Below are 72,089 nucleotides of genomic sequence, written 5' to 3'. Positions count from 1 at the left end.
ATAAACCCAATAGGATTGTTCTGCCCCCAATAAGGGGTAATTATATCTTAGCTTGGATCAAGTACAGGTACTGTTCTATTATTACAGAGAAAAGGAAATAATTTTAAAAAATTTGATTTTTTTTGCTTATAATGGAGTCTATGGGAGATGGCCTTTTTGTAATTCGGAACTTTCTAGATAGCGGGTTTCCGGATGAGGGATCCCATACCTGTACTTGTAAATTCTGTATAATACTAGAACAGGAATTCTGTATAATACTGGAATAATATTTATTAAACTGAATACAGTTTCTTCAATAATAGAGAGTTACATATGAATTGTAAAATGAAATTTGCTTTTTATATCACTGTATAGCTTCAGCACAGATTTTTTGAATAAGTGAAGATACTGAAATGCCTCTGGTGGTTATGTGATGAACCCTGTGGGAAGATAGAAAAGCCAGCAAGAAACTAAGGAGCATATGGGTAAATGAGGTGGACATTTTGGGAAGATTACAGAATCAGATGAGGCCCCTACGAAAATGAAGTAAAGAAGCAATGCCTTTATATTTGAAGGACACATATCAGTCCTCCTGCTCCAAAGACTAATGGAGAGTTGATGTCTTAATAGATTGAGGTATTCTAGTTGGGCTCCTCGACAAATACACAGACTATCAGGAGCTATAAACCACACCATCAGGGTGGAAAAACACCATGGATGAGAGACACAGGCATCCAAGCAGAATACCTCCCAGCTGGCCCTATTTAGATAATACACTAGGGAGTCGGGGATTTAGTATGGAAGGGGCTTTATAAAAACCTGGTGGAATTCGGGTGGATTAGGCCTGTGGCTGGTAATAACTTGGTGTGACCTTGCTGCGTAGACTAATGGAGTACAATTTAAAAATTCATAAATGTTGTAAGGTACAGGTATAGGACCTATTATCCAGAATGCTCAGGACCAAGGGTATTCCGGATAAGGGATCTTTCCGTAATTTGGATCTCCATACCTTAAGTCTACTAAAAAATCAATAAAACATTAATTAAACCCAATAGGATTGTTTTGCATCCAATAAGGGGTAATTATATCTTAGTTGGGATCAAGTACAGGTACTGTTTTATTATTACAGGGAAAAGGGAATCATTTAACCATTAAATAAACCCAATAGGGCTGTTCTGCCCCCAATAAGGGGTAATTATATCTTAGTTGGGATCAAGTACAGGTACTGTTTTATTATTACAGGGAAAAGGGAATCATTTAACCATTAAATAAACCCAATAGGGCTGTTCTGCCCCCAATAAGGGGTAATTATATCTTAGTTGGGATCAAGTACAGGTACTGTTTTATTATTACAGAGAAAAGGGAATCATTTAACCATGAAATAAACCCAATAGGGCTGTTCTGCCCCCAATAAGGGGTAATTATATCTTAGTTGGGATCAAGTACAGGTACTGTTTTATTATTACAGGGAAAAGGGAATCATTTAACCATGAAATAAACCCAATAGGGCTGTTCTGCCCCCAATAAGGGGTAATTATATCTTAGTTGGGATCAAGTACAGGTACTGTTTTATTATTACAGAGAAAAGGGAATCATTTAACCATGAAATAAACCCAATAGGGCTGTTCTGCCCCCAATAAGGGGTAATTATATCTTAGTTGGGATCAAGTACAGGTACTATTCTATTATTACAGGGAAACAGGAAATCAGTTTTAAAATTCTAAATTATTTGCTTATAATGGAGTCTATGGGAGACGGGCTTTCCGTAATTCAGAGCTTTCTGGATAACGGGTTTCCGGATAAGGAATCCCATACCTGTATATAAAAGCCTTCTATGGAATATAGCACCAGAATGCAACACACTGTGATTGATTTTGTAAACTGTATGAAAGTAAATTTCCAGTTTGTCCAGTACTCTGCCATTCAAGAGATTAATTCCAGCCTTCACCAGAGAAAACTTTGACTTCACAGGCTAGAATGTTTCTCTTTTGCAAAAAAAATCAACCAACCAAAAAAAAAAAAAACTGCCTAGGAATCTCTCAGGGCTGCTCTCAACTGGAAACTCTCCATTGGTGGGTTTCTTAGAAGAGAAGGTTACAAATGAAATACAAATGACTTCACATCTACTAGAAAATAATATAGATCAGAACATACACTCCCCCAGGTAAATGGAAATGGTTACAACCAGAGGTTTTACTGAACAGATGGAAAAAAGTCTTCAAGGCCCGATATCAATCAGGAATGTCGTTGGGAGAAACCTATACACAGACCAATAAACTCTTGATTTTGGAGTCTGAAGGGGTCTAGTCAGCAGTTTTAATAGGGGGATATATGGGCAGCTTTAGTCATTAGTGATATATTGCAACTTTAATCACTGTATGTGACTTTTTTAATAAAGAAAATACGTAAAACTAATCATGTTGAAGTTGTCATTGTCACAGTGATGGCAGTAAACGTGAGCTGCTGCCACCCCACCAGGGAGGTTAGTTTGGGAAGTGCCACTTTGTAAAGAGTTGGGGACCAACACAAGCATACAAAAAGTTCCTGGGGGTGCCAAATAATGGCTGTGATTGGCTATTTGGTAGCCCCATGTAGACTGGCAGTCTTCAGGAGCTTCTGTTTGTCAGTATAGCTTGTTTTTATGCAACCAAAACTTGCCTCCAAGACAGGAATTCAAAAATAAGCAACTGCTTTGAGGCCACTGGGAACATCTAAGGGGTTGGGGAGCAACATGTTGGAGAGACTGGTTGGGGATCACTGATCTAGAGCAAGAACCCATAACGTGCTGGGGTGTCCCAGTGTTTTTTTTTATGGTTAAATTCAAGTAAACTCAATTCAAGCAAAATAAGCAACCAAACTGCAGTGCACTGTAAATGGCTCTAGATGGGCTAACTCCCCAACCAGTAGCTCACAAGCAACATGTTGCTCCCCAACCCCTTGGATGTTGCTCCCAGTGGCCCCAATGCTGGTTCTTATTTTTGAATTCCTGACTTGGAGGCAAGCTTTGGTTGCATAAAAAACAGTTATACTGACAAACAGAAGCTCCTGAAGACTGCCAGTCCACATGGGGCTACCAAATAGCCAATCACAGCCATTATTTGGCACCCCCAGGAACTTTTTGTATGCTTGTGTTGGTCCCCAACACTTTGCAAAGTGGCACTTCCGAACTAACCTCCCTGGTGGGGTGGCAGCAGCCCACGTTTACTGCCATCACTGTGGCAATGACAACTTCAACATCATTAGTTTTAAGTTTTGGAGGCATTAAGACCATTGGTGCAGCCAAACAAAGCCTCCTGTAGTCTGCCAGTCCTTACGGGGCTACCAAATAACCAACCACAGCCCATATTGGGCACCCCCAGAATTTTTGTATGCTTTTATCATGCTTGTGTTGCTCCCCAATTTAATTATCCGACTGTAATAAAGCAGAAGAAATGTAAAATAAAATAACCTTCAAAATGAAATTGAAATAAATTGATAATCATATAGATTGTAAGCTCTACGGGCAGGGGCCTCCATCCTCTTGTGTCTTTGACTCTTAACTTATTGCAACTATATCTTGTATTTATTTGTATTTATTGTTATACTTTGTATTTATCTATTTTCTTAATAACCCTCTGTTTGTATTAATCTATTCTACCGTACAGCGCTGCGTACATAAGTAGCACTTTATAAATGAAGATATACATACATACATAATCAATGGACAAATTATAGATAGCAATGAATATATACCCTGTTATACACTGTATTTGGTTTTTATATGTAGTTACACATGTAAACACACCACCCCATGTTATATCTTATTAATCAGAACCTTACTTAATTGAATAAATGTTATCAGTGTTAGATTTTCGGATACATTACCCTCTGGTAATTTTTCGAATCCCTATTAGAACTCTGTAGAAAGGCAATACCTGATTTATAGCTCATGTTGCCAGGGCACATATGGTCTCCCCAGTAGCGTATAACCACTGGCAGCCACAAACACAAATGGTTTACATATGCTTGCCCTAGGGAAAAGGAAACAAGACTAATGCACAGTAGAGACAGAAACACAGAATAAATATTTGGTGCAATCCCATTGGCAATCGTTATTCTTCTAGTTATTCTTACAGCATGAGATTTTATTATTGTTGTTATTATCTGGTATTCTGCTTAATGTCTGATAAGAACTCTTTCCCGCTTGATCCTTTATATGGAGCGGAGACGGCTCACATCCTAAACAAACCCATGGATCGCATTGTAAATCGATGCCTGGAATTTTTCCACTTTGAGGCTCTAACTACCCCGTGTTCTTTATGGCACACTGTGCGGCTTCCGGTGGGAATGTTTTCCTAAGAGAAGACCTCATACATCAATACACCTCTTCCACAAAGTACAAAATAGCCATTCTTTAAAGAGCAGCATTGTGCAGCGTGAGCACACAGTCTCTAAGCAGTGACGGCAATGCCCACCTCACATTTCCACATTTCTTCTACATTCCTTTCCTTTATATACAGCACTACTCCCAATTAATACAATAATGCTCTGTATTCCATTTCCACTCATTTCCTAGCACACTCAGTAATGGTATGGAAATAAATAGATCATTTCACCAACTAGCATCAAATAGGCAGCTTAAATGAACTACTAGAGCAGCATATTGTCTACAGGTTGAAGGAAGAATTCAGAGCTATTGAAGCGCTACTTCTCTAGTAAATAAAACAGGTTGTAGACTGGGGGCATCTAAAGAGCTTTACAGCTGGCCTTGGCCTTTTCTTATGCCGTCATTTAGTTCTAACTGCCACCAATATGGCATTTAAACTACTATGTGGTTCAAATGTAGTTTGTTGATGATTGAACTTCAACAGCAGTTGAAGGACCGTAGGGTGGGCAGCACTGATATAAAAGGGGTCAGTTATGAGACCCTTGGGGACAAGGCCATGAGCCCTAAGGGACGTAAGAGGAGAGCACTTCTGCCCACGGACTGGCTGCACAAGGAGGTGGGAGAGGGGACGTCTATGTGCCTCCTGCCCCCACATGAACACAGTGCTGCCACATGTATTCATAGGCGTAACTGTGGGTCCCTGTGCTTTGAAACAAAGTGCAAAGACCTGCAGCAATTCAAAGAAAGTAGAAAGCAGTATGAGAAAGATTACAGATTGTGCCAGTTTTTTTGCATTTGTCACACTGCCTTCCTGTTGGCAAAGGACCCCTAAAATGTTACTGGGCATTTTGTTTGTTCAAGATAAATTTTATTATTGTCAAAAGGAAAAAAAGTAAACAAAATCAAACATGAAAAGACAAGTAGAAGTTTCCAGGTCATATATACAGTTGTTCAAGTTACGCAGAGGTGTTTTTTTATCCTTTACTGTTGGCGAGGTAGCAGTGTACATAGCAATGCCCTCCCTGCCAAGAAAATGATCTCTTACTCTCTGGACTCAGCAGTGATGATCTATACAAGCGTAACTAAGGTAGAATATTAGGTATATTGCTCTTCCATATTATTAGCCAATATGTCCAAGTCGCTCCAGGGGCCCAAGATCTTGTCTAATTTAGTGTTGGAACTTTTGACATGTCAGTTTATATATAAGGACCATATTGCTGACTAGTTGCTTCCTGGCTTTAACAGTGGGGGCAGGGGAGGGGGGTTTGACTATCTAATACATAGCTATTGTTTTCTTAGCATTGAAAAGTAGTAGTCAAAACTGCAGCCTGGGGTATTTCTGTGCCCCAAAGAGGCAGGTTGCTGGGACAACCACATTTGGGGGCCAGGTTATTCGCCAGAAAGTCCACTACTAGGGCCTAGAATCACTGAGATTGTGGAAAGGGCCAAATCATATGGAAGAAGTTGGCCAAGGCTATGCCACATCTGGGGCACGAGTCAGTAGGATCTGGTGGAGCTTCATAAGTGTTACATACAGGTGATAAAAAGTTTTATACTAAATTAGCCTGTCTTTTATAGAAATAAGGGTATTGTAGATGTTTTCAGTCACCTGTTCCCATTCATCAGAAGTTCTGGAATGTAGGAACACCGCCATTCCTCTGCTGATCTTAATGGTTTTGGAATCAGGTTCTGATAACTTGGATGTCGGTGTGACTGGGGTAGAAGAGTGGAGGGTCTCTGCTAGGGTAAGGGAGGTGAGCTGAGGGGCAAGAGAGGTGAAATCATTACTGGGCAATTTAGCCCTATTGTTACCATTTTGCACAGCTGATGCCCAGGGCTGTATTTAGTGCCAGTGCTGCCCTAGGCACCACTCACTGCCACCTTCTCACGTGTGAGGCTAAAATTTATTGTTATTGTTACATTTTGTTACTTATCTTTCATTCAGGTCCTTTGCTATTCATATTCCTGTCTGTTGTTCACAACAGGTGATTGGGTAATTTGGACCCTAGCAACCAGATGGCTGCTGAAATTCCAAACTGCAGAGCTGCTGAACAAAAAGCTAAATAATTCCAATTCCAAGCAAAAAAAGTTAAAAAATAACAAAACAGCGTTGTTGAATACAAGTAATTTAGCCTTTAGCTTTACCAAACACAGACTAAATATAGGAACCTTTGTGGGCGTCAAACAGAAGCGGCACTGTGCATATAAGGGGGGTGCATGTAGATGATGTATAATTATAGGTAATCATTATAACTGAATTATGCTGCCTGGGATGAGCAGTGTTCCTGTCAGACCAATGGGTGAGGCTGAGACTTCTGAATAGTGTTACTGACCCTTATGCCGCAATATTATAAGTATCAAGTATTCACTCTGACAGAGTTGCATGGCTACAGACATCATTAAAGGTAACTATGTACAGAGGTCTGTTAAGTTCAGCTTATTGCAAGTTGTAGGGAGCGGTGCACAAAGGCGCTTGTGTGCGGCTTGGCGTGTTTATTGCACGCATTTCCACAAAATGTCCTCGATCCCCTAAGTTCAGAGAAAATGTTCTGCTTGCTGTGTGTGTTCAGTCTGCCGCACTGCATAGCTATACATTCACATGGGTGGGTGCTTTTTGGAATGCGGGACTCGGCTGTTAGTTGTCAAAGGTTATAGTACAACGGGGCTCATTCACGGCTGTAAGTGCGTCGGCACCTTGTAGTTTTCCCTGCAGTTGCGCATAACACCGCTTTCAAGGTATTTGCGTCAAAACGTTGTCCTTGCACTTTTGTTTATATTTGCGCTCAGCGCCGCTCAGTCCTTCCTGCCTTCCATTCTGTCGACGCCTGGGAACAGTGGCGTAACTACCTATACAGCAGACCCCGCAGTCGCAGGGGGGCCCAGGCTACAGGGGGCCCAGACCACGTGGTCTGCAGTGTCATAGTCGCCCCTCCCTGGCCCCTCTCCTATACTTAAAATTGCGGTGTTAGTAGGCCAGGAAAAGGGGTGGGGGCACTGTTGGACTGGTAATGGGTAAAAACCCAGTGGGCCCCGGCGGCCCAGATCCGATTCCCCCCAGGGCTCTTCCGCGATCCGCCAACTCCCTCCCCGACACGCGGCAGGCAAGTTTCTTTTAGGAGCGGTTGGGGAGGGGTACGGAAGATGTTGGGGGCCTCAGCGGGGGGGGGGGGTGAAGACGGCGGGTGCCATTGGGGCAGAAGCCACAGTAAGCCCGCAACCCCCAGTACAACCCTGGGTGGGGGAGGAGGGACTATTCACTCTGGGCCCCCCAGAAGATTATTTTGCAGGAGGAGGTCAGCACGACCAAGTTACACTACCGCTGGAGCTACTGCCACCTCCTGACCAGGTGTTAGCGCCAGGGTTCCTCCAGCGCCCTACATCAATAGGCACAGAGCACATCACTCACACCCCGGATATGGCGCCAGACAGGCTTAGACTGACCCCTAAATTCTCTTTCCTTTAGACCCACTTTTACATATGCCAATGAAGTAAACTTTAGATAAAGCAGTGATCCCCAACCAGTGGCTCGGGAGCAACATGTTGCTCACCACCACCTTTGATGTTTCTCCCAGTGGCCACAAAGTAGGTGCCATTTTTACTTTTCTGGCTTGGAGGCGAGTTTTGGAAGCTCAGAGACAGTTTTACTCCAAGCAGAGCCTCCTGCAGCAGTCTACATGGGGCTACCAAATAGCCAATCACAGGCCTTATATAGAATCCCCAAAGAACCAACCACATCTGAGTGTGGCTCACAAGTAAAAAAGGTTGGGGATCCCTGATCTAGAGCTTTGAGCAATGTAACACCATTTAAACTGCACTCAAATATGAGGTGCTCAGATTCAACGTATTTGGGAATCAGGTGCTAAAGAGCTATAGTCCCCAAGCTGCCAGGTGTCTATATCACAAACACATACGCACCCTACTGTAGCACAATGAACAAGGACTAATTTGTATGTCCCTGACCTCGTTGAAAGGACAAAATGCTCCTCACCTGGATTCCCGAGTCCCTCTCTACTCCTCGTGTCATCTTACCATCATCTCTATAGGAATGTCCCCGGTAACAGGATATCCTACTGAATCGGAATGCAGAAATACAGTGTAGGGCTTTTAAAGAACCACTTAGGGGTTCAATCTACTTTCTATGTATATGCCAGTAAAGCCTCTTTTATTGTGGGAGAATAAAAACATTTTTTAAATAAAACCTCCTCAAATCAACTGATGCCCTTATGTATACTGGAAGACTTATAGGGGGTCATTTGCTATGATCCCAGACAGAAGTTCCTTAGGGAAGATGGTAAGTGCAGGAACCCGTGGCAGAATGCTTATATAAGGGTAAAGGGCAGAAAGGGGGACACCTATATGCCTCCCCCGCTTATGAATACAGTGCTAATAGAGCTTTATTCATGGAGGAAACACAGGTCTTTGTGCTCCGAAATGGAGGGCATAGACCAACAGCAAGTCTTTTACCTGCCAGAATGCGAGCAAAGTGCAAACAAAATGTGAAATTCTGCCTGTTTTTACCACTTTGCACCCTATAGATGTAGTAGTAAATGATCCCTTTATTGTTGAATAAGAGCACTTATTGTAGGGGACCATTATATACTGAAGTAACCAACAGAAACCAGTAAGATGCTTGCTTTTAAACAGATGACCAGTAAATTCTACCTGCTGATGGGTTACTGCTCCTGGGCAAAATGAGTGCCTTATTACATGACCCCTAGTGAATAAAGCACTGTAGAAAGGTGTATCATCAATCCATTATCAATAAAGATCTGAGAGAGAACCACCAAACGCAGTGATCCCCAACCAGTGGCTCAGGGGTAACATGTTGCTCCCCATCCCCTTGGATGTTGCTCTCAGTGCCCCCAAACCAGGGAGTTATTTTTGAATTCCTGACTTGGGGGCAAGTTTTAGTTGAATAAAAACAAGATTTACTACCAAATAAAGCCCCCTGTAAGCTGATAGTGTGCATAGAGGCTGCCTAATAGCCAATCACAGCCCTTATTTGGCTCCTCCATGAACTGTAATGGTGCTTGTGTTGCTCCCCAAGTCTTTTTACATTTGACTGTGCCTCATGAGTAAGAAAGGTTGGGGATCCCGGACCAAAAGGATGGGCACATCATGTTACTAGGGAAAGAAATGCACATTACAAAAACATAGTCACCACTATTGTCTCACAACTGTCCACAGTTGCCCACACCCCACAGTACTGTATTTTATTCATGTTTAGAATTCACACTAAATAATAAAACAACGTTTACAGTAGATATTCTGCTTGGCCAAAAAAAGGTCAGTCAGGCTCTATGGGCAACAACGAACTGAAGTCTTGGGAAGCCATGGAACTGACTCTCAAAGCTGATTGTGCCCAGCAGGAAGGCTGGAAGTTCAAGCTACTAAAAGATAATAAACAGAAGCTGCGGCTTCAGGACAAGCCTGGAATGTACAGGTTCAGTGGAGAGAAGGAATTGGAGGCTGTAGAGGAACTGTAAAGCCAAGGAGTGTGTGTGACTCCGGGTAATGTAAAGCGAGATCAAAGGGCAAGATGGAGAGTTTGGGTGGTAGGTCTGAGATGCTCAGTATTAAAAGTAATGATTCAACGCTTCATGGTTTTTCATTAAGTCACATGTATGATATGTCTGGAGGCTGTATCCTTCACAAACACAATGAAGAATCGGCCGCCCAATACCACAGAGTGCACCTCTAGTCACAGGGAAAGCCCAGAGATACAGCCATCCCCAAACCAGATGGTAGCCAGTGGTGTAACTAGGTATCAGCAGATAACGCCATGCAGGGGTCCCCAGGGTCTCGGGGGGCCACAGAAGGTCCAGCATCCCTCACCACCCTTTTTCCTGCCTGTATCCATCCAATCCCATTCACTGAAAGAATAGGGGGCACACTCAATGAAGGAAATGACCCCAACCTGGAATTTTTTATAGCAATTGCATCTGATTTGCGTTGAAGAGCAAGCAATTTTATTATATGGTAAGGTATGGGGTCTATTATCCAGAATGCTCAGAACCTGAGGTTTTCATGATTTGGATCTCCATAACTTAAGTCTCCTAAAAAAACATTTAAACATGAAATAAACCCAATAAGACTGTTCTGCCCCCAATAAGGGGTAATTTTATCTTAGTTGGGATCAAGTACAGGTACTGTTTTATTATTACAGAGAAAAGGGAATCATTTAACCATGAAATAAACCCAATAGGGCTGTTCTGCCCCAATAAGGGGTAATTATATCTTAGTTGGGATCAAGTACAGGTACTGTTTTATTATTACAGAGAAAAGGGAATTATTTAACCATTAAATAAACCCAATAGGACTGTTCTGCCCCCAATAAGGGGTAATTATATCTTAGTTGGGATCAAGTACAGGTACTGTTTTATTATTACAGAGAAAAGGGAATCATTTAACCATTAAATAAACCCAATAAGACTGTTCTGCCCCCAATAAGGGGTAATTATATCTTAGTTGGGATCAAGTACAGGTACTGTTTTATTATTACAGAGAAAAGGGAATCATTTAACCATTAAATAAACCCAATAGGGCTGTTCTGCCCCCAATAAGGGGTAATTATATCTTAGTTGGGATCAAGTACAGGTACTGTTTTATTATTACAGAGAAAAGGGAATCATTTAACCATGAAATAAACCCAATAGGGCTGTTCTGCCCCCAATAAGGGGTAATTATATCTTAGTTGGGATCAAGTACAACATACTGTTTTATTATTACAGAGAAAAAGGAAACCATTTTTAAAAATGTGAATTATTTGATTAAAATTGAGTCTACAGGAGATGGCCTTTCCATAATTCAGAGCTTTCTAGATAACAGGTTTCCGCATAACAGATATCTGTATTTTAGTTATCAATTATCACCCGCAATGGCACCAGGCCCAACACTACTCCCCTGGCACTGAAAGAATAGAGGACACACTCAATGACAGAAATTACCCCAACCTGGAATTTTATTATATTATATTTATTTATTATCACCCGCAATGGTATCAGGCACAATTCCCCTGGTGACCTCCACGATGCTGGAATTCTGGTAAAAAAGAAAACCGCTGCATTTTGGGTAAAACATGGTGAATGTGCACTTAGCTAACTGCACTGGTGGATGTAAAGGACTCCTATTATGTTTGCACCCAAATCAAACACCACTTTCAAGTGGTCTAAAAAATAGCACAGGGGTTGCCCACGGTGTAAGTGTACAAACCCCTTGGCTGGCACGTATTCACTATCGAAATGTAACCGTGCGCGACGCAGCAAAGCCTCACACTGCCCTCTCTGTCCGCAGACTGGGCCGATTGTTCCTGAAACCTGAACTGACTTGAAGTGAAATTCAGAGGCTGAAATGAACCCAAATGAAAACTTGGCTTGGGCAGGGGCTAGCATTACTGGATCCGCATTGTGTGGGTGGCTCTTTTCTGGGTTTTTTTTCTCTCTCCAACGATCCTACGGCTTTCATGGCTGGGAGGGGGGCACTGACGGGTGGCACAGCAGCTGTCTCACATTCAAACAACACCTACTTGAGCACAAGTTTTGCTTTATGTGAATCGCTGATGGAGCTGAACATTAGGCTTGATGGATACATTCACTTATTTGGTAGCTAGGAAAATAAATAATAGGCTCAAGGTTTACTTTAATGCCTCTACATTAAATGGCAGGGCCTTGAAAACATATGTATAAATATGGATCGGCCCACCAGAAATACTGCTATAAACAGCTCCCTTCAGCTTAATGCAACAGCGCCACCTCTCAGTGTAGCTATGCCTCCTTGGGTTGTAACATCTCGGGTGCTGGCAGACCGTGTATTGCACTGCAGTCTATATTGGGTTTAAACATTGATTTAAAAAAAAACATTTATTTCTGCTGTATATTTTATAACAATAAAGAAGTTTCCCATGGTATGTTCCCTGTAGTAATTAACCCTATACAGTCAAGATTCCTTTCTCTAACAGAGAAACAGTGATGCCGTCACACTGAATTTTAAAATGGCAATGACAATAGCACACTGACCCCCATAGATCCAGTGCAAGTGCAGGCCGCAGCCAGACTGGGGATCCCTGAGTAGCCACCTTTTCTGGAAAAAAATTTCATCTTTCTCCCCTATTAATAATATTGAGATTACGCATCATTTCTACAGGCCACAATGGTACAATAGCAGACAGGTAGCAACCCTATTATTGATGCCTCACTTGGTTAGGGTTGCCACCTGTCTGGTTTTGACCCAGACAGCCTGGTTTTCGGAAGGGCTGCCGGGGTCAATACCTCCTGCCCGGTTAATTAGAAAAGGACTCAGTAACACTGACGTGGCGATTGGCCAATCACCCCACCCCCATGACATCACAGCCTGCCGGCTTCCCGCCCTGCGACATCACAGCCACACCTCGTCCCCACCCCCATGACGTCACCCCGCCCCCTTCTTAGTCGGCAGAGGTGGCAACCCTACTTATAGTATTTCAATGTTGCCCCCTAGGCCTAGGCTGGGACTCTTGCTCTTGTATCTGACCTGCCACTTTCCCCCTTCCCCTTAGACCTAGGGACTGGGAGGGACATACAAACAGCAGCCAAAATCTCCTGGCCAATCCCAAGTGTTAAAGTTATGTTAACATAAGTATTTAATCCACACAATCCCATATTTTGTAGAGCCCCCTTTTGCAACAAAAAAGACTTCAGTATGACGTAGACCAGTGATCCCCAACCAGTGACTCGGGGGCAACATGTTGCTGCCCAACCCCTTGGATGTTGCTCTCAGCACCCCCAAACCAGGGAGTTATTTTTGATTTGACTTTTGGTTGAATAAAACAAGACTTATTACCAAATAAAGCCTCCTGTAAGCTGATAGGGTGCATAGAGGCCCCTAATAGCCAATCACAGCCCTTATTTGGCTCCTCCATGAACTTTTATGGTGCTTGTGTTGCTCTCCAAGTCTTTTTACATTTGACTGTGGCTCACGAGTAAGAAAGGTTGGGGACCCCTGATGTAGACAATGGTATTCAAAGACAATCTGCTCTTGGTCTTCATTTTTATTTTAAATAGTGATGAGTAACATTTTTTGCCATGTATTCATTCGCCGTGAAATTCCGCATCTCGCCAGTGGCAATTTTTTTTGCAAAACTGCTGCAAAAAAATTTGCCGTGACAGAAATTTGCAAGCCAGGAAAAGATTGCGCTTGCATCAAAAAAGTTACATGGCTTCAAATAAGTCGCGCTGGTGTCAAAAAATTGCACTTATCAAAAAAAGTCACGCAGTAGCCACTTTTCACAACTTTTTTGCCATTGTCCAAATTTTTCAGCAGTTTCAGCGATTTTTTTCGGCAAAGCAAAACGGGACACATTCACTCATCACTAGTTTTAAACCATTTACATATTTTGTAGCCAGGATATGTTTTTGCCAGGATATGTTTTTGCCAGGATCCTTCAATCCCATGAACACAGAATGGGACGGCTATAAAAAAACAGAAGACCGATGTAAAAAGTTGTTTAAAATAGTCCCTAAGGCTGATGCCACACGTGGCGTTTTTACGCTGCGTATTTTTTAATTCTCTCAGCGGCTGAAAAACGCACGATATCATCATCCATAGAAATAACTTGAAAAGACTCAACACAATGCGTAAATACGCTAGAAAACGCCTTAGCACAGATTTTTCAAGCGTTGGCTGAAATACGCCGTTATTTGCACAGCAACCTATTCCTATGTATACACAAAGGCAGATACCAGACCTAGCTGAAATACGCGGCGTTTTTTACTATTTCGCAATATTAGCACCATGGGAAACGGGATTTGCTACATCACCAGTACTAGGCTGAAAAACACCATAGTCAGGGGCTGTGTGGCCTGTGCGGCGTTTTTAGGCTGAGAAAAAATGCAGCGTAAAAACGCCACATGTGGCATCAGCCTAAAACACAGACTGTAAACTGGATTGAGATCAGGCTGCGGCTGGGCCAATGAAGGGCAATGAGCCACTCCAGGGTTTGGCCTTGTGTTTGGGATGTGGGTCCTACTGAAGGATGAACTTTGGCCTTCAGGAGAAACAGGTTTTCAGGCGTTATTCCGTTTGTGAATACACGCCGAATGTTCCTAGAAGACCACCTCGCTGAAAAATGACATGATGATCAAAAACTACTAAAGGGCATGAAAAAATAAGCGCAGAAATGTTGAAGAAGTGTTGTGCTGAGTGAATGGGGGAGCGTAAATAAACTGTATGACATCTCGAGACAAACTCAGAAGGGTTGATGGACTACATGGCCACCTTAGTCTAACCAGTTATGGAAAGCAGATGCTGGGGCAGATTTATCAAAATGTGAGTTTAGAGCTTGATACATAAAAACTCACCCATGTTCTGTTCATTCCTGTAGGATTTTTGGAAGCGTATTTATGAGACTATGAAATAACCATTGATAAATACGCTTGCTGTATCTTTAACAGTTAAATAGAACAATATAGGAACAAGACACCCAATCATTGTCACACATGGAAAGCGCACTCCAACTACGCAAAATACAACCCCCTAATACTTTGATCCCCAACCAGTAGCTCGTGAGCAACATGTTGTTCTCCAACCCCTTGGATGTTGCTCCCAGTGGCCTCAAAGCAGGTGTTTTTTTTTTAATTCTGGGCTTGGAGGCAAGTTTTAGTTGCATAAAACCAGGTGTACTGCCAAACAGTGTCCCCTGTAGGCTGCCAGTCAACATAGGGGCTACCAAATAGCCAATACCAGTCCCTATTTGGCACCCCCAGGAACATTTTTTGTACTTGTGTTGCTCCCCAAGTATTTTTACATTTGAATGTGGCTCACGGATATAAAAGGTTGGGGATCCCTGCCCTAATACATGCCCTGACCTTCCCCTATGGAACAATTCTTACCTTCTGCACTTCACACAACCGCAGTCACTGACCCCGGGAGCCAAAAACTGTTGCTCTGTAAGGCTACCTTTTTACTATTATTGTTATTTTTTATTGCTTATCTTTCAGTGCAGGCCCTCTACTATTCATATTCCAATTTCCAGTTTAAACCATGGCCCGGTTACTAGGGTAAAAAAGACCCTAGCAACCAGATAGTTGCTAAAATACCAAATGGAGTGCTGCTGATCAAAAAGCTAAATAACTGAAAAACCATAAAAAATGAAGACCAATTGCTAATTGTCTCATAATATCAATGTCTACGACTTCTACCCTACCTACTCCCAACATACTCTCTGAAGAACTCTTTTATACTTGGTAAGGAAAGCAATACTAATAAAAATGGTGGTCTCCCAAACACTAGAAGAATGGCTTAGTCTTATTCATTCCAAGCTACTGACCTACATGGCCAGGGGATGTCCACAAAAATACGAAAACATTTGGTAGAACTGGACAGACGCTGTTTTGTGAATGAATGATTTATTGCATTAATTGTTTAATATATGGATCAACCTGCATATAAGACCACTGTGTAAACCAGGGGTGGGCAAACTACGTCCGGGCTGTTGGTCTTTTTATTCCAGGCCTGCCGACTCCGCAAGTCTCATCACGCGAGACTTGGCGTTGTGGGACTGACGAGCGGAAACGGCGTAGCGCTGGCCCGGCCTGTCTTTCAAATTTTTAAAGTCAATGGGGCCCCTGAGCCAAAAAGTTTGTCCACCCCTGGTGTAATCACTGTGCATTGTTTTAATACATCACTGGTCTCTTTTGTACCCGCGATCATGCCCACCTAAACCCTTAAACCCCTTTCCCCTTGTTGTTGTTATATGTTCTTCAAAACCTAAATAAAACCTGCAAAAAGAACCAGCATTTATGCCTTTTTGTGCATTACTTACAACTAAGAAAAGGTGGCCAAAAGTTGGCAATTTTCTCCTCTATCTGCCATGTCCATAAAAATTGAGTATTGCTATTTTGATTATGAAATATCATTTTGTATTTATATTTGAATGTATTTGTGTTGTTCAGAAAGGGCATTTTCTCCATGTGCCCAAGTACAAGAAACCACTAACCCAGAGAGACAAGAAAGAGATTATTAATGCATGTGGAATTACAAGGGAGCAGCTGGTTTAATAAAGAAGCTAAAGGAGCCAGTCCCACATAGATTTTAAGGGTTGAATATCTAAAAATAACCAGCAAGGGGGCGGCTTCCAGGTATGGGGGTTTTGTTGGCAGTTAGAGTAAGAGCTCCAGTCAATGTCCCTTTCTCCTTGAGAATAAAGATCCACATTAAAGGGGATGCAAAGAACTGTTTTTACTTAAAGAAAGAAATTCTAATTCTAAGTGACTTTCCAATTACATTCATTAAAATGAATTGTTCTAAAGCAGAGCCATCACTTTAATTACCATGTGACTTGTTCTTTATTTAGTTCTACTGTATATTACTTTGGTAACATAGTAAGTTATGTTGAAAAACAGACCCACATCCATCAAGTTCAGCCTTTTATGTCTAAAAACCCCATCTGAAGCCTCTCTAATTTGCCACAGAGGGGGAAAATTCCTGTATTCCAGTATAAACAACCCCAGCTTGGCCAGTCTTTCCCCATAACTGAGACTTTCCATACCCTTTACCAGCTTAGTTGCCCTTCTCTGGACCCTCTCTAACTCAATAATGTCCCGTTTGAGCACTGGAGACCAAAACTGAACAGCATATTCTAGATGGGGCCTTACCAGCGCTCTGTAAAGGGGAAGAATAACCCCCTCCTCCCGTGAAGCTATACCCCTTTTAATACAGCTCAGTACCCTGTTTGCCCTTGCAGCTGCTGCCTGGCATTGCTTGCTACAGCCAAGTTTATTATCTACAAGGACTCCAAGGTCCTTCTCCATTATGGATTTGCCTAGTGCAGTCCCATTAAGGGTATAAGTGGCTGCATATTATTACATCCCATGGGACTCATTTATTATTGGGGAGACACAAGAACTGGCCCACTCTGCACCACAAGGGAGGTGTTACATACAGGGCCCACAGGCACTTATTATTACAGGTATGGGATCCCTTATCAGGAAACCCGTTATCCAGAAAACTTCAAATTACGGAAAGCCTGTTTCCCATAGACTCCATTTTAATCAAATAATTCAGAATTTTAGAACTGATTTCCTTTTTGTCTGTAGTAATAAAACAGTACCTGTACTTGATCCCAACTAAGATATAATTACCCCTTATTGGGGTAGACCAGCCCTATTGGGTTTATTTAATGGTTAAATGATTCCCTTTTCTCTGTAATAATAAAACAGTACCTGTACTTGATCCCAACTAAGATATAATTACCCCTTATTGGATGCAGAACAGCCCTATTGGGTTTATTTCATGGTTAAATGATTCCCTTTTCTCTGTAATAATAAAACAGTACCTGTACTTGATCCCAACTAAGATATAATTACCCCTTATTGGGGTAGACCAGCCCTATTGGGTTTATTTAATGGTTAAATGATTCCCTTTTCTCTGTAATAATAAAACAGTACCTTGTAATTGATCCCAACTAAGATATAATTACCCCTTATTGGGGGCAGAACAGCCCTATTGGGTTTATTTAATGGTTAAATGATTCCCTTTTCTCTGTAATAATAAAACAGTACCTGTACTTGATCCCAACTAAGATATAATTACCCCTTATTGGGGCAGAACAGCCCTATTGGGTTTATTTCATGGTTAAATGATTCCCTTTTCTCTGTAATAATAAAACAGTACCTGTACTTGATCCCAACTAAGATATAATTACCCCTTATTGGGGGCAGAACAGCCCTATTGGGTTTAACTAATGTTTTATTGATTTTTTTAGTAGGCTTAAGGTATGGAGATCCAAATCACGGAAATACCCCTTATCCGGAATACCCTTGGTCCCGAGCATTCTGGATAACGGGTCCTATACCTGTATAAGAATTATTATTGACAGTCGCATCCATTGCATAATATTTTGACCTTGCACTACTATGTTGAACTCAGGAGGAGTGCGGGCATCTAATATCGATATATATATATATATACTGTATATATATATATATATATACAGGTATAGGACCCATTATCCAGAATGCTCAGGACCAAGGGTATTCCGGATAAGGGGTCTTTCAGTAATTTGGATCTCCATGCCTTAAGTCTACTAAAAAATTAATAAAACATTAATTAAACCCAACAGAATTGTTTTGCATCCAATAAGGGGTAATTATATCTTAGTTGGGATCAAGTACAGGTACTGTTTTATTATTACAGAGAAAAGGGAATCATTTAACCATGAAATAAACCCAATAGGGCTGTTCTGCCCCCAATAAGGGGTAATTATATCTTAGTTGGGATCAAGTACAAGGTACTGTTTTATTACTACAGACAAAAAGGAAATCAGTTTTAAAATTCTGAATTATTTAATTAAAATGGAGTCTATGGGAGACGGCCTTTCCGTAATTCGAAGCTTTCTGCATAACGATTTTCCGAATAAGGGATCCCATACCTGTATAAGTAAGAATAATCACAGAGCATAGAGGTGATAGTGAATCGAGCAGTTTAAGACTAAAATGGAATTGAAACCATGGAAACCAGAGATTTAAAATAAAAAACAAACAGGCAGTCGCTCACGGATGAAAGTGCAATTAATTACTACGGGTAATTACAGGAGCAGATTAAAGCTCATTAATGCTGAATATTTACGAGGCAGGTGCGCAGATCACTTACATGGGGAGTATTTTAGGAAAGCCAGTCGCTTATTTAGACACTGGCTATGTATATCCTCGCCGTTATTTCGCTGGCACAACTTTTGGGAAACAGCGAAATTCCAGCAGTTTTCCACTCCCGAGCACTCAGTTCTGTTTCCAGCTAAATGCCTGTCTGGTACTAATTGTGCTCTCTCCCATTCAGCAGGCAGAAATTCCTCAGTCTCCTGATATGTCCAAAAGAAACCCGCTGGTTACAGGTCAGCTCCCTCTGCTAGCACTCTTTGTCTGGCATTTCATTTGCTCTCTGGTTGCTAGTAGATTCTCACCCTAGAAACAAGCAGTGTCAGAGTGGAATACAAATAAGGGTTGTATAAGGAAAAACTATTACAAACTTTACATTAGTACAGGTAAAGGACCCATTATCCAGAATGCTTAGGACCAAGGGTATTCCGGATAAGGGGTCTTTCTGTAATTTGGATCTCCATTCCTTAAGTCTGCTAACAATCAATAAAACATTAATTAAACCCAATAGGGCTGTTCTGCCCCCAATAAGGGGTAATTATATCTTAGTTGGGATCAAGTACAGGTACTGTTTTATTATTACAGAGAAAAGGGAATAATTTAACCATTAAATAAACCCAATAGGGCTGTTCTGCCCCCAATAAGGGGTAATTATATCTTAGTTGGGATCAAGTACAGGTACTGTTTTATTATTACAGAGAAAAGGGAATCATTTAACCATTAAATAAACCCAATAGGGCTGTTCTGCCCCCAATAAGGGGTAATTATATCTTAGTTGGGATCAAGTACAGATACTGTTTTATTATTACAGAGAAAAGGGAATCATTTAACCATGAAATAAACCCAATAGGGCTGTTCTGCCCCCAATAAGGGGTAATTATATCTTAGTTGGGATCAAGTACAGGTACTGTTTTATTATTACAGAGAAAAGGGAATCATTTAACCATTAAATAAACCCAATAGGATTGTTCTGCCCCAATAAGGGGTAATTATATCTTAGTTGGGATCAAGTACAGGTACTGTTTTATTATTACAGAGAAAAGGGAATCATTTAACCATGAAATAAACCCAGTAGGGCTGTTCTGCCCCCAATAAGGGGTAATTATATCTTAGTTGGGATCAAGTACAAGGTACTGTTTTATTATTACAGAGAAAAAGGAAATCAGTTTTAAAATTCTGTATTATTTGATTAAAATGGAGTCTATGGGAGACAGGCTTTCCGTAATTCGGAGCTTTCTGGATAATGGGTTTCCGGATAAGGGATCCCATACCTTTACATATTTTCATTGCAAAAGTTATTTGCCAATGTAGTTGTAACTGAAAGCAGTATCTGTCTGTCTGTTTCTATTTTTCCTGCACTGCTGGTTCTGACTCTCGAATCAATAGAGGGCCATTTATGAAAGCAAGTTCAGTGCAACTTTAGGTGCATTTTTTTTACCCATAATGCAGCATTTCATCTCAGTATTGGACTGGGATGCCAGGGGCCCATGTGAAAACCTAGACCATAGGCTCACTCCATTTTGGACTGGGCTAGCAGGACACCGGGAAGAACCCCAAATATCAGGGGGGGGGGAGTGCAGAGCTACAATCTGATCACCTCAAATTTCCCATCATGACAGCTTTGATGGTTTATCACTACCCCCTATGTAATAAACCCCATGCTCTGGCCCTTGTGCCGTGAAGCTGAAGCCTTTGTGTTGTAGGAGGGGCCGCTTCCTGGGAGGTCAGTAAATAAAATGCTTTAAAGGGGAACTGTCCTGCCAATAAACATGCATCTAAACTGTAGTGTCGGTTTAATAAAACAGATGCACAAAGGGCTCCTTGCTTTTGCAATGTAAATAGTTTTATTGTGCACGTGTGGGCTGAACAAGGGAAATCTAGTGGGTCAGCTCCAAACGTACCAGTTGTGAGCACCCATGATAGAGGCATAGGGACCACCCCCTACTGTTAATCACCATCCCCAAATAATCACACAGTACAACCTTTTGTGGGATGAAAAGGCAAAAAGGGAAAGTAGCTTTAAGCATATACATGTTATAACAAGAATATAATTGCATAAATATAGCCAATATCAACATTTGTATAACAACTCATTATACCATAGTAACCAGATACTGTACCTGCACCACCAAAATAGTGCTACCAACTAATCCGGAACCACAACCTATGCCAACCAAATCCACTTTCTTGGACGTACAATATACCTACTCTTGAGGTGCCAGTCCTGCCAGCTACCCGTAATTGTAGAACTAGCTTACTAACCCCAATTGGGTTGGCAACTCAGCCATCGCTATTTAATGGGACAAACCAGGTCCTGGGGAGTGGAGGGAGGGAGGGATGCTCACCTGGGCAGCCTAAGATGGAATGAGGACCAAAAATAATGAACAGAAAGATTGTCACCCAACCCCCTTGGAAACTAAATTGACCAATAAAGCCAAAGAAGGGAGGGTTTACACAACCTCCTAACTCTGTCATACACCTACATTCCTAATCTGCACTGTGGATCATCAGGGTCCTTTATGTACTGATATTGCAGCAAACCAACAGATTCAGGAGAGAAGAGGGTATGGGAGGTCAGGGAACAGAGGAATACGGCATGGACATCGAGGAGTAGAGAAGAGGCATGGAGATCAGGGAAAAGGAGGAGAGCGCATGGGGATCACGGATGAGGGGGTGAGGGCATCAAGATCACAGGGAGGAGAAACAGCATGGAGACCAGGATTGAGAGGAGAGGCATGGAAATTAGGGAGGAGAGGGAGAGGCATAGAGATCGGGGAGAAGTGGGAGAGGGTATGGAGATCATGGAGGAGGGGGAGAGGGAATGGAGATCATGGAGGAGTGGGAGAGGGCATGGAGATCAAGGAGGAGAGAGAGAGGGCATGGAGATCGGGGAGGAGTGGGAGAGGGCATGGAGATCATGGAGGAGGGGGAGAGGGAATGGAGATCATGGAGGAGTGGGAGAGGGCATGAAGATCAGGGAGGAGTGGGAGAGGGCATGGAGATCAGGGAGGAGTGGGAGAGGGCATGGAGATCATGGAGGAGCGGGAGAGGGCATGGAGGTCATGAAAGAGGGGGAGAGGGCATGGAGATCAGGGAGGAGTGGGAGAGGGCATGGAGATCATGGAGGAGTGGGAGAGGGCATGGAGATCATGGAGGAGTGGGAGAGGGCATGAGGATTGGGGAGGACTAGGAGAGGGCATGGAGATCGGGGAGGAGTGGGAGAGGGCATGGAGATCAGGGAGGAGTGGGAGAGGGCATGGAGATCATGGAGGAGCGGGAGAGGGCATGGAGATCATGGAGGAGTGGGAGAGGGCATGAGGATTGGGGAGGACTAGGAGAGGGCATGGAGATCGGGGAGGAGTGGGAGAGGGCATGGAGATCATGGAGGAGTGGGAGAGGGCATGGAGATCATGGAGGAGTGGGAGAGGGTATGAGGATTGGGGAGGACTAGGAGAGGGCATGGAGATCGGGGAGGAGTGGGAGAGGGCATGGAGATCATGGAGGAGTGGGAGAGGGCATGGAGATCATGGAGGAGTGGGAGAGGGCATGGAGATCATGGAGGACTGGGAGAGGGCATGAGGATTGGGGAGGACTAGGAGAGGGCATGGAGATCGGGGAGGAGTGGGAGAGGGCATGGAGATCATGGAGGAGTGGGAGAGGGCATGGAGATCATGGAGGACTGGGAGAGGGCATGAGGATTGGGGAGGACTAGGAGAGGGCATGGAGATCGGGGAGGAGTGGGAGAGGGCATGGAGATCAGGGAGGAGTGGGAGAGGGAATGGAGATCGGGGAGGAGTGGACATACATCAGTAGGATTGCAGCAGCGGCACACTGTAGATGATGCTAAATGGCACCTGCTGATTACAGACTTTTATTAAATTACCCTCTGAATTGTGACCCTTTTATTACACTGTCCCCAATATGTACCTTAACCAGTGCTACATATGTGCAGTATGGGCAGTTATGGCAGTGCCGCTAGTAGCAAAGAGCTGCATGGGGCACATACAGAGGCCAGAAATTGACATGGCGCTGCTGTTCCTGCCCCCATATGCAGCAGAAGTCCGTGATATACAGAACCAACGCCATTGTTAGATGTAATATTTCTAAATCTATCTTTTGTCTAAAAAAGGAAAACTGTCCCCAGCATTCCAGTATATATTAATTTAAAAATTCCAGTGGTTTTAAAGTGATAAATGTAATTGCTTCTGAAAGCAGTATTTGTCTGGCTGTTCCTATTCTCTGCATCGCTGCTTCCGACTCCTGAATTTTTTCCTTATTTTTAAACCCAAATAGGACTGTTTTGCCTCCAATAAGGATTAATCATATCTTAGTTCGAATAAAGTACAAAGTACAGGTATTGGACCCATTATCTGGAAACCCATTATCCAAAAAGTTCAGAATTACAGAAAGGCCATCTCCCATAGACTCCATTTTAATCAAATAATTGACATTTTTAAAAATGATTCCCTTTTCTCTGTAATAATAAAACAGTACCTGTACTTGATCCCAACTAATATATAATTACCCCTTATTGGGGGCAGAACAGCCCTATTGGGTTTATTTCATGGTTAAATGATTCCCTTTTCTCTGTAATAATAAAACAGTACCTGTACTTGTTCCCAACTAAGATATAATTACCCCTTATTGGGGCAGAACAGCCCTATTGGGTTTATTTAATGGTTAAATGATTCCCTTTTCTCTGTAATAATAAAACAGTACCTGTACTTGATCCCAACTAAGATATAATTACCCCTTATTGGGGCAGAACAGCCCTGTTGGGTTTATTTCATGGTTAAATGATTCCCTTTTCTCTGTAATAATAAAACAGTACCTGTACTTGATCCCAACTAAGATATAATTACCCCTTATTGGGGGCAGAACAATCCTATTGGGTTTATTTAATGGTTAAATGATTCCCTTTTCTCTGTAATAATAAAACACTACCTGTACTTGATCCCAACTAAGATATAATTACCCCTTATTGGGGGCAGAACAGTCCTATTGGGTTTATTTAATGGTTAAATGATTCCCTTTTCTCTGTAATAATAAAACACTACCTGTACTTGATCCCAACTAAGATATAATTACCCCTTATTGGGGGCAGAACAGCCCTGTTGGGTTTATTTAATGGTTATATGATTCCCTTTTCTCTGTAATAATAAAACACTACCTGTACTTGATCCCAACTAAGATATAATTACCCCTTATTGGGGGCAGAACAGCCCTGTTGGGTTTATTTAATGGTTATATGATTCCCTTTTCTCTGTAATAATAAAACAGTACCTGTAATTGATCCCAACTAAGATATAATTACCCCTTATTGGGGGCAGAACAGCCCTATTGGGTTTATTTCATGGTTAAATGATTCCCTTTTCTCTGTAATAATAAAACAGTACCTGTACTTGATCCCAACTAAGATATAATTACCCCTTATTGGGGGCAGAACAGCCCTATTGGGTTTATTTCATGGTTAAATGATTCCCTTTTCTCTGTAATAATAAAACAGTACCTGTACTTGATCCCAACTAAGATATAATTACCCCTTATTGGGGCAGAACAATCCTATTGGGTTTATTTCAAAATAATTTTTTATATAGAATTAAGGTAGGAGATCTGAATTAAGGAAAGACCCCTTATCCAGAAAACCCCAGGTCCCGAGCATTCTGGATAATGGGTCCCGTACCTGTACTGTTTTATTATTCCATATAAAAAGGAAATTATTTTTTACAAATTTTAATTATTTGCTTATGGAGTCTATGGTAGACGGCCTTCCCGTAATTTGGAACTTTCTGGATAACGGATCCCATACCTGTACTTTCAGTAGCATTTACTAGTATGTTTAAAACCACTGAAATGTATAATGAATGCATATTAGAAAGCATGATTTCTATCATTGTGCAAAATCAATTTTGGGGGACAGAGATCCCCTTTAACACAGTAAGAGCTGAATGCAGAATTCTGCAGGGTGCATGTAATGGCATTTAACATTAGTTAAACATATGCACGCTTATTTCTGTATGAGTTTAATGAGAGAAGTGTTTGCAGCCCTAGAGACTGATGTAAGAGAGGCTGCTCGGCGTGACTGGCATACCTCTCTGGGCAAACACCGGGGTATCTGTGATGATCCGAAGGCTAATCAGTGTGGCTCTCCAGGCACACCAACAGCAGTTCCAATTTCAGCATGGGAGGGGCATGCATTTACCTCCCAGAATTAAAAACCTGCACAGCACACTGTATCCTTCAATCCAATGCTAGGGGACAGGACTCTAACACAAAGCTCTTCTCTCTGCTGAAAGATACGGGCATCTGTTACTGCAGGGTAAGGGACACCCCAACCGGAGAGGTACCTTTCAACTCATACATTAGGCTTAGACATTATACATATATATCTATATATATATATACAATGTTGAATTTTTGTCATTTCTTTTTGGATGTCATTATTAGAAAAGGGGCTGTGAATGCCTGAATGTAATTTGTGTCAGTCGGCTCCTGTTCTTGGCCGTGGGCACCGTGAGTGGCATCTGGGGTTAATCAGGTTAATGGGGGCATATGGAAAGTGATAGGGATGCTGGTAACTCAGGCTAAACTCTCCCAGCTCAGGGGGAATGGAATTTAAAGCAATGAGACCCCACCAGGTTGGGATATTTTAGTTTCTTTTCATCTATGTCTTCGTGCCAGAATGGCTTAGCCAGGCACTCGGGATATCTGGTTGGCACTGCACAGTTTTTTGTTTTTTTTATATATATAAATAACTTTATATGTTACTCTGTATGTCCAATGCGGAATATGTTGGCGCTTTATATATAAATGTTAATAATAATAATCATATAAATGTAATTAGTGCCTAACAACAAGCCACAAAGGCACGCAGTCACCTGAGCGACCCCTTCTGTGGGTACGCACTCAGGTGAGAGACGTCTGTCTGACTTCTATCAACCTGGTGAGACCTGAGAAAGTGTACTTGAGAGCGCCGACTCCGTAGCGCAGAATAGCAAGCCTTTATCTAACGTGAGACTTTTAGCATCCCCGTGAGTATCCGTTCCTTACTGGGTATGCCTAGGCGGCATTTTTGCACTATGCAATACACATATTTATATATTGATGCCTATTTTTAATTTTTTTGAGCTTAAAATCAGTTTTCTAGTTTAAGTGTGCAGAAGAGCTGACACTCTAAATATCATTTCTTTGCAAGCAGTTTCTTTCTGTTTAGACTGAACCCAAGAGCTCACAATCAGGTTCTTTATTTGGACAGATATCCTATGAAGTTCTGTTGGGATCCCATGCTCTTTGCATTACAGTGCCCTTTTTGTTTAGTGCAATTGTATATGATGGTTTGTAATGGAATGTAGAACTGGTGGCCCTCCAGCTAGAGGCTGTCAGGGAATTCTGGGAGTTGGATGAACTGTATTAGTCTAATTGTTATGTCTGCATTATGCTCCTTGGCTTACGCTTCCCTTTTACATGTATTCTATCTGAATTTATGTTGTTATTTGTCAATATATTGAGTATGTCAGTCTCATGAATAACTGTAGAGATGTATGGGATATAGCTAGCCAGGCAAGGGATTACAGGGGAAGGAGACTGTATTTATGTATTATTATGTTCCCATCACTTGGCATATGGATCATTTGTATTTTAATACATAACTAGGAGCTGCCATGTTGCAGAAAGATCAGCATTTACATGGCCACTAGGGGTGCTATTGCTTTTGCAATCTTCTGAGAATGCTTCTGTTGATGAAATAGTATGGCAGCTCTCTCTCATATGGTTACTTATAATTATGATCAAATGGACTCCATGTGTATTATTAACTTTCTATGTAAGGGCAAATCTATATCTATTTTAAAGAGAACCTGTCCCCCCCCCCCCTCCTCCTGGTTCCCAATATAGTTTTTGTATTATAATCACTTAACTTTAAGGGGTGCAGCAGCCCAAATAAACAGACGGACAGCCTTAAAGTCTGATTTAGACAGATTACTCCAGGGGGGAAGAGACAGTGGCAGGTTGACAGTGATATTTTGACTGCGCCTAATTACAATCGCAGTCAGAATTCCTTGGGTACCAATAGCTGTTACCTACATATTTCCCTTTATTCCTAAGAGTGAAAGCTGCCTTTGGGATCATTTTTCTTCATATAAGTTATGTTAATAGCCTAGAACTGTTTTGCTCAGCCTGGAGCCCAAAGCCTCCTGAGATGCGGCCACCTCCCCATTCAGTTGAAGTTTACCTTCTGGGGTAATTGTGCTGAGTGGCAGCAAAGGGTATTTCATGTTAATGCACAAAGTCTGTTGGGGGGGTGCTGGGAGCTATATTTTCGGATTCTCCGGTGCCCCCCTAACTTGCCCGTGCCTGCTTTTGACAGTTGACAAGTTGCAACCTGAGCTCCTATCAAAGCCCAGGCCATTAATGGGTTCCTTGTGTTTTCGAGGGATTAGGCATTCCGTTACATTTGTGTGCACAGGTTTCTGGCTATGGTTTGTTAGATGCTCAGACAGAAGCTGTTTGTTCATTTGACTAAGATGAATAAGAAAGCAAACAAGCTTTACGAGTGGAACAATCACACAAAGAACCCTGGAATAACCCCTGGCGTGAAATGTACACACTGAGTTTGCAGCTTTTTCAGAGACGTTTAACTAGCAGGTTGCGCTGTGAGCTGGCCCCACACGCACAGATTGATTTATACCGTTGCATTCATTCCAGACACAGCTGTGTGGTTGTCTGACCCCCCCCCCCTTCTCAAAAAAACCCATCCATTTGGTGGAATGGACAAAGCTCATTGGCCAAAAAACAAAAACACTTACCATCTTGGCAGATTGGTGGGTTCATTTTGCAGAATGGAGGTGCCCAATCCACCAAATGTCTATGGGAGAGGCCAAAGTGCGCTCTATGCCTTATGGACTGGTTCCCTTATTTCTATATTTATTCCAAATATAGGCTGGATATTATGTATGTTATTCTCCCTTCACACTGTTTTCCCAATTCTCTTAACTCCAAAAACTATGGTCGTTCACTAACCAAAGCTATCATTTGCTAAGTAAAATTTGCCCCCCACCCCTAGTCCTGTTCTCTGCCCCAGCTTCCTGTATAATGATATAATCTTCCAACCAGTGACCAATCGGGAAGCAGTACATCATATTGCTGTGAGCATGGGAGTAACCTGACAAGTTAGTGGGAACATGTTCTTTTTGGTTTATTGCAGTGGTTGTCAAACTTTTTCAGGCCTACCTGAAACTCCAACATTTGGCCAGGTCCCTCCTCAAAGGTCCAAACTTTGGTCAGGGCCCCCCTTAGCTCATGAAGTTGGTACTAAGAAAACATCAGTGTATCAGTCATTTAGCTATAGTTCCAATATTGTCTAAGAAAGCAAAAATGTATTCACTCATGAATTGACCATGAAGTTGGGCCTTCTGGTGTATCTAGAGATAAATAGCCATTCTCCCCAATTCTCACCCTATTTGACCTAGTCCTTCTCATCCCCCTGCCAATCCCTCCATGGAGGGGGGGCACTGCCATGGTTTGGGAGCCACTAATTTATGGAAATAAAGGTAAAAAATCTAATGACAAAACAGTTGTGAAACTTTTCAAAAAGTTTTTGCCTGAAACTATCTCTTCTGAACGTCAAATCAAATATTTTTCTTTCTACTATTTTTCATTCTACAGAAAAGTGCTAAAATGTGATTAACATTCTCAGTTAGGAGGTCCATTCCTGGTGGTATCATTGGTGCTCTAGGGCCAGCATGTGAAACAGTAGCCAGTAGAGAACCAACTATGGCCTCTTGGAAAGTAGGACTACAGAGTCTTTTTGCGAGTTTGCCCAGAATGCTATTGGAATCCCTCTAAAAAACCTGAGATATAAAGGCTACAGCTTTTGTTCCTCCTCTAGATGAGATGAGAAGCTTGTTTACTGTGTGGGTGGTAAATGTTTATGTTCTGGTTGACCTTACGTGACCTGGTTCCTCTATAGTAATTGGCTGAAATGAGGCTAAATGTTCTAGGCATAAGTTTCACTGGACAAAAAGAGAACTAGATGAGAACAATGGGAGCCATTTACTAAGAGGAAATTTCTCCAGTAGAGAAACCCATAGCAACCAGAAAGTTGCCATCATTATTCTCAAGCTCTTTCAGATGGTGGTGCAAATAATATATTACGTAATAATAAACCATCTTATTTGTCTCAAAGCTAGAACCCTTATCTGCCCATTGCCTGTATTCTGGCAAATGTCCCACAATATCCTCTGTTTTGTGTTCAAAAGTGGCAGCCATGTTGCATGAGGTATAAAACATGAAGTGGCATGTTGTGGGCCCACTGGCCTCCTCTTATTTCTCTCACCCTCTGACTGCCTTGTCACAGAACGTATTTTTGGATGGCATCTGTCCATTCTCCCGGTACTTTATGGGTCTTATCTCCTCTGCTAGTTCCATTGCTCTTTTAGCTATACCAGGTTAGTCTGTTTGCCTTTTACAGAGCAGGTTGAGAGTGAACCAATGAGCTTCCTTAAAAAAGAGTCCACAGACCTGATAAAAGGTGCATGATGGGCCATTCCCATACCCATAAGGTGTTATACACTCGTCCAGTTCTTACAGTCCTGCTGGCTTTCTCTTTCTTTCCTCCACCAATCAACCCCTGCGTATGCTGTACATGGGAGGATGCCTCAAACAGATGCCAGCCCTATCTCCCTCCCAAACTTCACAAGTTTATATATAACCTGGCCCACTAAATTGCCCACCCCACTTCCCTCCTCAACCACATCATTTTCACATTGAAAGTGATTGCAGTGATTGGGAACTTGGCCAAGATGGCGACCTATGATTCATGGTTAATCTAAGTTATTTTGATTAAGTAAGTCTTTCCTTGTCCAACTATTCATCAAACAATGGAGGCAAAGACCATCTGGTAGAAAAAGAGTCAGCAACCCCCAATTTCATTTTGCATCATGCATTGACAATTCAGAGGGGTGTTAGAGCTCGATATTTCTCAGCATTGTCAGTAGAAACCCTCCCTTCCTTTCAGGGCCGGAACTAGGGGTAAGTAGAAGAGGCAGCTGCCTAGGGTGCAACGATTGGGGGGGTGCCAGGCAGGAGCCTCTCCTGCCTACCTCTCTATTCTGTGCTTTGTTGCACTTCGTATTGCACCCCCAAACCACCCCCTCCTCGGCGGTGCGATACGAAGTGATGCGCAGGTGCAGGGGCGAGGTGGCCCCTACTTCCTTTAGACCAGTGATCCCCAACCAGTGGCTCGTGAGTAACATGTTGCTCCCCAACCCCTTGGATGTTGCTCCCCAACCCCTTGGATGTTGCTCCCCGTGGCCTCAAAGCAGATGCTTATTTTTGAATTTCTGGTAAGAAGGCAAGTTTTGGTTGAATAAAAACCAGGTGTACTGATGATCAGAAGTTCCCTCACACATAGGGGCTACCAAACAGCCATTCACAGACCATGGTGACACCCCAGGAACATTTTTATTACTTGTGTTGCTCCCCAACTTTTTTTTACAGTTGAATGTGGCACACAGGAAGAAAAGGTTGGGGACCTTTATTTGCCTCTACCTCTAGGCACAAATAAAGGCACAAAGCAGCAGATCTCTCCTCCTAGTTATCCCTCTTCGATCTTCAAAGTCATATCTTACAAATATTGGCATGAAATCCTTCACAGCTCCGGAGCTTCTGCTAAAAACCTTGCGCATGAATAGACTTTGATGCCTGCTGTGGATGAATGTGAAACTTCTGACCTAGAATATTCATTTTACTAAAGCCGAAAGCCCGTCGCTTGTATTTGTTCAGGTGTTTTCTTTAAGTGTAATTGGATTTACAGAACAGTCCGATTTTATTGGGTGTGTTAAAAATAGCCAGGCAGGTCGGTGTGGGTAGAAAGGGTGATTGTTCGATAACAGTGGAATGTCGGTGCTGGGGATCTATTTTGCTCCCAGGGAAGACGTATTGAATGCAGGTATTCAAGACATGTCTGTATCTAAGCAATCCTGCGACAGAGCAGCCTCTGTTAAAGGTCTTACCGGGCTTTTTCTCTTCTTTTTAAGATTCCAAAGCTTGTGTTTCACCATAGATAAAAATGTCCTTCTGCTGAATGATATATTATCATCATGATGAGTAAAACCCATATACATTTATTAGCTTTTGGGCTGTGGCTTGAACAAAAGTCCCATTAATCTGATTAACGATCCAGTAAATAAATTCTTCAAATTTTAGATAGCTCGGATTCCTGCCCATGGACCACTGGCGGGTTTAAGTGGAGCAGAGATATTATTGTGCAGTGAGGAAAGAGCAGCTTGGTGTCAGTTATCAGGACAACTGGGGGTCTTGTTTTACACACCTAAACATGCACACAACAGAATGGAAAGTGAAGAGCAAACCGCGAGGGCATAGTCTGGACTGTTGGAGCTATTTTTGGTTGGGTATTATTCCTATATATAAAGAACATAGCTTAGCTTACATTACGGGTGAAGACACATGGAGCTACTAGTAGCAGCAAGTTGTCGTGGCTACTAAATGCCAGAAAATACCCTGCCATAGACAATACTGAGAATTGCCCCTGGTAAAACACACGTAGAGATAGTTATTAGTGATGAATGAATCTGTTCCATTTCGCTTCGGCGAAAAATTCGCGAAACGGCGAAAATGTTGTGTGGCAAAAAAAATTGTCGCCCGCAACTATTCTTTTGTCTCCCGCGGCTATTCTTTTGTCATCCGCAGCTATTCTTTTGTCGCCGCGGCTATTATTTTGTTGCGCGGCTATTCTTTTGTCACCCGCAGCTATTCTTTTGTCGCCCGTGGCTATTATTTTGTCGCCCGCGGCTATTATTCCGTCACACAGCTATTCTTTTGACGCCTGCGACTATTCTTTGTTGACGCTGGCGACAATTTTTGGACGTGCAGCAAATTTTTCCGCAGTGAATTTTTTCATTCGTTTCGCAAAACAATCCGCCAATGGCGAAACGCAGAAATTCGCCGCAAATCCATGCCTGGCGTAACATTTCGCCCATCACTAATAGTTATCAGTAAATGATCAGCATTGTCTGTTTTAGTAGCCACAACAAGTAGCTGCTACTAGTAGCTCCGTGTGTCTTCACCCTAAAGGGGTGGTTTACCTTTACATTTACTTTTAATATGACGTAGACAACGAAATGCTGAGGCAATTTGCAATTGGTCTTCATTTTATTTTTTGTGGTTTTTCCGTTATTTAGCTTTTTGTTTAGCAGATCTCCAGTTTGGCATTTCAGCAGATATATGGTTTCTAGGGTCTCAACAACCAGGCAGTGGTTTGATGAGAGAGAGGGATATTAGTAAAAGAGGCCTGAATATGAAAGAGGCAGAAGACGAAGGCAAATAATTCAAAAACTATAACCTATAAATAAAGAAAACCAATTGCAAAGTTGCTATGAACAGGACATACTATAACATATTAAACTAATTAGGGGGTGGCCAATACGTCGATTGTGGTCCACCAGTCGATCCCTGTGGATTTCTGGTGGACCGCGATCAAGCCGGGGATGCGTGAATGCGTAGGTACATTGTGTCACATACGTACGCATTCACACCGCAATTCCGCATTCCGCGTCAACCCAGTCGATTGCGACCGGACCGAGTATGGCCACCCCTGAATGAGGTGAATCACCCCTTTGAAGCCAAGTGATTGGCCAGGGACAGAAGAGGACTGATAGTCTAATCAATATATCTGTGCATTGGTCTTACTGGTGGGGTATCTTCAGATGTCTTCAGGAAAGGTAGAAGGCCAGGAGCCAAGTCAACTTCACAGAAGGGAAGGGAAGTTCTTCCTCAACCCCAGAATGGAAATTGGATACAAACCCTGATCATTGACCCTACATTTTGTTTCATAACTTAGCTAAAAATGTATTTAACCCATCTGAGCCCCCTCAGAAGACATTTCTCCTTTTTTAGTAGGATTTAGTTTGGTCCATACAAAGTAAAGAAACCCTTAACCATGCTGATTGTGAAACCTCCTCTCCACCAGTTCTCTGGGAGACTGTTATATCCACAGGGCTGCAGTGAGTTATATTAAGGAAAGCAAGAGAAGGGAAGAAAGGCATAGGGGCCGATTTACTAATCCACGAACGGAACGAAAGCATCCAAATAAGTTTTTTTCGCAATGATCGGTATCGAAAAGGTTTGCCCGCCGTTTACCAGCACTCAATACGAAAAAGTTGCGCAAGTCATAACGGCTACGAAAAAGTTCCGACAATTCGCGCAAGTCGTAACGGCTGCGAAAAAGTCGCGACAATTCACGGAAAAGTCGCAAAATGTTCGTTTCCAATCCGATTACGGATTCGTGGATTAGTAAATCAGCCCCTAGAGTGTGTACATTCAATATGTATGGAAAAAAACAATTATTTTTAAAACAAATATTCAGGTAGACTCGGGTAAAGCTATATTTCTTGAAGCGACACAGGAATCTTTTCATAGAGCCTTTTCTCCCTCTGAATCAACAGAACTAATAGTTTGATGGTGAATGAACATAAATCTTTTCCAACCTCAGTAACTATATATGTCCATGTAACCGAGGAGTCGTGTGTCCTTCTCAGTAGAGGTTCCTGGGTCAACCGGTTAAAGGCACAGATTCCCCAGTGAGGGGAGAGGGGCATGTAAGCATTACTGGAGCCATATATTTGTTTAAAAAGAAATATAGCTCCTTTCCAGCCATGTGTCTATCACCTGAATGCTTCTGGTCACTATCAATCACAAATGCTAAGTTTATTCTTTAAATCTTATCATGCTCACTGCAGGGCCTGGCCTTTGCTTTCAATGGACTCTTTGTTGATTTTGAGTTTATTATGCTTAATAGACCATGACTATTGAGTAGCTTAATGTCAAGCAACAATAACGCAAGTCTTAAAAGACATCAGATGATCCTGTTTTATTATATTTTATATCAGTATCCTTTTTATAAGATGGACTTAAGGGGAAATCACTAATGTAGTGTAGGTGCAACAGAACCTCAGCCATGATAAGAGGACATGTTATTCATGGTCAGTATTACTAGTCAAACCTTAGTGCAGTGATCCCCAAACAGTGGCTCGTGAGCAACATGTACCACCCCCTTTGATGTTGCTCCCAGTGGCCTCAAAGTAGGTGCCATTTTTACATTTCTGGCTTGGAGGCGAGTTTTGGAAGCCCAGAGACACAGTTTTACTCCAAGCAGAGCCCCCTGCAGGCCAGCAGTCCACATGGGGCTACCAAATAGCCAATCACAGACCCACAGAACTTTTTTCATGCTTGGGTGGCTCACCAACACTTTTTAACACTAGGGGGCACATTTACAAAATCTTGAATTCGAATCCCAAATGGGAAAAAAACGGATTGGAAACGAAAATTTTGCGATTTTTTTTCTGTCGGCATCGTGATTGTTTCGTATTTGTTGCGACTTTTATGGCGCCATCGCGATTTTATCGTATTTCGCGCGATTATTTAGTTGCGGAAAAACCAATCCGAATTTTTCGCGACGGCAACGAAAAAGTCACGGAAAATATATGATAAAGTCGTAAGGGCATCGAAAAAGTCGCGCAAAATACGAAACAATCGCGATGGCGACGAAAAAAACGCAAAAATACAGATCATTACGAAAAAACGCATTTGGATGCTTTCGGACGTTCGTGGATTAGTAAATGTGCCCCTATGAGTATGGCTCATGAGTAAATAAAGTTGGGGATCCCTGCCTTAGAGGCTCACAGACCTTCCAGGTGAATGTTGATCCAAAGATTTTATATGTAAGGTCCAGACCCCATTAACATTATATATGTGTTTGGTACTAGGGTTGCACCATATCCAGGATTCAGTTCGGTATTCAGCCGAATCCGTCAGGGTGGGTTTGGGGGTTCGGCCAAACCCAAAAAACTGGGTTCTGTGCATCCCTATTTGGTACACTTAGATTCATAAGTCCATGTTATCTTAATGTAAAACTCCACATTGCAATGTGAATACGATATACAATAAAAGGGCTATAAGGCTGATTTACTATAGAAGGGGGTGCAAATGCATCCTTTACAGTGCCTGCAACTAGAAACTGTGCCACACTGAGAATTAAAGCTCTGAGCGCATTGATGGCAGGCACAAAGGAACTCTATACACCTTGGGGCTGATTTACTAATCCACGAATCCGAATCCCAAAAGGGAAAAATCGGATTGGAAAGGAACATTTTGCGACTTTTTTGTATTTTTTGCGATTTTTTTGTCACCGTCGCGACTCTTTCGTAGCTGTTACGACTTGCGCGAATTGTCGCGACTTTTGCATAGCCAATATGACTTTTGTGAATTGTCGCGACTTTTGCATAGCCATTATGACTTTGCGTGAATTGTCGCGACTTTTTCGTAGTGAGCGCTCGACAATTCGCGAAAAAGTCGCAAAATACCGATCATTGCGAAAAAAACGCATTCGGATGCTTTTCGGACGTTCATGAATTAGTAAATGTGCCCCCTTGTGTCTAAACCCTTTCTCCTTGTAGATTGTAAGCTCTTTTGGGCAGGGCTCTCTTCACCTCTTGTATCGGTTATTAATTGCTTTATATGTTACTCTGTATGTCCAATGTATGTAACCCACTTATTGTACAGCGCTGCGGAATATGTTGGCGCTTTATAAATAAATGTTAATAATAATAATAATTGATAAATAGACACCCTTGAATCTTGAGTCCTTCTGTGGTCCTGCTATGCTCATCCTGAATGACGTGCAAAGGAAGGGGATTCCCGGTTATGCCCCTCAGTATGCTAAGATAGATCCAACCCTTTGAGTTCCCATTAGGAACTGGGTGCAAATTCCAGGACCCAAGTAGCCCCGCACTCATGTAAAGGAGAGGCATTTTGGTTTGAAATCATCACTAAGGAACAGTAGAAATAAGCAGTCCTTTCCCGGAACACATTAGCATTTCCTTTGTAGCCCAGTTTTAATGGTACAAGAATCGAGCCATTGTGGTGTTGGGATAGACACGCATTCCTCTACAGTGTCGAGTGACAGTCTCCCCAGCACACCTACCTAATCAGAGCAGGCTTTCCCTCCTCACCGTGCCCCTGGGGCTGACTTTATTACACCTCAATGCATGACATTCACAGATGCTGAGGTTCTACAAAACCATGGCATTGTACTCCACAGACAGGAAATGAAATACATCGACCGGCACCGGACTGGAAACCAGTGAGGCTTCTAGGATTTGTCTTTCTCTGGGCTCAATCAAATGCAACTGTGCATATAGTCAGCAGCAATTTGCTAGGCCACTTGCCAGGAGACTAAACATGGCCGTTCAGTAGGTGTAGACCAGTGCAGATATTACAGGTAGTGATGGGCGAAATGTTTTGCCAGGCATGGATTTGCGGCGAATTTCCGTGTTTCGCCGTTGGTGGATTGTTTCATGAAACGGATGAAAAAGTCTGGCACGGAATAATTTGCTGCGCGTCCAAAGATTGTCGCCCGCGTCAAAAGAATAGCCGTGCGACAAAAGAATAGCCATGCGATGAAAGAATAGCCGTGCAACAAAAGAATAGCTGTGCAACAAAAGAATAGCCGTGCGACAAAAGAATAGCCATGCGATGAAAGAATAGCCGTGCAACAAAAGAATAGCCATGCGACAAAAGAATAGCCGTGTGCGACAAAAGAATAGCCGTGCGACAAAAGAATAGCCATGTGACAAAAGAATAGCCGTGGGAGACAAAAGAATAGCCGTGGGCGACAAAAGAATAGCCATGGGCGACAAAAGAATAGCCGTGGGCGACAAAAGAATAGCCGTGCGACAAAAGAATAGCCGTGCGACAAAAGAATAGCCATGCGACAAAAGAATAGCCGTGCGACAAAAGAATAGCCGTGGGCAACAAAAGAATAGCTGCGGGCGACAAAAGAATAGCCATGCGACAAGAGAATAGCCGTGGGCGACAAAAGAATAGTCTTTCGCTGTTTCGTGAATTTTTCGCCGTTTTATGAATCTTTTGAAAGATTCGCTAATTTTCCGGCGAAGCAAAACGGGACAGATTCGCTCATCACTAATTACAGGTATATCCATGATCCATTTCAGATTTTAGAGAACAGTAGTTTTCTCCAATTTTACTACATTGCACATGGGTGAGCCTGTGAAATACTGAAAAGAAAAGGTAAGTAAGTCCTCAGACTGGTGCGATAAAGTTAGGGATTTAACACACTTGAGAGGTGCCTAATATACTGGCTGCCACGCTGTATTACCTTTCCTGGTTTTTTATGTTGATTAAAATGGGGTCTCGTAGTATTATTATAGTATTAATAGTTTTGTCAAATGTCAAATGATGTGACTGGCCCAAAATCCATGGGACATGTGGGACGTCCAATCACTTTATCTGTGGGTCACAGATGGATGGCAGACATCAAATTTCCTCTTAATCAGACCACCCGCCTTTACTCATATATATATACTTACAGCCGCCCACTTTGGTGACATCAGAGAGGGGTGTGCACACATTTATATATATATATATCAATGACAGCTTGGGCTGATAGAATTGGGCAGGTTAGGGTCAGGGGTTCCCAACCTTTCTAACTCGGGAGCCACAGTCAAATGTAAAAAGACTTGGGGAGCAACACAAGCACCATAAAAGTTCATGGAGGAGCCAAATAAGGGCTGTGATTGGCTATTAGGGGCCTCTATGCACCCTATCAGCTTACAGGGGGCTTTATTTGGTAGGAAATCTTGTTTTTATCCAACCAAAACTTGCCCCAAGTCAGGAATTCAAAAATAACTCCCTGGTTTGGGGGCACTGAGAGCAACATCCAAGGGGTTGGGGAGCAACATGTTGCCCCTGAGCCACTGGTTAGGGATCACTGCCATAGACTATAATCTGTTTATCCTGCATGCACAGTGTCTGATCTCTGAAATGCAATCATCTTTCATATGGAACCTTGTAGAGAAATAATATTGATTGTTTAATTCTAATATTTCTGCATTTGGGGGCGCGGGGGTGGGTAGCGATGATAAAAACTTACCTAGTAGATTCCTTGGTTTAATAAATAAAAGAAAAGAAGAGACAGCAGAGAACATTTACTTAGGTCTATTTCTTTATAAAGAACCAGTTGGTCCATATTATGTTTTTATTTTATATTAACACTGATAAGTTTAATTTGTGATTGGGGTTCCAATCTAGAGAATATCCAAAGAGGAAAATATAGTACAAGTGATATCTAGTGATGGGTGAAATGTTTCGCCAGGCATGGATTCACGGCGAATTTCCGTGTTTCGCCATTGGCAGATTGTTTTGCGAAACGGATGAAAAAATTCGGTGCAGAAAAACGACAAAATAATAGCCGTGCAACAAAATAATAGCCAGGCGGCGAAATAATAGCCGCGGGCGACAAAATAATAGCCGAGCGACGAAATAATAGCCGCGGGTGACAAAATAATAGCCGTGGGTTACAAAAGAATAGCCGTGCAACGAAATAATAGCCGCGGGTGACAAAATAATAGCCGCGGGCGACAAAATAATAGCCGAGCGACGAAATAATAGCCATGGGTAACAAAATAATAGCCGCGGGCGACAAAATAATAGCCGAGCGACGAAATAATAGCCGTGGGTGACAAAATAATAGCTGCACGACAAAATAATAGCCGCGGGTGACAAAAGAATAGCCGTGCGACAAAATAAAAGCCACGGACGACAAGATAATAGCCGCGCGGCAAAATAATAGCCTCGGCGACTTTTTTTTTTTGCCGTTTCGCGAATTTTTCGCCGTTTCGTGGATCTTTTGAAAGATTCGCGAATTTTACGGTGAAGCGAAACGGTACAGATTTGCTCATCACTAGTGATATCCGACTTTTATTCTGGGCATTCTCTTTGCTTTGGGCCAAGCCTGAAGTCCAGCTTCTACATCAGCTTGTGTGAAGTCTATTTCTACTTTTCTGCAGTTGTAACATTAGCTGTACAAACACTGACAGAACCAGTAGACCCACAGACAGTAAATTCCACATTCACATGGCCAGACACTGACTATTAAACAAATCCAGGTATGTAGCTATGTAGACACAAAGCCCCATTTGGTTGGCCCTTCTCATTGCTGCATCGTGCAGTAGACATCATAAAAAGAAAAACCTATAAAACGCTTACAAGGTTTCACAAGGGTGGAAGAATATTCCCATAGAAATAAAGGTGAGAAAATCAGTCTGGGATGTCTTACAGGGGACGCCAACCGAAAAATACGGTTTTGTCTAATGAAAGTAATGGACAGTGGACTTAACGGACTGTGAAGATGCATATACTGTAAGACATTGGCTGGAGAAGGTTGGCTACTAGGTTTACTAGCAAATAACTATTAAATTTGGCTGAGATTCTACAATATCTGGCTGCCCAAAGTCACACAAATCCAATTGTAAAATATGGCCTGTCCTGCCTTCAGGGAGACCAACAGTTGTCCAGAACAACCACCTTGACCTCTGCCTCAGTTTTGTAACTTGCAGTAGACTGATTAAAAACTAAGTGCTGAAGGGTTTCTATTGGCAACCAAACTGGTGCGGTTTAGAGTACAGGTATCGGACCCCTTATCCGGAAACCCATTATCCAGAAAGCTCCGAATTACGGAGAGCCCTTCTCCCATAATCAAATAATTCAGAATTTTAGAACTGATTCCCTTTTCTCTGTAATAATAAAACAGTACCTGTACTTGATCCCAACTAAGATATAATTACCCCTTATTGGGGCAGAACAGCCCTATTGGGTTTATTTAATGGTTAAATGATTCCCTTTTCTCTGTAATAATAAAACAGTACCTGTACTTGATCCCAACTAAGATATAATTACCCCTTATTGGGGGCAGAACAGCCCTATTGGGTTTATTTAATGGTTAAATGATTCCCTTTTCTCTGTAATAATAAAACAGTACCTGTACTTGATCCAAACTAAGATATAATTACCCCTTATTGGGGGCAGAACAGCCCTATTGGGTTTATTTAAAGGAACAGTAACACCAAAAAATAAAAACATTTTTAAGTAATCATAATACAATGCACTGTTGCCCTGCACTGGTAAAATTTGCACATTTGCTTTAGAAACACTTCTATAGTTTACATAAAAAGCTGCTGTGTAGCCATGGGGGCAGCCATTCAAGCTGGAAAAAGGAGAAAAGGCACAGGTTACATAGCAGATAACATATAAAACGCCATTGTACTGTACAAAACTTATCTGTTATCTGCTATGTAACCTGTGCCTTTTCTCTTTTAAATGGCTGCCCCCATGGCTACACAGCAGCTTCATTTACTAAACTATAGTAATGTTTCTAAAGCAAATACACCAGTTGCACCAGTGCAGGGCAACAGTACATTATACTGTAGTTCCTTTTATACACTTTGATTTTTTGGTGTTACTGTTCCTTTAATGGTTAAATGATTCCCTTTTCTCTGTAATAATAAAACAGTACCTGTACTTGATCCCAACTAAGATATAATTACCCCTTATTGGGGCAGAACAGTCCTATTGGGTTTATTTAATGGTTACATGATTCCCTTTTCTCTGTAATAATAAAACAGTACCTGTACTTGATCCCAACTAAGATATAATTACCCCTTATTGGGGGCAGAACAGCCCTATTGGGTTTATTTAATGGTTAAATGATTCCCTTTTCTCTGTAATAATAAAACAGTACCTGTACTTGATCCCAACTAAGATATAATTACCCCTTATTGGGGGCAGAACAGCCCTATTGGGTTTATTTAATGGTTAAATGATTCCCTTTTCTCTGTAATAATAAAACAGTACCTGTACTTGATCCCAACTAAGATATAATTATCCCTTATTGGGGGCAGAACAATCCTATTGGGTTTATTTAATGGTTAAATGATTCCCTTTTCTCTGTAATAATAAAACAGTACCTGTACTTGATCCCAACTAAGATATAATTACCCCTTATTGGGGGCAGAACAGCCCTATTGGGTTTATTTAATGGTTAAATGATTCCCTTTTCTCTGTAATAATAAAACAGTACCTGTACTTGATCCCAACTAAGATATAATTACCCCTTATTGGGGGCAGAACAGCCCTATTGGGTTTATTTAATGGTTAAATGATTCCCTTTTCTCTGTAATAATAAAACAGTACCTGTACTTGATCCCAACTAAGATATAATTACCCCTTATTGGGGGCAGAACAGCCTTATTGGGTTTATTTAATGGTTAAATGATTCCCTTTTCTCTGTAATAATAAAACAGTACCTGTACTTGATCCCAACTAAGATATAATTATCCCTTATTGGGGGCAGAACAATCCTATTGGGTTTATTTAATGGTTAAATGATTCCCTTTTCTCTGTAATAATAAAACAGTACCTGTACTTGATCCCAACTAAGATATAATTACCCCTTATTGGGGGCAGAACAGCCCTATTGGGTTTATTTAATGGTTAAATGATTCCCTTTTCTCTGTAATAATAAAACAGTACCTGTACTTGATCCCAACTAAGATATAATTACCCCTTATTGGGGGCAGAACAGCCCTATTGGGTTTATTTCATGGTTAAATGATTCCTTTTTCTCTGTAATAATAAAACAGTACCTGTACTTGATCCCAACTAAGATATAATTACCCCTTAAAACAGCCATCTTCATGCAGAGAGTAAACTTCTGGAGGCCTAAAGAAAAGGGTTTGCCATTTGAGAAAAATAGTCTACTTGCTTAAACCCAACTAATGTAACAAAAGGTGCAATAATTGCCCTGGCCTTGTAATCCATAGAAACCAAGCAGGTAACCATTACCGGCTATTGGTTATTAGTCCAATATCAAGGTTTGCAGAACATATTACATTACTTAGTGGTTGGCAAAGCATCCATAGCCTGTCCCTGCAGCTTCACGTTGTACAAGTTTCTTGGTATATTGAAATAAGTCAAGTTGATAGATGTACTTGGATGAACTGGGCAGCTTTTTTGGTTGCGCCTATGGTAAGAAAGGGTTAGTTAATTTTATGTGACTTGCTGGAATGTTTATTTCAAGTCCAGTTATGCTAAAGCAGCATTTTCCCCCTTCCGTGACATGCGATATTACCCAGTATGGCACAGCCTCACGACTTGCATGAACTGGGCAATGACTGGGGGGATTTCGTTTTTTTCCACACAAGTCTGTAATTTGTTTTTCATTGAAGCTGATTGATCGTCTTTTCATTTTATGACCCGAGCTCCTAGTGTGAGACCTGCTGCTTTCTGTTTTTTTAAAGGCCCCCTTGAAAAATAATCCATTGGAAGCTCTAGAATACAGAAGCCGGCCTTGTCAGTTGTTCAGGATCGTTAGGAACTTCCAGGTTGCCCCAGAGTTCATCTGGAGTTCCAAGAAATTGGATTGGTTATTGTTACACCTTACTGGTACATTTGAGGTACATTATTCAGTGATTTTTAATCTGGTATTATACTCATTGATGTATTTGAGTCAGGTGTTGCCCTATCTACCAGACCTTGGTGCAGGACATTATGAACATGCAATGATTGTGGAAAGAGGGGTGCCCCTCTCCCTTTAGCTTAAGTGCTTATTGGTGGGCTGTGGATATCTTTTTTTGAAAAGTATTTTCTCTATATAAGCACCCAAGGGCCATGCCCAAGTGGGCACAACAATATATAAAATAGCCTACAATATAAGGAAGAAGTAAGAAAACAAGACTCAACTCATGACCTCAGATTGTTCTCCTATTGGGGGTTCTGCCCTCTGATTTGCATTATATATCAAGGTCCATGGGCCCTAATGACAAATAGGTATTCTTTATAGCCCTCAGCAACCCTTGTGCCCACTGAAATATCTTAATGCCACCTACTCCATGTACTTGTAACCTGCAACCTCAGCACAGAGGATGATGGTTTGGTCTCCAAGTGAGGTGAGATCCTCTTCCCCACCTGTTGCTGTGACTCTGGAAACACTGATCCCTTTCAATCCCTGTGTACTTTATGTGGATTTATTTATAGCAAAAATAATGACTGGAATATGAAAAGGAGCAAGAAACATGGTCAACAGAAGATTTTGGGCTGGGGGCTAGTAATCTCTAACTATAGCACAGCGTAAATAATAATATATACCGTATTTTTCGCCGTATAAGACGCACTTTTTCTTCCCCAAAACTCGGGGGGAAAAGTTCCTCTATGTGCCGCGGCTCTCTGCTACATCCTCACTTTTATAAGGTTGCGCCCGTGCGTACTGACTTCACACGCATAGGGCGCAACCGTATAAAAGCACAGAAGCAGCTGGGAGCCGCGGCACAGAGAGGAAGACATCACGGGAGCCGAAGGCCGCTGGGGGTAGGTTAGGGGGGAAATGGAAGGTGCTTGGGGGCCCTGGGGGAAGCTGAAGAATGCTGGGGGTGCTGTGGGGGGGCTGGAGGATGCTTGGAGGCCCTGGGGGACGCTGAAGGATACTTGGGGGGGGGGGGCCCTGGGGGAAGCTAAAGGATACTTGGGGGGGCCCTGGGGGAAGATGAAGGATACTTGGGGGGGCCCTGGGGGAAGCTGAAGGATACTTGGGGGGGGGCCTAGGGAAGCTGAAGGATACTTGGGGGGGGCCCTGGGGGAAGCTGAAGGATACTTGGGGAGGCCCTGGGGGACGCTGAAGGATACTTGGGGGGGGGCCTGGGGGAAGCTGAAGGATACTTGGGGGGGCCCAGGGGGAAGCTGAAGGATGCTTGGGGGAGGCCCTGGGGGAAGCCTCATTATGTGCGAGCCCAGAGACAATTAACTTTATACAGTTGATATAAAATATTTGACTACAGTATTTGGTTCAGAATCTTTTTTTTCTAGATTTTCCTCCTTTAAAATTGGGTGCGTCTTATATTCCGGAGCGTCTTATAGGGAGAAAAATACGGTATATATTATATAATAATGTATATGAATCTCTAATCCAGGGCAAGGTGGTATTTAATACACAAACATCATACATACTTTCTTATAAATGGTGCTTAGTGATGTCATGAGTGTCACATGATTAATTGTAAGTGGTTGATTATAAGTAAGGGAGGGGGTATAATTCCAATATGAAGGTGGTGAGGCTGCCAGCCAGGCTGTCTTTCCTGGGATTATACAAAGCATCTCCTATAGGACACAGTTTTCCCACATAACTTCAGTATAGATGATAATTGCAGTTCCATAATTCAAGGTTAACCTTTACAAAGAAAGCCATTGTGAGAACAAGGTGGTTCTGATGGAAATATCCCCTTTCCTCTCTCTGCCAATGGAAGCGAGTAGGTTCTTGCAAACTACTCACTAAAACGTAATTAGTGCGCTATAATTAGAGTATTTGCAGGTATTCCAATGTGTCTTTTGACAGTGGAGCCTTGCATATGTAGTTCTAGAATCAACACCAGTCTTAGTTTGATATTATTTATTAGTATGTTATTACACAATGTTCCATGAATAGAGCTCTGTCATGTTACACTACAACCTGAATACGCGTGTGTAATATGAGTGTAATGTTGAGCTGGTTACAGAGGGTCTCATTCAATCGTTATTGTCCTTGGTCCACAACTGGCTCATTAAGTCTGAATAGTTTCTGTCTTGGATACATAGGAACGCTACAGAGGTTGAATTGTGTTTGGGTTGGTTACATGGGGCCTCACTCATGCTGAATAAATGGGGTCTCAATGAAGCTGAAAAGTCGCGTTCGGCTTAGTTACACAGGACCACTAGGGATACTAAATAATACCTTGGATATTTCCATGGAGGCTTTTTATGACTGAGTATTCCTGGTTTATGTACAGGGGGCCCTATCGGCTCATTTATACTGAGCCTTGCTGGGAGTTAAACATTCCGCGTGATTGTTCATTTGGGCACAGAGACCACTCTTGTGTTTAGAAAGACAGAGCTGTTTCATTATATACAGATTTATGGAAGCATTTAAGCTACATAATCAATTGGGAATATATATACAGTATATGTATGTGTGCGTGTACATGGTTGTTCAATTATTACATCAGTGTGAAATCAGTGAAATAATGAAAAAGTTATTAAAGTTGCTAAGTTTGCCCAGGAGCTACTTAGTAACCTATATCAACCAATAAGATATTTGCATTTAAACAGGTGACCAGCAAAATCTGCCTGCTGATTGGTTGCTATGGGTTATTGCTCCTAGACAAACATAGCCCTTTACATAACCCTATAAATGAGCAATGCATGTAACCTGAGTGCACATGGTTATTGTTTACTTGCAAGTCAATTGGGGAAGGCAGTGCATGTGTCCGGCTTCCTTTTAACCAATTAGAACAGAATCCATAGGAATGTGTGCATAGAGAAGACAAGCTATTTCAGCTAGTTCTTTCTCTTCTGCCCTTATAGGAAACAATTACATTCACTCTGTATTCATAAGTAACATGTTATTATGGGGACCTGTTGGTGTTCGGGGTTAGGATTTACCCCAGATTACCTTCATGGTGGCAGTTAATTGTGCCTATAAGATCTGTGTGGCCTAGATTACTGTATTAATGAAAACAGATATTTGGACAGATTTTAGGAAATCTACCGAAGAAGCTGATATGTTTCAAAGGACCTCATTGTTTGGGAGGTAATCAAACCTTGTTTGGGTCCTATAGACCAGTTTATAGTTCCCTACTGCTGCCTATATCCTTAGTGTATAGCGAGATTCCCCTTCTCTTGCTCTATCATAAACAAAGTGTTACAGGGGGAAAAACATCAAGTCTTGACCACCACCCGTCCTTTTGTTAAAAATCTTAAATGAGAAGGAAAGGTAAAAACTAAGTAAGCTTTATCAGAAAGGTCTATGTAAATACAGCCATAAGCACTCACAGAAAAGCTGCACTGAGTCCTCTATCAAAAGAAACACAGGATTTCTTGTCTCTTTTTTTGGGAACATGTTCTTTGGTATCGGACTTCCTTTCTTTTAGGGCTCATGGTTTGGGGCTTGAGTCTGCTCAGTTCTCTCCTCTCTCCCTCTCCCCCCTCCATTCTCCTGCTCCCACTTCCCATAAGAATGCATAAAAACTCACTGCCCCCTCCCTTAGGAATGTGTGATCTGAGCTTCTAATGGCTATAACTGCAGCAGGAAGCTACCAAGACCAAGCTAAAATGGCAGCTGCTATGAGAGGGAGCTTCTAGGGCTCTTCACTCAGGTATAGTAAAGCTTTCTGCTGAATAAATATAGCGTTCTAGGTGGCACTAATGTGGCAAATCTATTCGCAGTAAAATGCCAAAGTGACTTTCCTTCTCCTTTACCCACTGAACTGAATCAAGAGAGGAAACCCTGCACTATTTTAGATACCGGTAGCAATGGATGATAGGATAGGAGCATGGCTAAACTATTGTGTTACTGCAGGGATCCCCAACCTTTTATACTCGTGAGCCACATTCAAATGGAAAACATGTTGGAGAGCAACACAAGCATGAATAACATTCCTGGGGGTGCAAATAAGAGTCCGTATGTGGCCTGGTAGCCTATAGAAGGCTCTGTTTGGCTTTACACTGGGTTTTATGCAATCAACACTTGCCTCCAAGCCAGGAATACCAAAATTAGCCCCTGGTTTGAGGCCCCTGGGAGCAACATCCAAAGGGTTGAAGAGCAACATGTTGCTCACGAGCCACTGGTTGGGGATCACTGTGTTACAGTATGTGGCTACTGCCTAAATAGATTGTATCCCATAATGGCCCCACAGCCAATAGGTCTGCCTCCTCTGAAGCCATGGGTCCACTCAACTGGCACACTGAATGGTAAGATTGTGTGTGTGTGGCCAGCTATATTAAACAATGTCAAACCAAGAGGGAAATCTGCAGCTGGGTCTGGAATGAGTTTAGGCCAGGTTCTAATGCTCCACTCCATATACAGCTGACTGGGGTAGTTGGTTGGCAAATTCTAAAGGAGTAATTATGCAGATGAGGATCTTCTACACCAAACAAGAGACCTTAGTGTTAGTGCAAGCAGTGAATCGTGCACTATAATGTGCGGTACATATGCAAGGTTTACTGTATATTTTATGGACCTGAGCCAATCTAAACAGAAACCTGTGCCCCACGAGTTCTAGAAGCCTGGAAGCGTATTGCTTTGATTATTTATATGGCCTTTTCCTAGTCATATGTTGAGTGGTGATGGTATCTCCTTCAGACGCCAGGTGAAAGTGAAGCCAGAATATACACGAATATAACTATTACATTTCTTCAACGTTCAACTGTAAAATATTATGAAATCAATTAATTCTCTAGGCCTTTATTCATACGTTCTTAGAAATGAATTAAGTGTATTCATGCTGATCGGAACCAGCCGAAATACAGTAAGCGGCCTGTCCGCTCGTATCAATGCATAAGGGTTTGTGGTTTTATATCTAATGCATAACTTGCGCTGGCCCGAAGCCAACCTGTCGAATGGAGGTATAGCACAGATTAATGGATGCACAAAATCTCGACAGGGAATGTCCGTTTGCCCAAGTATTGAATAAAAGATCCACAGTAAATGATCAAATCCTGGAACACAAGAGTTAAACGAAAGCTTGCCTAAATTTGATTTTATCAACCCATAATAAATCAACCAAATAATTCCACGCAACCAAGGTGTTTTCTGATGTTAGAAGGGTTTATTTATCCTTTTTATTGCCCCATGATGGCACAGGGTGGCACACAATAATGCGTTATATTCCGTTCAACACAACATTTGTTCCACCCACTAAAATATCTGACATTCACAGGCTCCCAGAACAGGAGACAGAGCAGCCCTGACCCTCAGTGCCTCATATTTGAAAATAAATGCATAAGATGGCATAAAAAGATCTTATTTGTCATATTGAGATACGTTTTTGTTTGTTCTCATTCCTCGCAGAAGACGGTTAAAAACAAATCTCCGGATTGAAGATGAAGATGCTCTACATATCAACGCTGCTTCTCATCACTCTTGCAGCCCTGGAGGCCAGGCCGCAGACAGCAGGCTTAGGTGAGTATGGGGGGGGGGGGACATTATTGGCTCTTGCTAGCTTGCAACTCTCCCACTTTTTCTTCAAAATACATTTACTGCCACAGACATTTCTACAAAGCATTCTGTATTCGATATAATAAAGAAACCCCTTGGTTATAGCTCACCCAAATACTCCCACGTACCTCTGACCAATGTCTCAACTAATGGTGAGAATTAAAAGTACACTATTATATATTTCAAGTATATGAGTAAGAATTTAAGAATGTATGTGGGTCTTAACTCCGTCCAAATTGTATTATTGCTTATAATGTGGTTATTAATAATAAAAAGGTAAGATAACTAAGATATAATTACCCCTTATTGGGGGCAGAACAGCCCTATTGGGTTTATTTCATGGTTAAATGATTCCCTTTTCTCTGTAATAATAAAACAGTACCTGTACTTGATCCCAACTAAGATATAATTACCCCTTACTGGGGGCAGAACAGTCCTATTGGATTTATTTAATGGTTAAATGATTCCCTTTTCTCTGTAATAATAAAACAGTACCTGTACTTGATCCCAACTAAGATATAATTACCCCTTATTGGGGGCAGAACAGTCCTATTAGGTTTATTTAATGGTTAAATGATTCCCTTTTCTCTGTAATAATAAAACAGTACCTGTACTTGATCCCAACTAAGATATAATTACCCCTTATTGGGACAGAACAGTTCTATTGGGTTTATTTAATGGTTAAATGATTCCCTTTTCTCTGTAATAATAAAACAGTACCTGTACTTGATCCCAACTAAGATATAATTACCCCTTATTGGGGGCAGAACAGTCCTATTGGGTTTATTTAATGTTTAAATGATTCCCTTTTCTCTGTAATAATAAAACAGTACCTGTACTTGATCCCAACTAAGATATAATTACCCCTTATTGGGGGCAGAACAGTCCTATTGGGTTTATTTAATGTTTAAATGATTCCCTTTTCTCTGTAATAATAAAACAGTACCTGTACTTGATCCCAACTAAGATATAATTACCCCTTATTGGGGCAGAACAGCCCTATTGGGTTTATTTAATGGTTAAATGATTCCCTTTTCTCTGTAATAATAAAACACTACCTGTACTTGATCCCAACTAAGATATAATTACCCCTTATTGGGGCAGAACAGCCCTATTGGGTTTATTTAATGGTTAAATGATTCCCTTTTCTCTGTAATAATAAAACAGTACCTGTACTTGATCCCAACTAAGATATAATTACCCCTTATTGGGGCAGAACAGTCCTATTGGGTTTATTTAATGGTTAAATGATTCCCTTTTCTCTGTAATAATAAAACAGTACCTGTACTTGATCCCAACTAAGATATAATTACCCCTTATTGGGGGCAGAACAGCCCTATTGGGTTTATTTAATGGTTAAATGATTCCCTTTTCTCTGTGATAATAAAACAGTACCTGTACTTGATCCCAACTAAGATATAATTAATCCTTATTGGAACCAAAACAATCCTGCTGGGTTTAATTACTGTTTAAATACTTTTTTTTAGTAAACTAAAGGTAGGAGATTAAATTACAGAAAGACCCCTTATCCAGAATACCTCAGGTCTCGAGCATTCTGGATAACAGGTCTCATACCTGTTATCCAGAATACCAGCACCTCATACATTGGCCAACTGGCAAGCTCTAGTATGATGAACAGAAACAGGCACAATTGCTTTCAGTATAGCATTTAATCAGGCGCAATTTTGTCCCCATTTTTGTGCTTTGCCCTGTGCCTAGTGATGGTAGATAACTCTGTGGTGTGCAAATAAAACCTGAATGGAATACTTATAAACAGTTTTTTTCTTATATTTGGTGAGCAATATTGTAGTGAACCCATATATATATATATATATATATACTGTATGTAATGTCTCCTTCTGAGAGAGTGGTGGCAGCATTTACTGTAGCCAAGCTCAATGACATATGGAAGCCACACTATGGGTGGTCTCTGCACATCAATGGTGTGTAATAAGTACTTCACAAGGAGAGAGACTTTCCAGTGGTAGTATCTTGGATTTAATGTACAGATTGAACACACTACAGTAAAATATCTGACTCTTTGAATAAAGAACGGGCATTTATAGCCATACCCATATAATCCAGAAGTAAACATGCCAAAATCACAGCCATGTAGAACGTTTCACTCTTTTCCCCCAGATGTGGTTAAATAATGATGTTTGGCTAGTGCCAAAATATTTACGAGCCTTCCATTAGTATAAAAGTAAACTAATTACAGTAGGAACGGAAAAAATTCACACGGGAGAGCCCCGGGGCGAAGAAAGGGTAATTTGTCCTCGATCGTTTCAAACACTATCCAGTGAATGGAGCTCAGTAGCGCAGCATCTAAACCTGCCATTCTGCACGTCTTATAGCTAACCCTACAGTGGCAAAAGCTTTATGGGTCAGAAACAAGCAGGAACCACTTCCGAATCCCCGGAGAACTCATTCAAAAATGTATAAACAAACTGTATTTGGACAGGGGCTATCCCTAAAAAGTTGGAACGTTACAGTAGAAGGTGAAAATGGGGGGAGTTAAGGTGCAAGTATATATTGTCTACATCTGATAATGGGCAAGTCTCATAAAAAAAATAACAACATATGCATTTACATTTTCTTATTTCATTTTTCAACAGTACAAAAATGTAAATCTGGTCCAATGGATCTGGTCTTCATAATCGATAGCTCAAGAAGCGTCCGGCCATTCGAGTTTGAAACCATGAGAAAGTTTATGATTGATATCATTAATTCTCTAGAAGTTGGCCTCAGCACCACCAGGGTCGGGGTGGTTCAGTATTCTAGCCAAGTGCAAACTGTGTTCTCTCTAAAAACTTTCTCCAACAAGTCCGACATGGAAAAGGCCATCAATGAGATCATTCCCCTGGCACAAGGAACAATGACTGGGCTGGCAATACAATACGCCATGAATGTTGCTTTCACTGAAGAGGAAGGAGCCCGACCTTTGTCCAAAAATATTCCAAGAGTAGCCATCATTGTGACTGATGGGAGACCTCAGGATCGGGTTACGGAAGTGGCTGTTCAGGCTCGGGAGGCAGGCATTGAAATCTACGCTGTTGGAGTACAGAGAGCAGATGTATCTTCTCTAAGAGCAATGGCCTCCCATCCTCTTGATGACCACGTCTTCCACGTAGAATCATTTGATCTTATACAACACTTGTCTATTCAATTCCAGGACAAATTATCATGTGAGTGTAACCATAATTGCTTCTTTTCTTATATGTACAGGATTCTACTGTCTACTAGACCCACCCAACCCAGTAGTTATTGCTTGTTTACTGATGCATAGACTTGTCAGAATATGGATCCTTTTCCTATCTAAACCATCAAAAGTTTGTTTTCTTTTTAAATTAGGTTTGCTTTATAATTTTTTTTACAGGCGTTGACATGTGCACTGAAATGGACCATGGATGTCAGCATAAATGTGTAAATATCCCTAGTTCCTACTACTGTGAATGTAACGAGGGCTACAAACTCAATGCAGATGGGAAGACATGTTCTTGTAAGTACAAATATATCATCCTTTTACTTTATATGCCACTTGGATTTGCTTTTTTGCCCAACGTCAGTGCAAAATAATCTCATTTCCTAAAGGGACATTGTTCTACTAGCATTGCAATGGATTTCTCATGCAGCGAGCAGATACAACTAAACTGGTTCCAGTAGCTCAAGTAAGGACCTAAATATTAATTCTTTTTGGGGCCTGTGCTTTTCCCCTTAAGAGCCAAATACCCATCAGATTCTGAATTCTATGAATTCAAGAAAATCTGAGAGGTATTTGGCAACACCATTGCCACCCCAACCACAACCTAGCTCTGCCCCATCTGAGGATATAAATCCTGGTTAATGAGAGGCCTCATATAGGTCTGTATCTCTATATATATCTCCATTGCATATAGCACGGGGCCTCCTCAAGATGATTGTGCAGTCACAACCCCCTTCTGCTCTTAGGAACATTTCTGGTTCATTGCCTTGAGCCTAGAACCTGAAGAGAGTTTGGACTATGGTAGACATCAACTGGTGTTTAACTAAGTCTGTTAAAGACCCATCAGTTTCTGAATTCTATCAAGATTCAGAAACCCCAGCAAGTAAATCTGATTGGCAACACCATTCCCACCCCAACCACAACCTTCTCTGCCCCATCTGAAGATTTAAATACTGGTGATTTCTGAAAAACATGAGAAGCCTCATATAGGTCTGTATCTCTATATATATCTCCATTGCATATAGAACGGGGCCTCCTCAAGATGATTGTGTAGTCACAACCCCCTTCTGCTCTCAGGAACATTTCTGGTTCATTGCCTTGAGCCTAGAACCTGGAGAGAGTTTGGACTATGGTAGACATCAACTGGTGTTTAACTAGGTCTGTTAAAGACATTTGGATCTATTTCGATTTGATATATTGTGGCAAACATAAATGTTTTCTTATTCTCAAAGGATCACTCAACTATATGAGTGAATGTACAGCCATTAATTTAGTCTATAGTGGAGCTATGTCTCAAGTAGCCAGACCTCTCTCTTCAGATGGCAATTATCTGGATATATGCTATTTTCTTCTAAATGCAACCTGTTTTATATAGTATAACTCATTGAAACATTAACTAAACACTCATAGGCCAGTGGTCATAGGAGCCAGAGCTTTCTATGATGTCCCAGAGAAACTGGGACCAATATAATACATTTGTATGGCTTCTATTTACTTCTAAATTAGGTTTTCTTGGTTCTAGATACTATAATATCTAGATCATTTTGTAAATAAATGATTGTCAGATGTGTATAAGTTTAGGTTCTGAACTGTCAACTTTTGTTATGAACCATAGCTAGCAATTGTTGAATTACATTTAATAAACTGTGTGTCTTACACCCATACAAATACCCATTTGAAACACATTATTTTTCAGTGATAGACCTCTGCGCTCAAGGAAATCATGGCTGCGAGCAGATCTGTGTGAGCTCCCCAGGATCCTACTCTTGCACATGTCGGGCAGGGTACCAACTCAACGAGGATAAAAAGACTTGCTCACGTATGTTCTCCATGGCTTCATGAATCCACTGTAAAATGATGCATTGCGTTGCTCAATATCTGTAGTCCCAGTAATGCACAGCACTTTAGGGAATTAAGACCAATGTGGAAAATAACTAACAATCTAAGCACTGATTGAGAGAGGTCCTAGTTTGGACCTATTCTAGTCCTGAGCTCCTTGCTTCTTTTATTGAGGGGAAACTCTGGCTTTCGAACCAAAATTTGTTAAAGAGCCCCACACAACACAGAAACCCCTAATATCCCTATCACTGTAATCTGTTCCTTCAAACAGTAGGAATAAATACCGTTTTTATATGCTGAAATCCAGCTGCAAAACAGTTCTTCTCTTTCTTTGAAATCCTGGCAGGGGAGGAGGGACTAAAACACTGATGTTACAAGCTGTAATAACTTCTCCACAGCTTACAAACAGCATGCAGGAACTACATAAGCCACAATGCATTGCACTGTGATGTTCCTTTCCTTAGTGACATCACGTGTGCAGCAGGGAATTGTGGGATTGGGAGGAGGCAGGCTGAGGGACAGGCGCTACTGTTACATTTTATTTGAGTCCCAAAGTAGTCAGCCAGATCAGCAGGGGAACAGGGGGCGGGGTTTAGGGAACTGTCACCACAAATTTTTTTGTCGCTCAGAATTTTTGACACAGTTTCACGATGGTGAAAGGCCACAAATTCATTCCTCTGTCCCATTTCGCTTCGCCATAAAATTTGCGAAACGCATTTGTCGCACAATTTTTTTCTCATCTGCGTCTTTTTTGTCTCCCGCATTTTTTTTTTTTTTGTAGCCCTTGCTTTTTTGATGCGACTGCGGGCAATTTGACGCAACCACGCCCTTTTTGACACGCAACAAAAAAACAATTCCGGGCGACAAATTTTTCACGGAAGTTTCGCGAAACAATTCGCCAAAGGCGAAATGCGGAAATTCGCTGCGAATCCATTCCTGGTGAAACAATTCGCTCATCGCTACTCATCACTATTCAAAAAGCATAGGTTCTGTTAGGACGGAGTTCCCCTTCAACCAAAGTTAGCCACTCCTTATCAAGCCGCACTTAACTTGTCTAGAATGATATTGAATTTTAAAATTAATATTATTTTGTGCTAATTTTGAACATGTTGTTTTTCAGTGATAGACCTCTGTTCTCAAGGAAATCATGGCTGCGAGCAGATCTGTGTGAGCTCCCCGGGATCCTACTCTTGCGCATGTCGGGCAGGGTACCAACTCAACGAGGATAAAAAGACTTGCTCAAGTACGTTCTCTATGGCTTTATATATGCACTATCCATAGTTCCAGGCTATAATGCACAGCACCATAGAGGGGTGTGATAAGTGGAATATAACTTACAATCTATTCATCCTGATATGGGTTATTATACCAAATTGGTTGCGTTGGCTTTATTATTGTTAGCATTTTATCATGGGTGGGGTCCGGAAAATTCCTTATACTGCCCATGGAGCTGGGACAACTGCACTAAATGATACACTCAGCACTATTACTCCCGTGTCGAATGATTATGTTTTGATTTTTTTCGTTTTTTACCAGTGATAGACCTTTGCTCGCAAGGAAATCATGGCTGTGAGCAATTGTGTATCAGCTCCCTTGGTTCCTATACTTGTGCTTGCCGTTCAGGGTACCAACTTAACAATGATAAAAAAACCTGCTCAAGTAAGTTGCTATTGTTTTCTACCGTGGGCTTAGTCAGGTTAACCCCAATGGGACTCATAACTCTTTTATGGGATTAAATTATTGGGATCATACTTATTTATTCTTTACAGCCATTTGTAGAAGCTCATTGGTCCGGGGCTTATCAACATGCATGTTTTTATTTTGTCATCACAAGCCAGTGACATATTAACTGGATTTTATAATAACGGGCCAATGAATGATGAATATTTCTATCACCCAGTCAAGGCATGTCCTTTCATATTCATTGGAATCCAATAATTAATAAAGAAACAATAAAAAGAAGTAATGCCTCTCTTGCCTTAAGGGTGAAGACACACAGAGCTACTAGCAGCAGCTACTTGTTGATAGTGATGAGCGAATGTGTCCCGTTTTGCAGAAAAATTCGCAAAACTTTCAAAAGATTCGCGAAATGGCGAAAAACTCGCGAAGCAGTGAAAATGTTGCACATCAAAAAAAATTTGTCACCCACGACTTTTATCGCATGGCTATTCGTTTGTCACGCGGCTATTCTTTTGTCGCCCGCGGCTATTCTTTTGTTGCCAGCGGCTATTCTTTTGTCGCCCGCGGCTATTCTTTTGTCACCCGCGGCTATTCTCTTGTCGCACGGCTATTCTTTTGACAATTTTTGGACGCGTGGCAAATTTTTCCGTGGCAAATTTTTTTATCCGTATCGCAAAACAATCTGCCAATGGCAAAACGCGGAAATTCCCCGCGAATCCATTCCTGTTGAAATATTTCGCCCATCACTACTTGTCGAGGCTACAAAAATAGACAATACTGATCATTTACTGATAATTGTCTCTATGTGTGTTTAGCAGAGGCAATTCTCAGTATTGTCTATGGCAGGGGATTTTCTGGTGTTTAGTAGCCGTGACAAGTAGCTCTGTGTGTATTCACCCTAACAGAGGACCAAAAGCCTAGAGTTTTTTGTGTGGGTGTGGGCAGGGAATGGCATATGATGCCTAAAAGCTCCATTGGTGAGGGGCAAGGTATCACCCTACCTACTGAAGATATCTGTCTCTTCTAGCTTCAGGGATGGAGGATAAATGACAAATATTACCCAAGACCCCAATCTTTTATTTCAGGTTTGCATGGGACATTTTTTTTGCCCTGGGGGTTATTTAATTCCCAAGTCATTTCCTGGGCTTTGCTCAGGTATACAATCTAAACAATTGGTTCTTGTTGACTCTTTACCAGGAAGGTTAATGCAGTAGTGTAAAGAATGTAGGCAACTTCTCTATGTTTGGAGGTATTATCTGACTATATTTGGGCACAACTTAAAAGCACTGATGCTGGTTCCATAAGTGGTTTAACAAACAATTAATGCTACCTAAATTTAACTTGGAAGCCATACTCATTGGTTTTCCTGAATCATCTGGAACATGGAACTGGGCCCTTTTCACCCATTGAAATAAGTGGAGAACTCTGTGTGCACCATAAACTCTATTCTGTCTGCATTCAGGGTTCCTAATGACAAATTCCAAAATTAGCGTACGTCTTCCATACATGGTTGGACCCAGCAACAACTTATCTATTCTCAAACCATGCTCAGTTTCTGGGTCTCCCCAAACAATAGACAGTTCACAGGTATGATCAGTTGTTATACAGGTCCCTCACTGAATGGTAGGCATCCTTTCAAGTAGTTTGGTCTAGGGACTAACCATAACCAGTAACTCATCAATGTAATTGCAGGTATGGGATCCCTTATCCGGAAACCAGTTATCCAGAAAGCTCTTAATTACGGAAAGCCTGTCTCCCATAGACTCCATTTTAATCAAATAATTCAGAATTTTAAAACTGATTCCCTTTTCTCTGTAATAATAAAACACTACCTGTACTTGATCCCAACTAAGATATAATTACCCCTTATTGGGGGCAGAACAGCCCTATTGGGTTTATTTAATGGTTAAATGATTCCCTTTTCTCTGTAATAATAAAACAGTACCTGTACTTGATCCCAACTAAGATATAATTACCCCTTATTGGGGCAGAACAGTCCCATTGGGTTTATTTAATGGTTAAATGATTCCCTTTTCTCTGTAATAATAAAACAGTACCTGTACTTGATCCCAACTAAGATATAATTACCCCTTATTGGGGCAGAACAGTCCCATTGGGTTTATTTAATGGTTAAATGATTCCCTTTTCTCTGTAATAATAAAACAGTACCTGTACTTGATCCCAACTAAGATATAATTACCCCTTATTGGGGGCAGAACAGCCCTATTGGGTTTATTTCATGGTTAAATGATTCCCTTTTCTCTGTAATAATAAAACAGTACCTGTACTTGATCCCAACTAAGATATAATTACCCCTTATTGGGGGCAGAACAGCCCTATTGGGTTTATTTCATGGTTAAATGATTCCCTTTTCTCTGTAATAATAAAACAGTACCTGTACTTGATCCCAACTAAGATATAATTACCCCTTATTGGAGGCAAAATAATCCTATTGGGTTTAATTATGTTTTATTGATTTTTTAGTAGACTTAAGGTATGGAGATCCAAATTATGGAAAGACCCCTTATCCGGAATACCCTTGGTCTGGATAACGGGTCCTATACCTGTATTATCTTACTAAGCCACAATACTACAACGTCAAACTACATAATAAATTAGAATCCAGGAAGACTAATTGCAGTAGATGTTTAGTGCCACCACCTATATAATATATATATATATTATTGCTACCAAGATTAAAACAAAATCTCCATATAAACAGGCAAATCCATAGTTTGGGGCCCAATACCTGCTCAAACATTATGATATCCCACACTTCATGGCAAAGAGTTAATGTAGAGAGTCTGGGCAGGACAACGTTCCTCTGAGGTCTGGAGGAGTTGGCTGGGATGCCTTTTGCTTAGTCAATGCCGACATTCTTCGCAGTCAGAATCTTTCAAGACCGCAGAGCATCTTCATTTCATTTCTGGGCACAAGAGAAGTAAAACCCACAAGCACCTTTCATTCCTGTCCAACATGAAATATTTGTCCGAACAAGATACCTTTGTGGCTTTTGATTAATTACTATGGAAAGAGAATGAACTGTTATGTTGGTTTAATTCAGGCAATACCAAGTCTAACTGTCTCACTTGTTATCAACGCCGAGGCCTTGTGGGAAAATGACAGAGATCTGGGTAAAAGAACAGGGGACAAACCGTGAGAAGCAACTGAGTGAAATTGAAGAATCCAGATAAATGTTATTATGTTTAATGTGAAAAATAGGAGCAAATCTGTTCCATTTGCGAAACAGCAGAAATTTGTAGAAGTCAATGGACTTTTCTTTTGAAATGATATAAATCTTGTTTCCCCCAGTCACCATCACAGCAAGCAGGCAGCTGCCATTTTGGAAAGACATTTTGTAATCCGGTATCTGTATCTGTACAGGATATATAAATGCATTGACATCTAGGAAGTGCTGAATGGGAAGTGAAAGTAATTGCCTGCCCCGCCTCTATGCCAGGGCAGGCAATATATGATTGATAGCTAATATTTTTAAATACATTTATAACAGGTATAGATGTTTTTAATTACAAAAATTGGGTTTCATGTTTAATTTGACCTTTTTTTATACAGCTTTTCGTGTGGGGGTGACAGGTCCCCTTTAATGTGTATGACTACATTTAGGTCTTGTTGCTTATATAAAGGGAAATGATAAGATGGGTGGGTGGGCTGAGTTCATTTGTATCCCAAGTCTTTGCAGCAGTGGCATTATCCAAGGATTTTCTGTTAACCAATATGATCCTACCCATTGGCTAATGCCAAATGGAGCATTGAATATGCTCAGGGGCAGGCACATATAGCCAATATTCAACCAAAATGCATTAAATGCAGCTGTTTTATGATTTTTAATGTAATAATATGGTTTGGAACAGTTCCCTAAGCCCCGCCCCCTGTTGAACTGGCTGACTACTTTGTGACTCAAATAAAATGTAACAGTAGTCGCCTGTCCCTCAGCCTGCCTTCAGCCTGCATCCTCCCAATCCCACAATTCCCTGCACACGTGATGTCAATAAGGAAAGGAACATCACAGTGCAATGCATTGTGGGTTATGTAGTTCCTGCATGCTGTCTGTAAGCTGTGGAGAAGTTGTTACAATTACAAAATTAATGTTTTAGTCCCTCCTCCCCTGCCAGGATTACAAATGATGCAGAAAGAGAAGAGCTGTGTTGCAGCTGGATTTCAGCATATAAACATGGTATTTATTCATACTTTTTGAAGATGGCTCAAGAGAAAGGATGTAGAAGGAAAATATATACTGATATATATATTCCAGTTTGGCGAAATTCTTAAATAGGTCACTTCACATAGTACAAACTATCTCTTGATTTTGTATTTATTTTGAGGGTATAGTTTTCCTTTAATTAATCTGCTTTCACTGGTCACTAACCTTGTTTTATTCTGACTTCCAGTGATTGACTACTGCTCCTACGGCAATCACAGCTGCCAGCACGAATGTGTGAGTATACTGAATGGATATTACTGTCGCTGCAACGAGGGCTACACTTTACAAGCCGACGGCAAAACATGCGTAGGTGAGTAACATTCAGGCAGGATAAATACTGTAACTCTTATAGATACAGAGACAAAGTCCATCTAAGGTATCAATGGGTCAAGGGCAAATATTTTATTAGTGTGCCCCCTGTGGCCATCAAAATGCACTTGCAAGTGAACGTGAATATAATAGGCAGAAGTGGGATCACCGGACAAACAGCCATGGGAGCAGATAAACATACTGCATATACTCGAGTATAAGCCTAGTTTTTCAGCACCCAAAATGTGCTGAAAAAGTCACCCTCGGCTTATACTCGAGTCGGGTGCCATGGGTCCCTCTAGACTAGCACCCTCTCTCTTTTGTGTGCAAATTAGGCCACCCGCAACCAGACCCTCCAGTGCCTGTTGTTTTTGTTGACCCTCTTCTGCACTTACAGAGCTAGTTTACTGTTTTTCTTTGAAATAAATATTGAAAAACATATACCCCACTGATGCCTCAATTAATGTTATTTTATTGGTATTTATTTTGATTATTGAAACTTAGCAGTAGCGGCTGCATTTCCCACCCTAGGCTTATACTCGAGTCAATACGTTTTTCCAGTTTTCTTAGGTAAAATTAGGTACATCGGCATATACTCGAGTATATACGGTAATAAATAAAATATTACAAACAAAATAAAAAGTAAAACAAATTCTGTTTCTTATATTTAACTTATCAAGGCTATGCTCACTTAATGGATAAAATGGAGGGGTCTGCTAATAACAATGTAAAAGAAAAAAAGGCCTGATGGTGAGCCCCGTGTCTTGGTGGGCTCTGGGCAAAAACGGCCCTAAGCTCAGTTTTAAGAGGGCGTATTTTTATTAAGTGACTTTATGAAAATTAGGCTTCATTATTTGCCATTAGATGAAGTACTTGATTTCGTATACATCCAATTGAGCCCCTTGAGTGCGGAGGCCATTTTTAGCTCTAGGATATAAGTATCCTTAGCCATTAGGATGTTAAATATAGTATTTTAGCTTCTGTTTAACTCTAAAGGGCCATTATAGATTTATTCTTAAGGTTTTTTTTATAAGTTTATAAGGGGGGAGGTACATAGATTTCCCCTCTCCCACCCCATATCCGCCCCCTAACTTGCATATCTTTCCGATTTTTTAATCTCACCAAGGAGCAGTTTAGCACTTGCAATTGCTCCCCTTGGAATAAGAAATAACCCCTATAGTCACATTACAAGAAGAAAGAAAAGGGGCGTGGTCTAGTAGTTAAGGGGGCAATACCATTCGGTTAGGTTATCAAACTGGATAATATGACATTTTCCACAATAGGAAAATGTCCATCCCTAGAGTAAGCACAATTGTGCAAGAACAGTTGAGAGTATAGTGGTCCTTAAGGGACGTCTAAAACCGCATTATCTAGTTTTGTTTTTTATCTTTTTTTTAATGAGCCCCCCCTAAAAGGGCAAGTCATGTAACAACCACTAATCATTACTGCCACTATGTACCGTTTATAAGGCTATATTTCACTGGTTAATCATGGTTTTTGTGTATTAAACATTAAAAAATTGTCATTCTCGTGTAAATCCAGCTGATGATATGTGCAACATTGTGGACCATGGATGTGAATTTAAGTGTGTCAGCACCCCTGGATCATACTACTGCATCTGTCCAGAGGGACAGGAACTCCAGGCAGATGGGAAGACCTGCAACAGTAAGTTGTGGCGGAACACTTAAACAGGATCAGGGATGGACTTTGGGATTTTTGCACATCTTCAAGCAGTTTGTACCAAAGTGTTTGTAATCTGAATAAAATCTCCTTGCATAAGAGATCAGTCAGTCTTGTTACAGGTATGGGATCCCTTATCTGGAAACCCGTTATCCAGAAAGCTCAGAATTACAAAAAGGCCATCTCCCAAAGACTCCATTTTAATCAAATAATACAGAATTTTAAAACTGATTTCCTTTTTCTCTGTAGTAATAAAACAGTACCATGTAATTGATCCCAACTAAGATATAATTACCCCTTATTGGGGGCAGAACAGCCCTATTGGGTTTATTTAATGGTTAAATGATTCCCTTTTCTCTGTAATAATAAAACAGTACCTGTACTTGATCCCAACTAAGATATAATTACCCCTTATTGGGGGCAGAACAGCCCTATTGGGTTTATTTCATGGTTAAATGATTCCCCTTTCTCTGTAATAATAAAACAGTACCTGTACTTGATCCCAACTAAGATATAATTACCCCTTATTGGGGGCAGAACAGCCCTATTGGGTTTATTTCATGGTTAAATGATTCCCTTTTCTCTGTAATAATAAAACAGTACCTTGTACTTGATCCCAACTAAGATATAATTACCCCTTATTGGGGCAGAACAGCCCTATTGGGTTTATTTCATGGTTAAATGATTCCCTTTTCTCTGTAATAATAAAACAGTACCTGTACTTGATCCCAACTAAGATATAATTACCCCTTATTGGGGGCAGAACAGCCCTATTGGGTTTATTTCATGGTTAAATGATTCCCTTTTCTCTGTAATAATAAAACAGTACCTGTACTTGATCCCAACTAAGATATAAATAATCCTTATTGGATGCAAAACAATCCTATTGGGTTTAATTAATGTTTTATTGACTTTTTAGTAGACTTAAGGTATGGAGATCCAAATTACGGAAAGACCCCTTATGTCCTATACCTGTACTAGAACCAAAACTGTTTTATAGTTGGTTCTAGTCCAATCTATGACCCAGGAGACCTAATGTTAAAATTTTATTTTTTTAACATATGGGCCAATGTCAATTAAGGTGTTTATTCGTCGTGGTCATGATATATAGGAGTGATAAGTCTCAATGATATACAGGAGCGATAAGTCTCAATGATATACAGGAGCCATAAGTCTCAATGATATACAGGAGCGATAAGTCTCAATGATATACAGGAGCGATAAGTCTCAATGATATACAGGAACGATAAGTCTCAATGATATACAGGAGCGATAAGTCTCAATGATATACAGGAGCCATAAGTCTCAATGATATACAGGAGCCATAAGTCTCAATGATATACAGGAGCCATAAGTCTCAATGATATACAGGAGCGATAAGTCTCAATGATATACAGGAGCCATAAGTCTCAATGATATACAGGAGCCATAAGTCTCAATGATATACAGGAGCCATAAGTCTCAATGATATACAGGAGCCATAAGTCTCAATGATATACAGGAGCGATAAGTCTCAATGATATACAGGAGCCATAAGTCTCAATGATATACAGTAACAGGAGCCATAAGTCTCAATGATATACAGGAGCGATAAGTCTCAATGATATACAGGAGCGATAAGTCTCAATGATATACAGGAGCGATAAGTCTCAATGATATACAGGAGCGATAAGTCTCAATGATATACAGGAGCGATAAGTCTCAATGATATACAGGAGCGATAAGTCTCAATGATATACAGGAACGATAAGTCTCAATGATATACAGGAGCGATAAGTCTCAATGATATACAGGAGCGATAAGTCTCAATGACTGAAGTTGAACTGAAAAAGCCTCCTGGAAGAGTGGTGAAATGTTTTCAAGACTACTCAAAGAGTCCATTTGCTTTAGACTTATGGCTAATAGATAGTGTTGACCTATGTTTGCTAACCTGAAGGAGCTAACCATAATTCTAAGAAAGGTCTATGGAAACTGCCCAGTAATAAGTTCAGTCCATAATACTCATTTATGGTGAGGCTTTCATCGTAACTGTAGACCTAATAGCTTCTGGACAATTAATGGTTTGTGAATTACAGAAAATCTTTAGCTTAATGACCCTGAAGCTGTATGTTAGAATGAAGCCCTTTTCTCCATACAGATTTGGTTAATACCATTATGTGCTATGATGATACCAGAATGCATGTTATCAAAATAACAATATTGCTTGTTCTTACCATAGTCATCAAACTATGTCCAGCCTCATTCCTTCCTATGGCCCGAAATCTACACAGTTTATTTCTGAAGCCAACCTCAGTTCTTCCAGTGTTTAGCAATCTAGACAAAGTTCTCAGACTAGAAGATGAATACCATTACTTGTCATGGTTGGAAATCTTAGCAGTGACACAGATAACGCTCCGGTCCTGTAGGCAGAACCTTCATTAATGTGCTTTTTGTCTTTCTACAGAATGCTCCACTGGTTACATTGATTTAGTATTTGTGATTGATGGTTCCAAGAGTGTCCGACCTCAAAACTTTGAGCTGGTAAAGGAGTTTGTAATCAATATTGTGGATTCCTCGGCCATCTCTGCACAAGGAACACACATCGGTCTGGTCCAGTACTCCAGTCGCGTCCGAACAGAATTTCCCCTCAGTCAGTATACAAATGGCCAAGATATCAAGACAGCTGTGAAGAACATTCAGTATATGGAGAAAGGCACCATGACCGGCCTAGCACTGAAACACATGGTGGAGCAAAGTTTCTCTGAGGCAGAAGGAGCAAGAAAAAATGTACCCAAAATTGGCCTGGTATTCACTGATGGACGTTCTCAAGATGATATCTCTGAATGGGCTAAGAAGGCTAAGGAGGCTGGTAAGAAAATAGTATCTACAGATAAATAATTCTGATAAACATGGTAAAACCATGATGTCAAACTGCAGCAAAGAATTTCAGAAATCATTGTCTTCTGCCCCAAACCCCCTGGTGGACCACTTGGTGAAGCCCAACATCTTTGCTCATTACATACAGTCACCCTATTATAGTTCCAGGGGGATGCAGGGCAGCAAATAAACACTTATCCCAAATCCCTCCCTAGTTAGTGCCCAATCTCACCCTAGTTATTGGGGGCAGTTACTCAATCTAAAATTGGTTGCTTCTTACTTTTTTCCTTTTATTAGCATTCTTGTGTGCATCTCACATTTATTCTATCCTCTTCTTACCTACCCTTTAGCATAATGCAGTCATGCCCAACCAGTGGCTCAGGGGCAACATGTTGCTCCCCAACCCCTTGGATGTTGCTCTTAGTGCCCCCAAACCAGGTAGTTACTTTTGAATTCCTGACTTGGGGGCAAGTTTAGGTTGAATAAAAACAAGATTTCCTACCAAATAAAGCCCCTGTAAGCTGATAGGGTGCATAGAGGCCCCTAATAGCCAATCGCAGCCCTTATTTGGCTCCTCCATGAACTTTTATGGGGCTTGTGTTGCTCTCCAAGTCTTTTTACATTTGACTGTGGCTCATTAATAAGAAAGGTTGGGGACCTCTGGCATAATGAATGTCAAACTGCATCAAGTCAATATATGGCTAGTTTCTTGCTGTGTAAATCTGAATTGTATAGTTTGGAACTTCAACTATGGCCGTGGAGCGCTGTCAGTAGTAACTAAAAGGTCATTTTTGCTCAAAAAAGCATTGGTGCATACTTTCAGGCAGCAGTTGCCTCCCAAGTTTAATCATGGAGCATTCCATTACCATTGATTGGAATAAAGTGTGGTATTTCTCCATAGATATTCCATAGCCCTTGATGTTAGAGTTTTGTCTTTATTTGATGATAAGTGATGCCAGTGCTCCATATTCTTAACCTTTACATATTAATGCCGTTATTTGCTTTTCAGGCATAACCATGTACGCCGTGGGTGTCGGGAAGGCTGTTGAAGATGAACTAAATGAAATTGCTTCTGATCCTGTTAACAAACACTCCTTTTACACAGCGGATTTTAGCACAATGAATCTTATTGCTGAGGATTTAAAGCTTAACATTTGCCCAGGTAAGAATTATACAGCACATTACCAACATCCACCTGGTGCAAGTCATTTGTTACTAGGGTTGCCACCCAGCCAGTATTTTAGTGGCCTAGCCAGTAACAAGTACAGGTATGGGACTTGTTATCCAGAATGCTCGGGACCTGGGGTTTTCCGGATAAGGGATCTTTCCATAATTAGGATCTCCATACCTTAAGTCTGCTAAAAAATAATTTAAACAACATTAAATAAACACAGTAGAAATGTTTTGCCACCAATAAGGGGTAATTATATCTTAGTTGGGATCAAGTACAGGTACTGTTTTATTATTACAGAGAAAAGGGAATCATTTAACCATTAAATAAACCCAATAGGGCTGTTCTGCCCCCAATAAGGGGTAATTATATCTTAGTTGGGATCAAGTACAGGTACTGTTTTATTATTACAGAGAAAAGGGAATCATTTAACCATTAAATAAACCCAATAGGGCTGTTCTGCCCCCAATAAGGGGTAATTATATCTTAGTTGGGATCAAGTACAGGTACTGTTTTATTATTACAGAGAAAAAGGAATTATTTAACCATTAAATAAACCCAATAGGGCTGTTCTGCCCCCAATAAGGGGTAATTATATCTTAGTTGGGATCAAGTACAGGTACTGTTTTATTATTACAGAGAAAAAGGAATTATTTAACCATTAAATAAACTCAATAGGGCTGTTCTGCCCCCAATAAGGGGTAATTATATCTTAGTTGGGATCAAGTACAGGTACTGTTTTATTATTACAGAGAAAAGGGAATCATTTAACCATTAAATAAACCCAATAGGATTTTTCTTCCCCCAATAAGGGGTAATTATATCTTAGTTGGGATCAAGTACAGGTACTGTTTTATTATTACAGAGAAAAGGGAATCATTTAACCATGAAATAAACCCAATAGGGCTGTTCTGCCCCCAATAAAGGGTAATTATATCTTAGTTGGGATCAAGTACAGGTACTGTTTTATTATTACAGAGAAAAGGGAATCATTTAACCATTAAATAAACCCAATAGGGCTGTTCTGCCCCCAATAAGGGGTAATTATATCTTAGTTGGGATCAAGTACAGGTACTGTTTTATTATTACAGAGAAAAGGGAATCATTTAACCATTAAATAAACCCAATAGGACTGTTCTGCCCCAATAAGGGGTAATTATATCTTAGTTGGGATCAAGTACAGGTACTGTTTTATTATTACAGAGAAAAGGGAATCATTTAACCATGAAATAAACCCAATAGGACTGTTCTGCCCCAATAAGGGGTAATTATATCTTAGTTGGGATCAAGTACAGGTACTGTTTTATTACTGCTGAGAAAAAAGGAAATATTTTAATAAAAATGTGAATTTTTCCTTAAAATGGAGTCAATGGGAGATGGCCATTTTATAATTCAGAACTTTCTAGATAATGGGTTTCCGGATAATGGGTCCAATACCTGTACATTGCCGGTAAATTCTACCTCTGGCCAGCCCCAATTCCATCCCCACTTCCCCTCCATCCCACTCATTACCTCTTCCACCCTCCCACTCCCTCTGGTTTTCCCAACAGTTTATACTCTTTGCCCCCCCCCTCTGTGTCATAGCCCTGCCCCTTTTTAATGCCATGGCCCTGCCCATTTTCAGTCCCGCCCCAGCTGGTATAGGGGCCATGGAAACGTTGGCAGCCCTATTTGTTACCCTAATTGGCAGAATGCTGACAGAAGCCTATTTAGAAATCTTTTCCTGTCTTAAATAATATAGTTGTAGCGTACAAGCGTACGGCGTGTAAACAGCTTTAAAATGTTTAAAAGAAGGCTTCCATGTTTGTGCAAGGCATCAGACCGTGGCCGCATTTAGGAAGCAAAGAATCATGGTGGGACAGGCCAGGGCTGGTAACCAGGGACTTACTGGAAAAGCTCCAGATGGTTTAGATCCCTCTGTGACTGCGAGGCCTAACAAATACATTGGATTAGAGCCGGGGGCCTGAACCTGTTTGCTGAATGGGGAAAACACACAACTGTGCTCAACAAACAGTGATTTAGTTGACAAATTTTAAATACACTTTAATTGCCACAATGTAAACCCTGTTTCTCAATGACAGGCCGTGTAAAAATAATACCAGCGGCTAAAAAGTCAACCAGTTTTCAAAATGAAATGACATTTTGCCATCCATTGGCTTCCTTTTATCTATAAATATTGTTAAGGTCCCCATAAACGTTAAGATTCGCTCGCTGGGCGAGATCGCCAAGCAAGCGGATCTTCACCCGATATCCCCACCTATGGGTGGGCGATATTGGGGAGCGTGTAGGCTAATTCGATCGTTTGGCCCTGGGGCCAAACCATCGAATTATATTGGCGGCAATGGGGCAGTCGGTTCGGGGACCGCATCAACGAGCCAATGCGGTCTCCGCAGGGTTGGACTGGGCCCCAGCCCTAGTGGGCCCCGGCGGCCCAGTCCGCCCCTTGTCGGTGCTCCCCCAACTGGCTGTTCCTCCCCTGTCGCATTCAATTTATACACACTCGGGGAGGACGTTTGGTGGGGGCCTTGCGGGGGGGTTATGGGGGCCCCTGGGGGGGGGGTAGGGGATACGGCTGGCTGGGGCACCTGCAGGGCCCCTAGGGCAGGAGCTCCGGTGGGCCCTGCACCCCCCAGTCCGACCCTGGGTCCCCGATCCGACTAAATCTTTAAACCTGTCTGATCGATATCTGCCCAATTTCAGGCCAGATATTGGTTGGGCAGGCCCCTCGTTTCTGCCCCTACACGGGCCGATAAGCTGCCGAATCGGTTTAAGGAACTGATATCAGCAGCTTCTATCGGCCCGTGTATGGGGACCTTTACTTGCAAAACCGACCGCGTTTTCTTTCTTCTTTCAGAGGAGATTAAAGGTACGACTGAGACAAAGAACCCCTGTGACTGCGAGCACCTCGTCAGCTTCCAGACAAGCACCATTGCAAAGCTCGAGAGCCTTTCGGAACAACATATCCTTTCTGTCTGGCAACTTCTTTTAGTCTCTCAGAGATATACTAACAAGCCAACCATTTTAATTGATTTTCAGGTATTTTAAATCAATGCAAACTCCGTTCCCATGCCAACAAGCATTTCCTTTTGGGCTATGGGCAATCATTTATAATGCTCCTTCTGGAACTCCATTCATACAAATGCCTAAACTGGAAGACCAGGTCCAAGGAGGGAAATGCTCAGAAAATATGATTATCAGGCCGGCTGCATACTTAGCAATATTCTTTTACCTACTGGATATGGCTTGGGGTTTTTTTGACCAATGGACAGTGATGAGCGAATCTGTCCCGTTTCATTTCGGCGATAAGATTTTGATAAGATTCTTGAAACTGCGGAAATTGACGCAACGATATCAATTTTTTTGACGCAGGCTACAATTCATTTTTCCGCTCTGAATTTTGGCACCCGTTTCGCCCAAAAAATCCGCCAACGCAGAAAAGTGGAAATTACATTATGAGGATAGACCATCAAGGTTTGGGTTGTTTATAGACAAGTTACTTATAGACAAGTTAGTAGCGGTGATTAGTGATGAGCGAATCTGTCCCATTTCGCTTTGCCAATAAATACGCGAATCTTCTAAAAGATTCCCAAAACGGCGAAAATGACGCACGGAAAAAAAATTGTCTATTCTTTTGACGCCTGAGACTATTCTTGCGACTACCCGCGACTATTCTTTGGTCTTCCTGACACCACTGAGAACCTTACTTCCGATTACTCAGAGACCTGCAGACTTTCAGCCAAAAGTACAGTATATTCACTTTTTTGTGCCACTAATTTGTGCCATACTGAAGGCTAGATGCAACAATAGCACCATCTACAGATCATTCAATGGGGGAGAGGTAAATAAACGTGCTCCTATAGATACAACCTTGGCACACAAATTCTGATGCCATGGGAAACCTCTTCATGATTGGTTTACCTTTTTGAATTTCAAGCAGCTAATTATTCTTCACCAAAGACTCAAAGGGCCCCTTTAGGGGGAAACTTGCCCTGGTGGGGGTGATACCTTAAAAAATTAGACTTCTGATATGAACCTTAAGGCCTACACACTATGGTAAGTTTGGCCACTGTTATTACAGTGAAGACTATATTTTTAACCAAAAGCTAAAATACAAGGCATCTTAATACGAAAAAATATTCTTTGCACACACAAAAATCTATGGCCTCATACTACATCTTTAATTCTTAAGTAGATGCATAAAGCTAACATCAATGTTTTAGTCCCTCCTCCCCTGCCAGGATTTCATGATGCAGAAAGAGAAGAACTGTTTTGCAGCTGGATTTCAGCATATAAAATGGTATTTATTCCTATGTTTTAAAGAAACAGATTACAGTAATAGGGATATTAGGGGTTTGTGTGTTGTGTGGGGGCTCTTATTCCAACCGCATTTCCCCTTGATATGTTTATGGTTATGCTGTTTGATATTATCTTCTTTAACAACCCCCACTGGTTCAGCTGAACGCAAGACTCGAAGATCTGGAAAACCAGCTCGTCAGCAAAAAATGAAAGAATGAAGGCGAAGACCTTTACTAACTTCAGTCTGTGTGGCGTTGCTGCGGTCCAGCGGCATCCCATAGTAACCCTCCGAAAGAAGGCAACCAAGTACAAGCCAGGTCCGAGTTGTAAAACTATCCATATTATAAATAAATGTGAATAGATTTTTATTATTAATGTTATTATTATATTGTTACTACTTTTATTAGAGGCTTTGCCCAAAAGGTGGGGAATTTATAGTAGTTTATAGTTTAGGGTCATTTTTTTTTCTATTTTGAAACTTTTGAGACGTTTTTTTTTATATATTATTACATTTAAATAGTGCCTCTTTGTGGAATAAATAAGCTAAGCAAAGGAATTTTTTACAAACATTTTACAAAGCCCAATAATGAGTAGGTTGGACTATTAAGGTGGGCTTCAAAATGGCTTCTGCTGTCAAGTGGGTTTTATTTGTTAAGTGGTGAGGATATAACCGACCCATAGTGATGAATCCTGTATTTTGTCCAAGAGAGTTTTAGTGTTCTGTATTGAGGGTCTGTAGATCAATGCATCAAAATGAAGAAGGACAAGTTGATGTCCTAAAGAAGATCAGCAGGTATGATTCTAAAAAAGCTGGAGAATTGGATATATTTTCATTTAGTTATCTACAAGATATGCCTTTGTGTAATGCCAAGAGTGCCTTATGGCCTGTAGCCACCTACAAAGCATTGGAGCTTGGAGCATCTATGCCAGTGGTTCTCAACCTTCCTAATGCCGTGACCCTTTAATACAGTTCCTCGTGTTGTGGTGACCCCCAACCATAAAATTATTCCTAGGACCATCGGAAATATGTGTTTTCCGATGGTCTTGGGTGACCCCTGTGGGTCCACAAAAGGGGTCCTGACCCACAGGTTGAGAACATCTGATCTATGTGCAGTTCATATGTGGAAGAGAATAAACTCCTAGCTGAATATTGACAAGCTGAAGAGCCTTCCCTTGAGTTGTTTTGGAAGATCATGGCCTCACTTAAGTTACTGGTCTTTCATGTAGGTCGGGCTAAAGGCAGAGATCTCTCCTAGAGAGATGGCTTCCTAAAGGTGCCCATACATGTGAAGATCCGCTTGCTTGGCGAGGTCACCAAGCAAGCGGATCTTCTCCCGATATCCCCACCTGCAGGTGGGTGGGGAACATGTAGGCTAATGTGGGGCCAAATGATCTAATTAAAATGGCGGCAATGGGGCAGTCAGTTCGAGGACCGCATCAACGAGCCGATGTGGTCCCCGATCCGACTAAATCTTTTGACCTGCCTGATCGATATCTGGCCAATTCCAGGCCAGATATCGGTCAGGCAGGCCCCTCATTTCTGCCCCTACATGGGCTAATAAGCTGCCGGATCGGTCGAAGGGACCAATATCAGCAGCTACAATCGGCCCGTGTATGGGGACCTTAACATAGAAACAATTAGGTCTTAGAGAAAACAGACCTTGGTCAAAAACAACAGGAATATTTAGGATTGCCTATCCCTTTTCTCCAAAGTCCAGAGATCAGTTTCATGGACATTATAATACAACAGACTTGTCAATGAATGGTTTTTAATGGTTTCCAAAGAAAGCACAAGTCTGCAATTAGAATTGCACATTTAGAATGGGACTTTCCTGGACTTTCTGTGCTAAGCTGGGGGCATCAGTGTAGTATCCAATGGGAGAGCAGAGGCTACTAGAAGATGTTAAATAAGCCTAAATATAACATGAAAATGGCACTTTTACTAGACACATGACCTGGAACTCCATTCCAATGTTTTGATGGCAACAATTGGCCAATACAAAATGAATCCATGTTTAAAACTACCTATGTATGTATATAGCTCAAGAGAATATTTGCAACTGCCATGTGGGTATTGGAATTTGAAACTGTCAGTTTAATAATTGTAACTTATATCACTAGATATGTCAAGACTCGTTTGTCAAACTGTAACAACAATGTGTTATTTTGAAGGCAAAATTGCATCTGTGACAAACGAATGTGTCGTTCTTAGCAATCTCTGTAACATTTTGTGTGACCGGCCCCAATTAAGAAAAAAATAAATGATCTTTTTTTTTTTTTTTTAGAAATGTGTCCGTTGTTGTGTTTTATATTTGTATATAAATCTTGCCAATGTTTTCTCTCTTGCTAAAAAAAAGCAAAACAATAAAAAGTAAGGATGCACCGAATCCCGGAATCGGTTCGAGATTCAGACCAAATCCAGGTTTTTTTTGGCCGAACCGAATCCTAATTGGCATACATTAGCATTCGGAAAGGGTTAAATGGCCAGGGGAATTTTTTTTTTAACCCCTTCTGATCCTAATCAGCATATGGGTTCAGATTTGGTTCGGAGTCGAATCCTTCATGGTGGGTTTGGGGGTTCGGCTGAACCCAAAAAAGTGGGTTTGGTGCATCACTAATAAAAAGCACAAAAAACATGAACAACCTGTAAAAAATATCAGTTTAACATCAAGGCATTTACCAAATCCAGGATTGGGGTTGGGTTTTGGTCAAATCTTAGCACTTTTGGGGGGATTTAGGATAAAGGTGGCCATAGATGAGCCAATAAAAGCTGCCAACCCCCTTGGGATACAGTTGTCTCAAACAGATGTTGCCAAGCTCGCGGTGGCCATATTGGGGAAAGGTCATCAAACCAGATCTTCAGGTGTGAGGCTTGCTGAAGACAAATCCTTATTGTTCAGCCAAAGCCAAACCCTTAAAGGTCTATGTAAATACAGCCATAAGCACTCACAGAAACGCTGCACTGAGT

At 41.3% G+C, this 72,089-nt stretch overlaps 1 protein-coding gene across 3 annotated transcripts; it reads left to right on the top strand.

Annotated features, from left to right (window-relative positions):
- The first annotated feature begins 25,193 nt into the window (after positions 1-25,193).
- Positions 25,194-71,405, top strand: matn4 (matrilin 4). 3 transcript variants are annotated; one of them, XM_002938014.5, is made up of 13 exons: positions 25,194-25,291; positions 47,720-47,830; positions 50,482-51,051; positions 51,243-51,365; positions 52,765-52,887; positions 54,028-54,150; positions 54,444-54,566; positions 58,997-59,119; positions 60,661-60,783; positions 63,242-63,646; positions 64,664-64,816; positions 67,680-67,784; positions 69,273-71,405. In XM_002938014.5, the coding sequence occupies exons 2-13, from the start codon at positions 47,752-47,754 to the stop codon at positions 69,329-69,331; spliced, it is 2,109 nt and encodes a 702-aa protein (XP_002938060.3). In that variant the 5' UTR covers positions 25,194-25,291; positions 47,720-47,751; the 3' UTR covers positions 69,332-71,405. The 3 variants fall into 3 exon arrangements, with proteins under 3 accessions (XP_002938060.3, XP_004918709.2, XP_004918710.2); XM_004918652.4 differs by having other exon boundaries at positions 25,216-25,315; XM_004918653.4 differs by lacking the exon at positions 54,444-54,566 and having other exon boundaries at positions 25,216-25,315.
- The last annotated feature ends 684 nt before the right edge of the window (positions 71,406-72,089 follow it).

The sequence above is a fragment of the Xenopus tropicalis genome, chromosome 10 (genome assembly GCF_000004195.4).
Source record: "Xenopus tropicalis strain Nigerian chromosome 10, UCB_Xtro_10.0, whole genome shotgun sequence".
Classification (NCBI taxonomy): domain Eukaryota; kingdom Metazoa; phylum Chordata; class Amphibia; order Anura; family Pipidae; genus Xenopus; species Xenopus tropicalis.
Note: the sequence above shows the minus strand (reverse complement) of the source record. Positions and strands in the feature narration are given on the sequence as shown.

Coding starts and splice junctions, on each gene's coding strand:
- matn4 (XM_002938014.5), top strand. CDS start 47,752: ATGAAGATGCTCTACATATCAACGCTGCTTCTCATCACTCTTGCAGCC. Junction 47,831..50,481: donor GCCGCAGACAGCAGGCTTAG/GTGAGTATGGGG, acceptor ATTTTTCAACAG/TACAAAAATGTAAATCTGGT. Junction 51,052..51,242: donor ATTCCAGGACAAATTATCAT/GTGAGTGTAACC, acceptor TTTTTTTTACAG/GCGTTGACATGTGCACTGAA.